Source organism: Tachypleus tridentatus, chromosome 12, assembly GCF_004210375.1.
Source record: "Tachypleus tridentatus isolate NWPU-2018 chromosome 12, ASM421037v1, whole genome shotgun sequence".
NCBI lineage: Eukaryota > Metazoa > Arthropoda > Merostomata > Xiphosura > Limulidae > Tachypleus > Tachypleus tridentatus.
In genome coordinates this window covers 87,152,676-87,212,593 of record NC_134836.1, presented here as the reverse complement: position 1 = coordinate 87,212,593, position 59,918 = coordinate 87,152,676, and the positions used below count along the sequence as shown (strand labels likewise).

The window sequence follows — 59,918 nt, the reverse complement described above, 5'->3', positions numbered from 1 at the left end:
CTTAGAAAACCACCAAATAATATTTATATAACTCATATCAAATTTTTAAAAATGAATTGCTGGCTGTGAAAACAAGAAATACCCTATTTTCTGTCGGCCTGTGTTGGCAAACATCTAATATAATTTATAACTTCAGGGCAATTCAGTACACACAAGCAAGTTCTATATCCATTTCAAACATTAACAATGAAACATTTCGTAAGTTTATATGACTAAACATTTCTTCTTGTACGTATGGTGTTCTATATATATTTGTGTAGTAATTTGAAAAATACGTAGCGTTGATGTTACCAATTTAGTTTTGTGAATTATTCAACGGACTAGTTGTTTAAAAAATGAAATGTGAAGCCCAAGCTGTTTCAGTACTTTTCATATTCTGTTCCTTGTTGGAGTCTCTAAAAGTAATCTAGTGATCCTCCGATGTTTTCAGTCAATGCTTAAAAGTAGTTACCTTGGTAACATCTGTATTTTATAGCAGTTAAAACGCTATTAGTCATAACCTTCAACTAAAAACCACTTAATTTTTACCACAGACCAACTCTCTTTTGAAACGGATTTTGTTTTCTTATTTCTTTATTGGTCAGGTTAGCAAGTTCTGAACAAGTTTTAAAGCGATATCGAGAAAAAAGAAAAAAGGAATATCGCATCAACCCGAGAACTGAGAACACACATGTACTAGCGATACAGGCGTGGTTTTTCTATTTCAGCAAGATCATGTGGCAAACCTAATCATATTTCGTTCAGTTACAAACATTTCCAAGAATTCTACTGAAGGAAAAAAAAAGGAAACTAAACACTTGGTGTTTCTAACAGCTTATGGCAACTAAAGGTATTACTATGGTCCCTTATTTACATGCTTTCATTGTGTCAAGGTTTTGCATGTGCAGGATGGAACTACACTCCCTATATCTTTATGTATGCACATATAATTGACGTCACAAGTTGACCATGGCCTGAATAGAAAATAACTCAGCTGGAAGTCTTGGATCCTATGACACGTGGCGCTTGAAATGTTTATACCACTTTCGAATTTCTATTTACTCTTTTTATCTGTACACAAACTAATAGCCAACTTAATGTATGTAACTTCTTCATACAAGCAACTATGACAATTTATTACCAACCATAGATTTACAGTTACTTCAACCGATATAATGACAGGTATTTCTCTCCAGCTTTTTCACTATTAATTGGTAGACTTTCCTTTCGTACTGTTATATACTTTCGGAATTATTGTTCCAGGCTTTGTTCATTTTGGACGAGTGGTAGTTTTTGTTGTGTAATTCACAAGCATTCTGTGGTGAATTATTTGTACATCTTAAAGCTGATTCAGTTTAAGCTTATGTAACATTTCCAGTAATATTCACACTAATTTTGTTTGTCTAAATGTTTCGTTCAAGGCTACACAAAGGCTATTTGCACATAGTTGTCCCTAGTTTTCAAACGATAGAAAAGATGGAAGGCAGATAGTCAACAAGTTTAGGCTACTATTTTCTGATCGCATAATATATTTGGCTGTCACACTTATAGCCATTTCACGGCCACAAAACGTAGAACGTGTTTTCTTTATGTGTGTTTTTTCCCAGCAAGAGGATGCGAACCTTGAACCTACGGTTTAACAATCAAGACATAACAATAATAACCACTTGGACACTTATGTAATTATTGTTAGGCGTATTTGTATCGTCAGTTCCAATTATTCTGATCATAAAATGGTAATCCAAATGTAATCGAACGATCCTGTTGGTTAGTTGTCTTTCCTGTTCATCAATTGAAAATTAGAGATGGCTATTGCAGATTCCCCCAACTTGTAGTTTTACACAAAATTATGTAAACAAGCTATCGACAATTCTAATTTACAAAACATGAACCGATTTTTTTTCTATCTGACTTACTTAACTATTACTGATGAATAAGTTTATACAATCTCAGAAATTCATGAATCATTGTGGAAGAGTAAAAATATGTGAATGCTCGGTGATTATGCCTTCCCGTTTTTCATCCAACACCAAAATCTCACCAATTCTTGAATCATTTTGTAATAGCGAAAATATGACTTCTCAGTGCTCATGTCTGCCTGTTGTGTATGTATCATAACATACAATCAATACGTAAAGCGCGTGTTTTGTTAAGATTAGTGACTGTTTGGTGCACTTTCTATCTCGCTATATTTAAAATAAATTATTCATAACACAAGGTGACGTAACAGCTTATAGAATAGTTGACTGTTACTTCAGTGTTTGTCAGAAAAACACCCCAAACTGGATGCAGCAAAGTTTCAGAACAAATACAAGGGTGAACTGGTAAGGTAGGGACAGGATTTGTTTTTTGAATTTTACCCAAACCTGCATGAGGGCTATCTGCGCTAGCCATCCCTAATTTTGCAGTGTAAGAGTACAGGGAAGGCAAATAGTCATCACCATCCACCGCCAACTCTTGGGCTACTCTTTTACCAACGAATAGTCAGATTTATTGTCCCATTATAATGCCCCACAGCTGAAAGGGCGAGCATGTTTGGTGTGACGAGGATTCGAACCCGCGACCATGAGATTACGAGCCGAGTGCCTTAACCACCTGACTATGCCGGGCCCTGTAGAGACAGAAAGCCGAATTTATGCCACATGTTTTTACATCTATAGATACATCTCTAATAGTACACAACACAGATTATTCATTTTTAGAAAACAAAAAACACTCGAAGATTTTAAGGACAGTGCAAGGCTGTAAGACAATGATAAATCAAAATAACGAAAGCTGCCCAGTTTGTGACATGCATTTTATTATTTTATACTATGTGTGAATCTATAAAGATTAAAAAAATATAACAAAGAGAAAAATAAGTCAAATAATATTAAAAACGATATACTTTTTCTTTTAGATTTCGTGCAAGTTACTGATAAACTTTATGAAAATAAGTGACTTCCTATGGAGATAGCAGTGGCTACTGCACTTTTTTACGTGTATGTATGTGCGCTTATATAGATATATTTCTGTTATGAGGAGAGGAAATTAACATGTATAATAATTTAGGAACACCTTCCTAAATGTTTTCACACTTCATTCCACTGTGTTATCGGTCTTTAGAATTTGGCCGGCCGTGACCCACTACACTAGTTAACATGCCTGGATTGCGTTCCATTGCCGGAAAAAACGTTCCCATTGTTTGGGGCTATAGATATACTAGAAGAATGACAGTCAAATCCTGCTATTTTATCGGTCAAAATTAGCCAGACAATTGGAGATAGACGTTGTTGACCACTGACTATCTACTTTATGTGTTCACAATTAGCAACAGCTGCGCAGAGCTAGTTCTTGTGTAACTTTGGACGAAAGTTACACACACACACACAGAATCAATGTTCAGGTTTATTTTGGGTTTAAGTTGTTGTATAAGTAAGGCTTCTTTAATTTTGCGTTTGTTTATGTTTGTTTCTTTATTTAGTATTTGAGTGTTTTCTATGGTTATGTTGTGTTTATTTGACTTGCAGTGTTCGAAAACGTGTGAAGGTGACTTTTTATGTTCTTTGAATCTGGTTTCCATTTTTCTACTTGTTTCTCCAATATAGAAGTCGTGGCAGTTATCACATTGTATTTTATAAATAATGTTAGTGTTGTGTTTGTCAGTGTAGTTTTAACATAGTATAGACCTCAGTTTTGTGCCTGGTTTTTGAATAAATTTGGTATTAACTGGAATGTCATATAAAGGAACGCCTTTATACCTATATTAATATAATGTTCAGGTTTCTCTTCAAATTCTCCATATGCTTTACACCTGTTAGCCCACAGATAGAGGGTGCAATAGGAGGATATAAAGAGAAAAAAATAACTACAATAAAAACTGTGATTTCAGGCCGACTGTGAGCACCAGTGTTAAGCAGGGCGTGTACGACTACGCAGTGCTGTGCCGCTGTGAATGCAGTGCTAGGTAAAAATGGAAAGTGGGTCAGTCGGAAAACCCATTTTCATGGTTAGTGAGTCAAGAGCACGCAAACGGACACGGACTTAGCATATTAAGAGTTCAATAGTTTTTAATAGCTTACGGGCAAAGGAAATATAATATATATAACACAAACGTGGCATGAAATGTTTTATTGGACAGTCTCTTTAGTTTTTTAACATCGTAAAATTCTTACTGATAAAATTTGTTTCATATATATGTTGTTAATCTTATATAAGCGAAGAACAACCTTTTTCGTAACATAATTTGTTGTTATTTTTATTAAGTATGAATAATCCTATTTATTCTTATTATGAAGTAAAATATACTTTTTGTTTCTGTACTATAATCAACTGAAATCATTATAACTTCAGGATCCAGTTGGAAAATATTCAGTCAGATATAATAATATTTTTGTTATTATTTCAATAAATAGAAAAAGCAACAACCCAGCTTTCTCCTTAATTTGTACTGCTCTCATCTCTTTAACTGGTGTTTTGCGAATTTAGATATCTCTCTCCTAACGACTTTTCTTTGTAATATAGGATATAATGTAACGAGGAAGAAGGTTAACTAGCTAACAGTGGCACAGCGACAAGTTTGAAAGCTTATAATGCTTAGAAGTCCCGATACTTGTGGTAGCCACAACACAGATACCCCATCGTGTACCTTTGTGCTTAACTACAAACAAAGCTATCAGAGGATAGTGGATTTAATTGATAAGAATAAACTGAAAGGTTTAAATGACAAAAAAAAAACAACAACATTAAGCAGAAATCGCAAATATATCTTAAGTGTTACAGTGAAACTAAACCGCAAACTGAAGTTGTGAGACGTTTGTAGGTTAAATGTAAGAAAAACTGGGTTTGGAAATAAACTGTTCGACCTGGAGATCTACAAATAGCAGCATTGCTGGATCTAGATGTACTCTTGTGGCATTCTTCGCGAATGTCAGGTTGGTCCGCTTACTAACTGAAGTGAAACAATATATTTAATACGAAAAGAAAACCAGTGTACGTACTTGGGTAGAGAAATGGGTAATCGCCTTTATTGAGTCACTGAATAAATCTTCAGAGTTAGGCAGAATAAAAAAACGTCACCATAATTAAAGACCACATTACTCCATAATAGCACAATAATGATACTTACCTTAAAACATCTCGGACTGCAAGATTATGTAATTAGATCTTATATTGCAGTGACAGTCGGTGAACATTGGTGTGGGGGTGGGTTCAGTAGGACTACTCATCCGGTTCGACTGCACAGACATCATCCAGAGCACTGTTCTAAACATCTCGTACTTATTGTCTGCTTTGCATCTCGAGCCGTCAACCTCACTGTCAACCACGTACAACATGGAAAACTTTTGTCTGAAAATATCTTCCTGAACTGGGCCGTATACACTTTCTGAAGCTATATTTTTATAACCGATACTAATAATCACAATAGAACTCCTTCTGAATTACGTCATTTTCATTCCATGTTGGAGCATGGCATTATCACTTTGTAACATGGCAACCTGTTAACTGAATAGCAATATATAGATAGATAGACAGATATGTATAATATAAATCGTAAATACTGATTCTTAGTCATTGTGGCATGTCTTTGGAATAAGATAAGCACATTCTAATAACTGCATGTTTGTAATGGTCAAATTGATCTCTGAATATTAATACATACATTCATTTACAATTGTATGTGATGAAACCATTGTCAATAAAAAAAACACATCCAATTACCGTTACCACATATCTAAATTATATAACACAGCATTTAGAAAATATGCTACACACTCAAGTAAGTTCGCCACGATATATCAACATGAAGTGACGTATAATGTTCCACAAGTTATTTATAATACATAAATAGTAGCTACTATCTGTTAGTGGATGGTTATTTAATTATTATGGTTATCAGTAAAATAATTATTGTAAATAATATATATTTATAATTAACATGGTATTATTTACAATAATTATTTAACACGCAAAACAATAAAAAGAATCACGTATTTTATTTACTAGACGAGCATCTTTAATCTCATTTCTGCAAACACCTAGTTATATATAATGATTATATCTATTTATGATGAACTGTTAATTTTGTAAAGACAGCCATGATAATATAAGTTGTTCAACACGAAAGTGAAGTCAAAGTAGGTGTTGATAGAGTTGGACACTTGCCAAAAATTGATTTCCCTATGAAAACCGTGAAGATGTGAGAACAGGTATGTCATGTTGCGTAAATTTTAGCCAGCATTTTGTCGTATGACACATTTCCAATTATATTGCTTTTGGAAATCAGAGATGTAGAGATACGACAGAAACTTCACACGAAAAAATTGTAAACAAATATGATAATTGGAATCTCTTGTTGACGTCTCTGAGAACGAATCAAAGGAGAGCAGTGGTAAATCTACACTTTGCGCTATGTTTAATATCAAATGAAAGTAGAAGTCATAAGCATAAACACTTGAGGAAAGTAAGCATTTAAAAACCTGTTTTTACATATTTTCTTAGTTTCATACTTAGAGTATTCCTGAAATAATATGTATCAAAAATATGTAAAAGTTTGTGAAAAAGTCAGTAAAACCGCAGTACGGATAAGAAAGGTTATAATCATAGATGAATAAGAAAACTATATAATGGACATATTTAATACTAGACTTTTATAATTTTTCCAATGACAAAGAGAAATTTATCGAATAAAGTTAAATATTAGCATCCAAAGCACTTTTGCCTAAAATTCACTGAATTACAAACCTAAAAGAAAACAAATACACATAACTGTTTTTATGATTGTTGTTTGTACTCATTTATTATACGTTTGATCAATGAAAATTTTGCAACATTTGATTTCCACCTTCGTAATCCACAAAAGAAACCAATATGTTACACCGATAAAGCACGTTAGAAAACTCTCATGTCTCGTACATATTAGCGTACAAATTAACGTAACAATGAGCATCTGACTATGAAATATTGCTACCCATATGAAAGGTTCAACCATGATAATACAGAATAATCTGCACAGGAAAAATGATATAATTATTTATAATTATATAAAATTAATTATTATTATCATTTTTTTTTTTTTTTGGTTTGTTGGTATGGAATATTGCGCAAAGCTACACGAGAGCTACCTTGCTAGTCATTCCCATTTCAGCAGTAAAAGTCTGAAGGGAAAGCAGTTAGTCATTACCCTCTACCGCCAACTATTGGACTACTCTTATACATGTAGCAACGAATAGTGGGATTCACGGTCCCACGGTTAAAAGGGCGATCATATTTGGTGGGACGGGGATTCGAGCCCTCGACCCTCAGATTGCCTATCAAGCTCCCTAACCAACTGAAACAAAAAAGAGGTGTAAAGAGTTAAGTTTGTATGTAGGATGAAAAGAAATAAAGAAATTATTTGAGATCTTGCTAGAATAAAAGGAATTTTATTCATTTTTTATTCCCAGCAGTACATCGAAAGTTCATGAATTTATTGGTTCATAAAAACTCTGTCCTAATTGACATGCAGCTAAAGTAATTATTAACATATTTCTTGACCTCAGATAGTTTTTAAATAAGCAGTTAAGTGTTTCTTATAGCAAAGCCATATTGGACTATCTGCTGAGCCCACCGACTCGAACCTCTGATTTTGCGTTGTAAATCCGTAGATAAACCGCTGTACTAGCGGGGGCAAGCAGTTAAGAAAAATAACATTATAAATGCCCGTGTAGCATTCCAGTTTCATTACCAAAATTATTAAGTAAAAAACTTTAAATATAATTTGCAGGGAGTAAAATAATTATAGCTAAATGTTTGGTCAAATATTACTGGAATACATTTCACATTACTAATACTTTTAGTGTATGTATACAATATGAGCAGTGCATCTTTACACTTCATCTAATTCTATTAAAAGTTTGGACGAGTTTTTGACAAGGTTAATTGGTGATTCAAGTTAGTTTGTTATGAACAATGGAAGATGTCTATATACTGCTTTAACCACAACAAACGACGAAGTTGCTGACAATCACAATAAGTTTATTTAGATTGGATAAAATATTGGATTGGATTGTATTAGACGCATAAATTCATATCTGTTTAAATATTATCAGAAACTAAGAATGCTTGGAATATTACTCCATTTTTCTTTTCGTTAAAATGTTATTACAAATAAAAATTAAAACAGAGTTTTCATTCCTTTTATTTATGAGTTTATACCAAAAATGACAAATTTTTGCCCTAAACCTGATTAGACTTTTAAAGTAGGATTACTTGCTTTTGTTTAGGCATTATTTATATTAATATAGAAATTAAAATAGACCTCATTCTTGTAATTCCCCTTTTAACTTCTTTCTATTTTTTCTTGATCATTTAATTTACTGAACATTTCTTCTTGATTATGCTTTCACTGTTTTATCAGTTTCAATAAAATTGGAATTTCGATCTCACTTCAAGCACATGTCACGATCTTACAACTTAGTGTTAATTCTTATATCAAAATAAGCCCACTTCTGAGAACAGTATTGTAATAGTTGCTATTTGGATGATGTTTTGTAATTAATGAGTAAAAATTAATGCAAAATCCAATCGACTTTACTAAATGATAACTAAATCATTTTTTTTCTTTAACCATAGGTTTTATAGGCTTAACTTTGCAAATAATACTAAACAATAACTTAATTGTTACTTTTATTTCGCAGGTGCGGTACTTTATGTACAGCTGGCACTTTGTTGAACCAAACTTTACAATATTGAAATGTCAAACAACCTAACTACAAACTTACTGATTCATTAACCAAACAAACACTGAAATAGACTCACTGATCAATAAGTAATCTTTTTTAGCATATGCCTAATCGTGCTATATATCATTCGAATTGTTTCTTGAATTTTCAAGTACATTATCCTCATAATGTGATATAAAAAGTTCTTCTAACCAAAAACAATACAAATACACTGCTGGTTAAAATCTTAAGGCCAATGAACGTAAATAAAAAATATGCATTTTACGTTGTTAGGCTCAACCACTTATTTAAGTAGAGCTTCGAAAGATGAAAATAAGAAAAAGGAAAATAAAAATAAAACCTTTTTTAGCGTTTAACAGGGAAAATGTGAAAACTATGAAATTAGCCTAAATACTAGCTAATCAAAAGTTTAAGACTATACTCAAACGAAGCGTTAATCGGTAAACACGTAACGAAATTTAGTTATTTTTGTTCAAGCATTAGCGTTGTCAACGTCTCCCATTGACATCTCCTGTGTTACATTGGGTAAAAACATGGCAAAGACTAAAACAGAGCTTAAAGAGTTTGAACGTGGCAGAATTGTCGAGCTGCAAAAGCAAGGTCTCTCTCAACGTGCTATAGTTGGCAATATTGGGCGCAGTAAAAATGCTGTTGCAAATTTCTTAAAAGACCCTGAGGGATACGGAACGAGAATTTTAAGTGGTCGGCCCAAGAAAATTTCGTCGGCGCAGAGCAGGAGGAAACGACGGGTTGTCCGGCAAGACACCAGCCGATCGTCGAACCACATTAAGGCCCTTACGGACGCAGAATGCAGCTCAAGAACAATAAGACAGCATATACGAGAGAAAAACTTTAAAAACCGTAAACATCTTCAAAGGCCACGCCTCTTTCCACACCACGAAACAGCTCGGTTAAACTTTGCTGAGAAGCACCAAACATGGGACGTAGAAAAGTGGAAGAAGGTTTTGTTCTCTGATGAGAAACAATTTAACCTGGATGGTCCAGATGGCTTCCAATGTTATTGGCACGATAAGGATATCCCACCGAAGACATTTTCTACACGACACAGTGGAGGAGGTTCCATCATGATCTGGGGTGCTTTCTCCTTCCATGGAACAATGGAGCTTCAGATTATACAGAGGCGTCAAACAGCAGCTGGCTACATTAGCATGTTGGAGAGAGCATCCTTATTGACTGAAGGCCCTCGCTTGTGTAGAAATGACTGGATCTTTCAGCAAGACAACGCTGCAATTCACAATGTCCGCAGGACAAAGGACTTTTTCATGGCGAATAACGTGATTCTTTTGGGCCATTCAGCGTGTTCGCCCGAACTGAACCCAACTGGAAATGTTTGGGGTAGGATGGCAAGGGAAGTCTGTAGAAATGGACGTCAGTTTCAAACAGTGGCTGTTTATATTTCAACCATCATATCAATCTGTGTAATATTACAGTTTAGGGTGTTTCTAACAATATTAGATCTAACCAATATAGTTGAAAGCCATTTTATTTTTCGTGGAATATTATAAAATCATATGCTCTCTTTATAACTTAGGTTCTGTAAAATCTGTTAAAAGTTTAACGTTTTACTGACAATACATTGTATTTCCAACATATATTCTACTACCGTCTTGTAAATGTTTTTTTGCAACTTTTTAATATTACTGATTTGTATTTGGAGGACAACTAAATACATTGTATTTCCAACATATATTCTACTACCGTCTTGTAAATGTTTTTTGCAATTTTTTAATATTGCTGATTTGTATTTGGAGGACAACTAAGCTGACACACAACTTAAATTCTGTCAGTTTCGTGGAAGGCAAAACGTACCTAATTAATCAATTGGAAGACGTGGCTGTGTTTGTCATTTCAGCTCTATATTTTGAACGTTGCAGTTACCTTAACAAGATGGTTTATTTGTACATAGTTTATATGTTATGCAAAGTGAAGGTAAAATAATGTGCGAACGCAAAACATCATGATTAAGAAAAGATAGGTAGGATGGTCCGTTTCAGTAAAACGACCACTCCTATCTGTCGTCAGTTATTTAGCTACCGTCTAGAGAGAATATCTATTACTTACATGATCCCATGAATGAACACATAGTTACAAACAAGTGCGAATGTGACTAAGCAGAGTCAAATTATATTTGATGTTCGAACATCTTTGAGCTAATATTTGAGTTGTTATTATTACAGCGTGAACATTTCAAGGAATTTCACTTTGTTGATTCAAGGAATGAAGAATTATAGGCAGTTTAATATAGCATAAGAGAAACGCAATTCAATATCACAATTTGATTTCATTCTGAGTGATTGCTTAACCTCATCTCGCTTGGGGGGCTGAAGAAAAACTAAAGTTTCTGAGCGCTCCTGGGTGTCTTGCAAGCCCATTCGGGACTTGTGAAATTTAAAACGATATCCAAGTACGATTCGATTCGATTGGATCTTAATGCATTTGTTAAACATAACCTGTTTTCTAAATTATAGTTACTATAAGTTAGATATGAGCAATTTTACCCGATCTTAGTGTCACTCTAATGCAATATTCTAAGTAAAACAGTCCTAAACCACAAGAAATGTATTTGTCAATACAAAGAAAACTATATTGTTGTTGTTTTTTATCTAGAAATGACATTCATAGCAAAATATTTCTCATTTCAAAATATTTTTCCTTTTTCATGAAATTCATGTTAATTGATGAAAACTGCATTGAAAGTTTAAGTAGCAGTTTTACCCCACCTTTCCCACAATTAAAGTATAAAATTTTGGAAAAATGGAGGCACACTCCATTTCAAACAAATTTTAAACAAATTCATTTTCTTATCACAACTGCGTAATGTTTGTTAAGATTTTGATACCATACGTTTAAAGTTTGGGTTAAATAGCTTTTATCTAAATCACGCTTTATCAAGGTCTAATTGAAGAAAGTATACTTTATTAATTCTCGAAACCTATGCTGTTTTCGTGTTGCAAACGTTTTACGCTCGAGTCATGTTTCTTGTGACATACTTTAATGTTCTTGTCTTGCGAAATGGCATTGCATACTTCTAAGTCACTAAGAATAATTTAATATTTTTAGTATATGGACGTTCGCTTACACGTGTTTTTAGACATCTATTATTAGGTTCAATATACACAGAACTGCATCTAAAACACTTAAATACATAAACAAATTTAGATCTTATCAGAAGTGATAAAAATCTATCTTTAAAACTGAAGTAATTTTGTAATCTATATTCAGGTTAAATAAAGAAATACTGAAAATCTATTTTGGCACACCGAAAAGTTAACGAATTCTTTCTCACTAACAATGTACGAGTGCTAGTACAGAACAATATGGAACATCAGAAACTACTTATTTAAATACAATGTCTTCTCCCTAAAAATAAAGTGTTACATAAAATAAAAAATAAAGAAGAAAACCTTGTTTATATTTCCACAGCTAAACATGTATGAGAACAGAAACAATATGAGTCATAAAACGTAAACAGATTTCTGGTCTACTAGCTTTGAGAGAACAAAGAATTCTACAATTACTGGCCTTAATTCCATATTTGAATAACTAACTTGCGAATTCACGGAAAATTGTGGTACGCGCAGGCAGACGGGTTCAAGGCCGCGGATATCATGGGTAAACGAAAGAGCTAAATACAGAAACGAATACAGGTGCACTCGTCAATCCGCATTAAGTAATTTCAACAGCTTAGTCTACAGCAGTCATTGTAGTAGGCAGTAAGACTGTGCAAAAGAGCATCTGGTTTCATGCCTTGCACCTAAATTTGGAAGAAAAAATTAAGGCAAGTTTTTAACGCAGTCATTTTTCGTAATTTACGTTTGTCTGTGTTTATTTATGAACTTTGGATGAAGGATAGTATTGTTGTTGTTTTAATGATAAGCCTACTCATTGGGCTATGCATGGGAAGTCGAACCCCGGATTTTAACGTTGTAAGTAAATTTACTGCTGACCCATCAATAGGGGGATTTACTTTAATACTGATATATTGTATTTTTGTCGTTCATTTTTACAGATTCTAGGTCCCCAATGGCGCAGCGATAAGTTTGCGCACGTACAACCCTCGAATCCGGGTTTTAATACCTTGATAGGTAGAGCACGATAGCCCATTGTGTAGCTTTGTGCTTATTTACAAACAAAAAGACAAAAGTTAATTTCATAGTATTTACAATTCTAATCAAAAAACACAGGCTCTAAAAATTCAAGTTTTAAAATGGGACTATCTACCCCATGTTCGCCATGGAGATCGAATGCAGATTTCTGATCTATGTACATGTGTCGTACTTGATCCTTTTCGTAATCATAAATATGTTTCGTATCTTAGACTTTATAATTATTTAATATTATCTCTTGCTCGCACAATCTGAGGTTCGAGCGTTCGAATCCTCGCCACACCAACCATCTTCCTCTTTTAGTCTGCGGGCGTTATAATGTACGCTCAATCCCACTATTCATTGGTAACATAGTAGCCCAGGAGTTGGAGGTGGTCGGTGATGACTAGCTGCTTTCTCTCTAGTCTTACGCTGCTAAATTAGGGACGGCTATCGCAGATAGCTCTCGTGTAACTTTGCTCGAAATTCAAAACAAACAAATATAACTCTCTTTCAAGTAATCTGTAGAGAGAGTCAATTAATTTTTTCATAAAAATTATTGTTCTATTCTCAATGGAAATAACACGCATATATATATGTAAAAATAGAAATGTTTTTAGCTTCATGAACACTCTCCGTTCTTTCAAGAATGAATGCCTAATATTTTATTTTAAGTGCAAAAGGCTATTTGTACTGTGTTTACGGTAGAGATCGAACCCAGAATATTAGCGTTCCTGCTTTAAAACTTGTGGCCGAACCGTCTTGGGAGCGTTATTTGACTAACGATCAATTCCATTATTTGGTTCAAAGCCCTCTAAATCCCTTGCAGTGGAGGGTGTTGCTTTTTTCAATTGTTAGTATCACAAAATTAAGGTTGACTATAGCTGAACCATAGAGTGCTCCATTCTGTGTTTGTTTGTTACATAATAAACTGCCTGCTCTCTGGCCACACAGAGTATGGAACCCCGGATTTTAATGTTCAAATTCCGCAATCTTTTTGCTGACCCCGAAGTGATGTCTCAACCTGACCTAACCGTTTGACCCCTGAGTCCACGTATGTTACCACTCAGGCTGAAAATTCTCTTTATTTATAATTTTACGCATGCATTAACTATTTAAGGGCTTCATAAAACCAAATTGTGTTTTTATGTCGATCAAACATATATTAAGGAGGGGGGGGGACAGTCAAATTAACCAGTTATCGATAACTCAACCCAAAAAAACCCATAAAAAATACATTTTTTTATTCGTATATCTTGCATCCATTATGCTTTTAAGCTATTACACAAGTCCTGTTTTCTATTGCAGGTTATTACTACGATTTTGCTACTCATACGTAAGTGGGAAAAATATTTCCAGGAAGTAATTCGAAACCTTATTATTTCTAGAATATTGTCAGTTTTGTTGATGTTTAGCGGAAATTCGGATTGGAACGTGTTGTAAACCCTTCTACTTCAATGGAACAGTCCGCCAAGTTTCTGGGAACGTATTAACACGACAAATTACTACTGATTCCAGTTAGAAAGATGTAACGTTTGCGTAAATAAAACATTTGCTTTCGTGTATTTGTAAAGAGCAACTGAATCCAACGTTTTGCGTCAACAGCGATGCAAACCTTTTACGCTGTTGGTTGTGCAATAATGAAGACAATGCCATTGAAAGTGAAAACGATAATTTTGTTATCAAGGAGAATGGTCAGTAACTCTATCACCTACGACGCCTGCGAGCAAGTGAAAACGAAAGTTGTAAACAAGTGTTAGTATGTGTGTGTAATCTACTTTTCACACTCCGATTGCGTTATTTCATTGGTTTCGTCATAAACATATTAACCAATAGAAACATCGATGAATTCCCTCATGCGTGTTTTCCGGCGTGGGCCGTACAATTGTTGATTTTTTTAAAGTGATATGATGTAGAAGGCTTACCTTTGTACTAATCCAGTTCGATACGGTAGCGACGAGGCTGTGGTCGAACTCAATTTCGAGAATCTGCTGTGGTTTTGGCGTACTTTTGTATTGAGATAGATGCATCAAGCACAGATCGTTAGTATAAATAATAGAAAATAATTATAGACTTGATATTTCAATTGAGGTATGTTCATTTAGCTGTATTCCCTTCATATTTTCATTGATATGTTGATAAGTATTTAATGGTATATACTGAAATATCTATAGTATATATTGGCATCAGCAATACCTAAATATTGGTTAAGCCTACCTGCTATGGTGTAATAATACACGTGTAAAACATACGCACCAATTTATTTTAAGAAAGTAAAATATGTTACATATTATATGTATAATATGCACATACATCAGCTTAAATTATGAATTAAAACAAATTTGAAATTTCGTTTACGACCTTTTTAAAAGTAATAGTTATTTGCATATATTTCAGTAAATGCTGATTATATTCTCTCTTCTGTGGTTTAGAAGTAGGCCTCTGGAATAATAACGGTAAAATCGAGGATTTGTTTCATATGGTGGGTGCAGTACAGGTTGTCCATTGTACGGTTTTGTACGTAGCAGTAACTGAGCTCTCCCTAACAATTTAACAAAGACATAATTATTAAATTATGATACATAATTGTTTAATAATATTTACTTGAAATTGTTTGAAATAGGATTTTACAGTAGGCTACCCTTAAAGCAGCGATAATCAGAGACTGAATCTTTCTATATGCGAACAGTCGGTTTTAAGGCAATCATAATCCCTTCATCATATATATATTTATATACATATATATATCACTGGCCATTACTCACAATAAATTAAAAGCTTTTGATTCGAAATGTTTGTTTATTTGCCTTCATTATATAAAAAATAAGACTAGTCAAATTCACGTCTTAATATCCCTGTTAAAACAAGGCTCAAGTATAGCTTACAGAAGTGTTTTCATGGTTATATAAAAAATATCTACCACTATTTCTTAGTTGCTTTCCCCAGTGGCTCAATGGTTAGTCCAAGGATCATAACGCTAGAAGTTTGGTTAGGTTTCGATAAAATGGGCAGACCACAGGCTACTATATGCGATTAACAACAAATGTACTTTCTTTTTTGACACGTTATATATGTTTTCTAACGATAATATTTCCACGAAAGGTATTAAAAGACATAACTTTCACTGTCACTAGAGTTGCATGTCGAACATTATAAAATTTCATATATTCATTTGAAATATTTTGAAGAGAGCGTAACAATTATTTTCAAAGTTGATTTTTTTTTCTGGATTAATAATACCACACGTCACCTATATTACATTTTCTTCTATAGTTATTACTTTTTCTTTTTAATTGAATTAGTGTTAAAATTAGTTAGGCTGATCTCTGAAGAAAAACAAAAACAACGTACAGAAACATGCCTTCATGTTTAAAAAGTAAATAAGATTTTTTAAAAATAAATCTTTTGTACAAACTTTTTACCCAGATGATTATGTTTATATACCATAACTGTTTGGTGTAGTTCCTTGTCTGAAATAAGACAGTACTGTTATTTTATCCACTGTGTTAAATTATCAGTTATAACCAAAACCAGTACTGTTAATGTAGTGACGTGACGTCACTGATGCGAATTGTGATGCCAAAAGCGATATGCCTAGATCCTGCAAGGTGGCCCGTAAGTCCCTACCCATCCATGTGTTATGTTATATTCAATAATACTAATGATAAGTTGAAGGCAGCTGTTACCGCGGCATTTGGAACAATAACCCCTGCTATGTTGAGGAAAATGTCTCACAGAACATGGCGTCGCATAATATTATACAGCGAGAATGAGGAACAGCACACAGATACACTGGATACATAAGATATATGGATGGGTAGGGACTTACGGGCCACCCTGTATATATGTTTGGTTCATGGCGAAATGCGGATCATTCGACAATGCAAAGCTGTCACGGTTAGGCTTATGACTGAATATGCATGCCAATGCCCTATAGGCTCGGTACGACAATATGGACAGCGTGGCCGTGCTTGTACGAAGTGGAACAAAGTTCATGCCCGAGATGTCTGTCGAATACACTTCTCACTTTTAAGTCTGAATGTGTTATTAAAGAGACAGTCATTATCACTATTTGATTAAGAGGAAATATATAAGTAGCAGGTAATGTTGAGTATTTTGATCCCCTTACCATATCCCCACCCCAGTGGCACAGCAGTGTATCTGTGGACAAATCGAGTTGCAATAACCGTGGTGGACAGAGCACAGATAGCCCTTTGTGTAGCTTTATGCTGAATTACAAACAGAAAAAGAAAAATGTACTCTCTGTAGTGGCAATGTAATAGTATACTTCTTAGTTATCAGACGTTGTATCATAATTAACACAAAAATAAAACTTCGTACGAATCATTTCGTTGGCATTCTATATTATTGGTGGATTAATTGTCCCGAATATTTTTAAGCAGTGCAAATTGAATATTATACATAATGTCAGGAACATCAGAGATAAAAACGCGCTAATATAAGAGATGCAGAACAGCTATACAAACAATATTGACAAAAAAGGTAATTTTGATTATAAATCTGTGTTCATCACAAACCACATGATCGAGTAAGATTAGAAACAAACACAAGGTAATTCTCAATAGTCACGGCACCTGAAATTCTTTAAGGCAGGATTAGAGTAGGATGAGATTTCTTTTTGTGTTTATTAGTTATACTTTTGTGCGCCAGCAATACCAAGTGTGGGGCAAGTTTATACCCCATTCAATTTTATTTCTCATCAGAATCACAACCAGCTTAACGTCAAATTCAAGTTATTTTAGGCATGATTAAATTAGATTAATCTATGAGATCTTAGGCGTGGTCAACCATTAGTAGAAAGGGTTTGATTTCCTGAGTCTAAAACTGTAATTAGATCTCAAATCGCTCAAGATATAATAAAGCTATAAATTAAAAAGTTTGTATTCAGTCATTCTTTGAGGAGGGCCGGTATGGCCAGGTGAGTTAAGGAACTCGACTCGTAGTCTGAGGGTCGCGGGTTCGAATACCTGTCGCACCAAACATGCTCGCTCTTTCAGTCGTCGGAGCGTTATAATGTGACGATCAATCCCACTATTCGTTGGTAAATGAGTAGCCAAAGAGTTGGCAGGGAGTGATGATTACTAGCTGTCTTCCCTTTAGTCTTACACTGCTAAATTAGGGACGGCTAGTGCAGATAGCCTTTGTGTAACTTGACGTGAAATTCAGAACTAAATAAATAAACATTCTATGAACAGCTATGTGGCGGCTAAAAATTATGGTTTGAATAATAACATAGTAACATAAACTCAAACGTATTAGAGTATGTGTTAATTTTATACTCAAATATACATGATATTATAGGCCTGCCACATTTCTTTTATGAAATATTTGTTTTGGAGAATAAAATGCATTATTTTGTTACGATATTTCGTAAGTTTTTCCTATTCATTTTTCACTTAGTTTATGGAAGAATGTCTAACATGGTATGTTTCATTTTAAAAAGAGTGTAGCAGCAGAAAATTGCGAAAACTGAGGAGAGTTTTCCCATTTCTTTCTTTGTCTTCATATGTTATAAACAAAATGTAACTTTAATTTGATTATTTTAGAAATTTCTTATGGAAATAAAGAGTTATTTGAATAAACATAATTTTTACAATATATTTTTCAAATTGCAATTTTCAGCAATACACTTTCGAGTTTTGTATGCAGCTTGTGGTGATAAATAAACTATCTAGATTAATCTGTGATAAACAGCATTATGTAATGGCTATTACTTTAAACGACTTACTGTGCTAACAAATAAAAGGAACTACTAAACAGTAACAAGATACAACTTATAATTAAAATATCTATTGGTGTCAAATTTATCCCTCCTTTTCTCATATTCTTAACTAAACCTTGCTATATAATATGTCGAATAACTTGTTTAACAGTTTTCATCAGAGGTGTATTTAAGACAGATGTTGGTACAACTCTTTGTTTCTGGTGGTTTTCTTCAAATTCTGTTCAGCTGGTATTGTATACATTACTTTCAGACGAACACCAAAGCTGAAAGGAAGACTCAAATGACTTGGTTTAAGGGGAAGGAAATATGAATTGTCTTCATTTGAACCACGCCTTTCTGGGAACTCCGATAGCGTAAGAATTTTTCTAAATATGTGCATCCAGCTGATGAAAACAGAAAGATAATGTATATAAAATAAGAAAATTACAATTTCAATATGAACTCCAAAGAACGCAGTTTTATACAAAATAGATCCACCCTTAGTCTTAGAGTCTATTCACCTTAGCTACATCGAACATTTTCTCGTGGTTACTTCTTTCAATCAGTTGCACAGAATTTATCAAGGAAGTTTCATTTTAAATTGCTCGTTTATATTGCAGTGCTTCTATTTCGATATAAAATTGTGAAAATCTATTAGTGTGGTCTGAAATAATTTCCCCGACGCAAAGAAAAAGTTATTTTTACTTTTCTATAACTAATCTAATCATAATGTTAGCAAGAATAGGACCAGCGTACACTTGTGGTTAGCTTATTGGATTGCTTATCAAAAGCCTGGGATTAGAGATATAATGCCCCCGAACTTGCTACGCACTTTTAGCTGTGGGCTGACTATGGGAATAACATTCAACCCCGTTATTTGACTTAAAGAGTTGGACAGCCGTCTTATAGTAGCGGGGTGCTGACTGGCTCCCTTTGTCACCAGATCATAATAAATATTTTATGCCTGGTCGTTTAACCCATGTGCGTAATGGGACGCCTTTTAGATGGAAAACCTAAATAAAATCCTGTCATTTAGTTGTAAAAGTACGTAGTTGTACTGTAAAAACATTACTTATATAGGAAGTTGAAATTATGCAAATTCTGACACTATTACTATGCACACAAGCATTTATACAGTTGAAACTAAACATGCAGAACAGGAACGTCTATCATTGTCGGGAAGCTGACTTTGTTCTGACTAGAATTTTCAAACAGTTTTAAGGTTCACTGTATGATCATACTCGTTTGTTATGTAGTGAGGCTTTGTGACAGAGCGTCTTCTAAATGTTTGTTTGTTATACTAATCAAGGTTATACTAGTGTGTTCGTTCAGCTAGTCAGATCCTTTTGTTTAATAATCCCTTAAAGAAAACCTTTGATGACCTTCTATTCTTTTGTATAAAGTAGGTCTCAAGTTAATAACACTCAAAGAAAGTAATGTATGTGCACTGACAAAGTTAATACAAGTACAACAGGTGCAAAAGCTTCAGTTAAATGCCAAAAGGTGACAGTTTATGTTCTTTAATCACATTTGTCTTTCGCTCTCGCTTATGTTAGCATCCTTCAGACTATTATTTCTTCTTTCTGTCCTGTTTAAAACAAAACAGCTTCTCTCTTTTAAAGCCTTATGAATTAGTATAACAGAATGCAACGGAAAACCGATACCCTGTCATTGTCCCGAAGATTAAATTGTAAAGTTATAATTTTGATATAAAGTTGACTAAAACCTATCATTCATTCATTTATTATTTGCATAATGTTAGAATTTGTTCCGAGCAGCAAATGTATGCATCTCTGAGTTTTTGCATTTTTGAGAGCAAAGATAGATTGGGGAAGAGCGCAAGCTTTTACGTATCGCAAAGGCCACTATCGAGGATTGGTCTGGCCCTGGATCCAACATACTATGTTAGGATAGGTACAGAGAAAAACTTATAAAGAATCTATCCATAATCTATTGGTAAAACAAGACGATTGAACGTTTCACAAATACGTCATTTCAGAACAGCTAGTATGGGTATTAACACTTTTACTAATAAAGCAGAGAACGACGTTTCGATCTTCTCAGGTAACCTCAACCAAAAGATGACCTAGGAAGGTCGAAACGTTGTTCTCTGCTTTATTAGTAAAATAGATAATCTATTCAGAACCACGGTTTGCCAGTAGATTTGTCTTTTTTGTTTTCCTTAATTTTATGATTGTGAAGTTTCAGCAAGTATCGACGGTTTTAAATATCCATTATAGACGTAATATTTGAAAAATCACTATAATTTAGACTTATTATTTTAGATGTATGCATGTATTCCGTTCTTTCGAAAACTGGATGTTTATATTTACGTGATGTAGTAATGAGGCGAATATCATATTCTTTAAACAGTTCTATTTAGGGGGCTTTGTTTTAGTAACTTATATGCCTTAGATTATGCAGTCAGATATACACACAAACACACACACACATATATGTATATAAATCAATATAATACACCAAGAATAAACTTATTCTGAATCTAGATTATAAACTTAGAATACTTCAGAGAATACTATGAAAAATATATATATATATATTTATAACATTTTTGATAGGAGGAGTGAAAACTAATTTCAAACAAAAACAATTTATGTCAGATATCAATGTTTAATTATATATTTACATATAAGTTTTTGCTGTGCTTTACAGCATCGGCTTCTGCTTTAGAGCAAATAAAGTTATTTCCACACTCTTTTATCAAACCCAAATCAATAAGCGTCCGTGAGTGTTCCAAGCAAGTACTTATTAAGGCTTGCCTTTCTATGGATAAAGCGTTTTGTTTTGTTTGGGTTTCAGTACTATTTAGTTCGCAAAATAAATAGAAAAGACGTTATTGATTTATATGCCTCATTTCCTGATTAGTTTTAGGTTAAGTGGAGTAGCCGATAAGTGAACATCAAGAGACATCAAGATCGGAACTTTAGCCCTGGACATTTGGCTTACAGGGGCCTGTGCTCAACCAGTAAGCTATGTTCACTCGCAAAGTTTTCTTACTACGATACGAGTATGATCCACAATATAATAGAAACATAGACATACGTTTATTTCTAACTTCAATTACAGTTTCGAGCTCGGCATGACCAGGTAGTTAGAGCTTTCTACTCGCAATCTGAGAGTCGCGGGTTTAAATTCCTTTCACATCAAACATACTCGCCCCTTTCAATCGTGGGGCCTATTATGTGGCGGTCAATCCCACGCTTCGTTGGTAAAAGAGTAAGTAGCCCAAGAGTTTGCAGTAGGTGGTGATGACTAACTGCCTTCCATCTAGTTTTACACTTCTAAATTAGGAACGGCTAGTGCAGATAGCCCTTGTTTAGCTTTGTGAGAAATTCAAAAACAAACAAATACTCTGAGTATTATTCAGCTATGGCCGTACAAGGGTACTGCAATCGGTACGCCCGCACAGAGCGTCAACCCATAGAGGGTGCAAGTTTGTATTTTTGAAAACAAAGATAGGTTGGGGAGGAGCGCAAGCTTTTATATATATCGCAAAGGCCACTATCAACGATTCGTATGGCTCTGGATCCAATAAACTATGTTAGGATAGGTACACAGAAAAACTCACACTGAATCTATTTATGAACTTCATTTATCTATATATTTCGTTAACGTTAAACTTTAAATGAGAAAGCTAGTATGACAGTATTTTCATTGTGATTTTAATATTAAATGCTACCCTTTTATTGGTCTTTGTTTTATTTTACATGAAGATATCTGTTTTTACGAAAGTTGTTATGAGAATTTCAAATTAAACTGGGGTTTAAAGACTTTCCTGGTATTTTAAGTCCTAGTTTTTCTCTTAGCTCAAACAAAACTATTCAAAAACAAATTATATCATCATTAATGTCTTCTAGAATCTAATGTGTACTAACTTATTTAATACTGAGAATTACGGTGAATCATCTTGAATTCGTGGAAACTTTGTGCTCTTGCAGTGACTGAGTTGTTTTATAGATTAAATGGTAAGATATTATATCCTGGTTAGGTTTTTTTGAAACTCAACTCTTATATCCAATGTATCCAAATACAAATCATATTAAGTGTAATTTTAAAACTTCATGTGTATTATATTTAAAATTATTTCATTTATTTATTCTTAATAACTAGTTTTCGTTCAAAACAAGTTCAAAACACGGGGAAGAAATAGGGCCCTCAGGGAGTGAATAGGAAGCTATTTCAGAATCTCCTAATGCCACCCCTTGGGATGTCATAACGTTGCCCTATACTATAACTAGTATAGCTTGGTGGTTAGGACGGTCTACTTGCACTATATTAGTTTTGGGTCAAGTTGCCGTCACCGTGCTTGCTCGCCCTTTCAGCCGTGAGGACGTTATAAAGTGAACTTTAATCCTAATATTTGTTATTAAAAGAGTAGCTCCAGAGTTGGCGTTAGGGGATGTTAGTTGGTTGCCTTACCTATAGTCTATCATTGCTAACTTAAAGACAGGTATTGCAGATAGCCCTTGTGTAGCTTTGCACGAAATCCATACCAAGCAAGCCTTCGAGCTTAGGTATAGATAAATAGAATAGCCTGGGGAGTGACGTAGCAGTCGCGTCCAAATATTAACTGCTCTTCGCTCTAAGAATAAAGTCTAAGTTCGATTGAGACTGGTCAAATAGTGCAGTCGTGAAAAGCCACTACAGAGACGCCACTTCTGCTTCATTCATTTAAATTACACGTTATAAGTTTGATCGATAAGTTTATTTTTTGTTTGTATATGCAAAGCTACACAATTGGCTACCTTCAAAGTGTCCTCACTTGCAAGTATCTAACTTCTCTTTTCAGCATTATAAGCCCTTAAGCCTACCTCTGAGCCGTCAAAAGGCTTGAGAGATAAATGAAATTGTTTGATGTAATGTTAGAATATCTCAGTATTGATTAATTCGGGATTTACCTAGAATGCAAGAATAATCCCATCATAATAAAATCATTGAAAAATTTTGGGAAATCTTGTGAAATTCCTAGATTTAGTAATGAAGTAAAGCTGATATCGCATTGACAGTGACAAAGTCGTCGCTGTCGTGGTGGTCTGTGCAAAAGTGCCAGTGACCCACTAAAGGACCCAAGATGTTGATCACAACATAATTTGTTTGTTTAATGTTAAAAACATAACTACAAAATGATTTATCTATGTTGTAACCATAGCAATTTCTATTTATAGCGTTTTAAGTCCTTTATTAGACTTACTGCCTAACTCCTGGAGAACCGCAAAAAACAGACGAAAGCATTCTCCGATATTGGTAGTCTAATAAACATAGTCATTATAGATCTGTTGCAATAGCAAAAAAAAAAGGCAAAAAAAACTAGAGGAGCACTCAGTACAGCGCACACTACCACCACGTATCATTGATCATATTTGCCCTTAAAGAAATAGGAAATTGTGCCAGTATGTCCGTCGATTTCAATGGCAAAGAAGAATAATATTCCACATATGTTCACGTAGTTTCATAAAACATGGCCAAGTGGTTAGGACACTTGACTCGCAATCAGAGGGTCGCTAGTTCGAATCCCCGACACATCAAACATGCTCGCCTTTTCAGCTGTGGATTGCCATAATGTGATCGTCAATCCCACTATTCGTTGAGTAGTTCAAGAGTTATCAGTGGGTGGTGATGACTAACTGCCTTTCCTTTAGTCCAGTGGTTCCCAACCTTTTTTATGTCCCACACCCCTAAAAAAATTTAATATGTTCTCGCACCCCTCACAGTAATTATTTATTTAAAAATAAATGTGAAGGTGGCCAAAACAAATTTTTACAATTAGTTTTTAATGACATATAACCAAAAAAGAAACATTTGGAAAAGAAAAAAATATTAGAAGAAACTAAATGTTGCATAAACCCAACATGGCCTACAAAAAAATAAATTTTCATCCATGCATGAAATGAAATTTCTTTGAATTTGAAATCTTCAAATGTTCATAAGTCAATTTAAATTTAATGACTCTTTTGTTCCTGTTTATTTCTTACGAGTTTTTCAAAGCGTGGCGCTTTGCTGCTGATAACAATCCGCAAGTCTGCCTGTGCACACAAGCGATTTCTATATTTTGTCTTGATTGACAAAAGGGCACTAAATCCACACTCACATAAGTATGTCGTCACGAATGGGATGAGTACATTTAGTGCTTTTTCACAAAGTCTTGGAAACATGTCCATTGCCGAACACCAATATTGTTCCAAAGTTTTGCTTTCAAACTGTATTTCAAGAACTCTGTTTGTGTGCAGTTCAATAAGATCTTCCTTCAGTTCTTCATCATCCGACATATTATCCAAACTGAAGGAGTATGGATCTCGCACCCCTGGTTGGGAACCACTGCTTTAGTCTAACACTACTAAATTAAGGACGGCTAGAACAGTTAGCCCTCTAAATTTAAAATCGAACAGTTTAATAAAAAATATCCAATATTTTAATATTTTCTTACTTTGTTATAGAGCAATAACAGTGTGAAAAATCGGTTCCCGTGTTAACAGGATTTTCTTGACCTTTGACCTTAACTCACTAAAACTAGTCACTTCTAAATTGGGTTATAGTTCAAACGTATACCAACTTTAGTCCAAATCCATTAAGCCGTTTTCGATAAACCGTGCTGGCAAATACAGAAACAAACACAGACATACAGGGGTGAAACATAACTTCCGTCTACCTTCGGTGGCAGAGGTAATAAACCATTTTAACTGTGAGAAATTCTAGAGGGGCTATATGCTACCGTATTTTTTTAAAATGAAATTAAATGCGTTCATCAGAAAAAACGTTTCGGAAGTAAGGTTTTTGAATTAGTTAAATATGAGGAATATAAATTATCTTAAAAGTGTTATCCATAAAACTTATTCAGTTTGCACTACGAATCGTGTTCCTTATTATATTAATAAATTATTTGATAAATAAGGAGTGAATGTAATGAGTTATATTCGTTTTTCTTCCGACCTGAGCATATATGCCAGGTTTGGTGACAATTGCATCTGTGATTTTCTAGCTATAAGTAGGTGCACAAATACAAACATTTTTCAGGTAGCGGTTTAGATACCATTGTGTGTGTACCTGTGCGATTTGACAGACACGTGTTATTTCAGGGAATTCCTATTTAAAACAATCTGAGGAGAAAGTTTTTGGCAAGACAATGAAGATACAGTAATATGGGTTATCTAAAACAAACTTATTTTAATGAAGGTTATGTTCAGGTTAGGCTTGTTTCGGCAAATATAATGAACTATAAGGAACCATATAAAGAAAAATGGTCAAACCCTATTAAGTATTTAAAATCCAAGTAACATGAGTTTTGAAGGTATAGATAATTCTCATGAAAGAAACCAATCTATGTGAAAATCATCTGTTTTACTCATTTTCTTGTTCAAAGGTAACGAAACAACAAACAAATGCTATCTCATTTTTATCCTGAATAGCACAAACAAATGTATTTAGGAAACTGTAGGGTTAAACAAAATATTATTTCCGTGTCTATCTTACCAGGCCTGTTAAGGCGTTCGACTCGTAATCTGAGGGTCGCGGGTTCGAATCCCGGTCGCACCAAACATGCTCACCCTTTTAGCCGTGGGGGCGTTATAATGTGACGGTCAATACCACTATTAGTTGGTAAAAGAGTAGCCCAAGAGTTGACGGTGGGTGGTGATGATTAGCTACCTTCCCTCTGGTGTTACACTGCTAAATTAGGGACGGTTAGCGCAGATAGCCCTCGAGTAGCTTTGCGCGAAATTCAAAACAAACAAATAAACAATCTATCTTACCAATTACATTATATAGGTGAGGTATTTTATTTATCAGGCGCTGATATGAGATAGTGGTTAAGACCGTACATAAGTCGCGAGTTCCAAACTCTCAATTAAACTCGTCCTCCGTTTTAACCGTTAATAAAAACAGTAACTCAGTAGTTAGCATTGGGTATGGGCGTGCGCAGGATGTAAAGGGGATTTTGCTCTCCTGGAAAATCAGAAATAAAATTCTGTCTTTATTCGTTCGGTTTTTATATATACTCATGATTTGTACTTTGCCCCCCCCCCCGTGGAAAAATTTCTGTGGACTTTTATGGCGATATATGATATTGGCCAGATGCTTCACCTCTTGTCTGAAACTTCTAAATTAGCGACGTCTAGCGCACTTACTTCTCGAGTAGTTTTTGTGTGAAATTCCAAAAATTAATAAAATAAACTACTGAGTTTTTATGTGTTTTGATCAATATTGCATTCATTACTTCACTTATGAGAGTTAAGATGTAAAAATTTGTAATTTGGAATAAGGAAGATAAAAATAAAGATATAAAGGTTCGGTTAATTTAGAAGCAATTACGTAAACACGTTAAATCACGTAAAAACGTTAATGTTAGAAAGTTTTTGACAAGACAATGAAGCATAATATTTTACACAAGTCCACCAAAATTCGCCAAAGTTCGATCATTTTTGACCGACTAACAGAGTAAGAACGCTGTGAAAAATCGGTTCCTATGTTAACTAATAAGGATGTTTCGTTTTTTTGTGACTTTTCTGTGACCTTAATTTACATTAATCACTTTTAAGTTTGACCATAGTCCAAATGTGTGTCAATTTTTATCCAAAGTCATTCAGCAGAGAAATGTTGCTAACAAACACACATAGGTGAAAACGTAACCTCCGTCATCTTCAGTAGCGGAGATAATAACTGTGGATAAAGAAATATCTGGTAATCTAACTGATACTTGTAAGGATTCATGTAGGATACCATAAGAAAGAAAGTAAAAAGACGAGGATAATTTGTTTCTAACCAGTTAACTCTAAGTAGAAAAGGCCTTGGTATGGCCAGGTTCGAATCCCCGTTACCAATTTAATGGTAAAATACTTTCCTTCCCTCTAGTCTTTCGCTGACATAGCCCTCATGTAGCTTTGCGCGAAATTCAAACTAAATAGAAAAAGCAAAAGTATATAAACAAGTAAATCTATAATTAGGCTAGTCACTCAGTCTTCCTTTTATAACCTTTGTTATCGTTTATTATAAATATAATTTAGAAATTCTGTAACTCTGACATTAAAATTACATTTTCCAATTCGGTCTGTAACATAAGCTACTTCCTTTTTAAATTATACTTGAAAAGAAAATATACAAAAACAGGAATACACACTAATGTCTACAAGCACAACAGATTCTTCTTTGTTTAACATGCATCGTGCTACATTATCAAGTACAATAATAACTTATCCGAACGCTACTCTAAGTTACTCCCAAATAAGCAGTTGCCCTTACACTTGATGTTTTTGTTTGTTTTTTGAATTCCGCGTAAAGCTACTCGAGGGCTATCTGCGCTATCCGTCCCTAATATAGCAGTGTAAAACTAGAGAAAAGGCAGCTAGTCATCACCACCCACCACCAACTCTTGGGCTACTTTTTTACCAACGAATAATGGGATTGACCGTCACATTATAACGCCACCACGGCTGAAAGGGCGAGCATGTTTGGTGCGACGAGAATGCGAACCCGTGACCCTCAGATTACAAGTCGCACACTTTAACCCACCTGGCCATGCCGAGCCATTCCTTATACTTGAAGCAAATGTTATGGAAAGATGGCATTAAGAATTTTTTAGATCAGGGTTTTTGTATATATATATAAAATCAATGTTTATATGTAGCGGTTGTATTTTGTCCAATGTTCTATATGTTATACGTACTATTTCAAGCGTTTGATTTATCACTTTATAATATTTATTTCTGGGTAAATCTTTAACTTTATAAACAATATTTCCATGCGGTATCAGAAAGAGGATTCGTAATTGTTCTGATTGTGTCTGTGTTGTTGTTCCTGTTGTTTTCAAGATGTGTACGAAGAGGATTATGGGAAATGGATATTGTCCTTTAGAACCATACGTAAACCTAGGAATAGGCAGTAACAGAGTGTCGCATATAATACAGCCAATATGAGCTCGAGAATAACATATATTTAGATTTTTATGAAGATCCATAGACGCCAGAGAACGAATGTAACTGATAGGCACATCAGAATAAACTTAGACATATTGAAGTTTTTATTTGACTAGATATTGGCTTAGACGGAGTTTAGTATATATAGACAACTTAATTACGATGAGGAGCAGACACATGCTAGTTTTATTTTTTTTCTTTTTGTAAATGATTAATTGGTTACGGGCGGTTGCGCTAATGATGATGCACGAGTGTTCAATTATTTATATAGTTTGGGTACTTGTTGAAATACTTGCCAAAGAGGTAGCAGACACGTGCATTTAAAAATTAATTTTGAGAGAACAAGCTGAGGCGAAATTATTTTATAATCACTTTTATTACACACTTATACAACTCAAATGAATGACCTTTCATTTGTAAGTATTTACTTTATTTATAATTAGTTTTAATTCAAATTAGTGGTTTTTAGTACATTTCCAAGAAGATGATTTTCTTTCGAGATTCTAATTATACATGTGTTGTGCACGTGTGGTTTAAAGTATTTACTATATAAAAATAAGAAGCCATCTTTACTACAACATCTTATGTTCACTTATAACCAATACTATAAATACTGTTTATCGAAATCATTTTCACGACACGACATAAGGAAAGTTATGAGTAAATTCATGGGTTATACTATAACTTCAGAGAGCTGGATGTGAAATATGGGTGGTGGTCTTTTAATGAACTTTGCATGTGTCAAACTCGAAACTTGAATTGGTACAGTTTTGAAAAGTACAGTCCTTACTGTTGGTAAAGTTTTAAAACGTAATAAATAGAAAGTTGTGTAATCATCATCAAAGGGTATAAAATAATACGTATGATAGAAAAAAGTATTTTAATGTATTTTAGAAGGTATTAATTAGCATACATATCCACACAGTAGTTAGAAATAACTGTACAAGCCATGATAAGTGTGCAATGTTACATTTTAACCCGTTATAATAACAATATCGAAAGAAAATCTGAGATTATCCTTTCTTTATTTCCCAATAAACGAATTCAAATAAAAATCTCCTTGAAAAACAAATGTATCCTGTAGTGGGGGAAAAGGGCTTTAAAGGGGTAGCACCAATCGTTTTAACCAATAAAATATGCTGAATCAAATTTTTCCTGTAATAATACTTTTAACCTCAATTATCTGGTTATTACCATGTGTGATATTCTCAGGTTCTCTAAATCCTCTCACACGTTAGTCTCAGATTTGTAAGATAACAGAAGGTTTGGCCCGCCGTGGCCTGGTGGTTAAGGCACTCGACTCGTAATCTGAGGGTCGCGGGTTCAAATCCCCGTCATACCAAATGTGCTCGCCTTTTCATCCGTGGGAGCGTTATAATTAGACCGGTCAATTCCACTATTCGTTGGCGATGGGTGGTGATGACTAGCTGCCTTTCCTCTAGTCTTACACTGCTAAATTAGGGACGGCTAGCTTGTGTAGTTTTGTGCGAAGTTCAAAACAAACCAAAACAGGAAGTTTTGACAAGTACTGTATAATGAAGCAGTGGCCGAATTTTTCTCTACCCTTGATTGAGTCCTAATTACAAGAAAGAGACTCGATACAAGTTTCTAAATAATAGTAGTGTTTATTATAACAAAGCAATCGCAGATCAAGTTGACAAGTGCTTTAGTGCATGTCTTTAACTGGAAGAAGAAGAGAAACCTCTGGCCAGATTACTTCTAGTTCACAAATGCTGCGGTAAGTTGAATTAAAGATGTTTGGTTAATAATTTCCTAACAAAGAGCTGTCTGAGAAAAGTGTATCAGACTATATATATATATCAATGTGCATGTGAACATTTTAATAGAAAAATCTGAAACAAGTATATACTTAAGCTTCTCCTCGCCAGGCACTCATGTTATCTACGTGACTGAACGACACTCATAATAACAAAGTTATGTACTTGAGCCATCACCTGACTTCCCGGCAGAAAAGACCACTGTTGTTATCTGAAGCGTATCGCATGATACTGCAGTCTTCCCTAAAGAACTCGTATGAGGTACTTGATGGCTCATCCGGTCTTGTGAGTAACTAAAGGATAGAAACTTAGTAGTTACCTTGAGTGACGTTTGTATTAAGAACAAAAATCTGAAATATACAGAAATTTTGATAAACATATCAAGTAACAAAGTGAGAAGGAAACATATGATATCCTGAAATAAAACATACTAATACTTGTTCAATGGCTAAAAACAACGATTGGGGATGATATATTTACTGTTAACTAGGATAGCTTGTAGCATGAATAAGGGATACAACGATTGGGAATGATATATTTACTGTTAACTAGGATACCTTGTAGCATGAATAAGGGATGCAACGATTGGGAATGATATATTTACTGTTAACTAGGATACCTTGTAGCATGAATAAGGGATGCAACGATTGGGAATGATATATTTACTGTTAACTAGTATAGCTTGTAGCATGAATAAGGGATGCAACGATTGGGAATGATATATTTACTGTTAACTAGGATACCTTGTAGCATGAATAAGGGATGCAACGATTGGGAATGATATATTTACTGTTAACTAGGATACCTTGTAGCATGAATAAGGGATGCAACGATTGGGAATGATATATTTACTGTTAACTAGGATACCTTGTAGCATGAATAAGGGATGCAACGATTGGGAATGATATATTTACTGTTAACTAGTATAGCTTGTAGCATGAATAAGGGATACAACGATTGGGAATGATATATTTACTGTTAACTAGGATACCTTGTAGCATGAATAAGGGATGCAACGATTGGGAATGATATATTTACTGTTAACTAGGATACCTTGTAGCATGAATAAGGGATGCAACGATTGGGAATGATATATTTACTGTTAACTAGTATAGCTTGTAGCATGAATAAGGGATGCAACGATTGGGAATGATATATTTACTGTTAACTAGTATAGCTTGTAGCATGAATAAGGGATGCAACGATTGGGAATGATATATTTACTGTTAACTAGTATACCTTGTAGCATGAATAAGGGATGCAACGATTGGGAATGATATATTTACTGTTAACTTGTATAGCTTGCAGCATGAATAAGGGATGCAACGATTGGGAATGATATATTTACTGTTAACTTGTATAGCTTGTAGCATGAATAAGGGATACAACGATTGCGAATGATATATTTACTGTTAACTAGGATAGCTTGTAGCATGAATAAGGGATGACGGGAAATTTTTCGAAAACGGTGTCTGTTATGTACCTTAAGCAAGAATAACTGTTCAGACATCTTTCGACCGTCTTTATTAACATCTACGGACGAGTTACTCTTGGAATTGCTCGCACACAAAAATAGGACTAATAAAAAAAGGAGGCGGAGGTCTCGTAGATTAATTTTCTTTAATCCTGCCTAAAAGAATTGGAAGTACCGCGACTATTGAGGGTTCCCTCTTGTTGTTTGTTTGTAATAATTTCAATAATTCCTTTTCGGTATAGAGTTTTAAAAAAGATGAATTTGCGTAAGGTATTTTTCACAAAACAATACGTCTCCACGCTGTAAATTAAAATTCGTACTTTCCGCACAGTTAATTACTTTTTACACTGTTTATAAAGTAATAGCAAGGTTATAGCATGTCGCCTTCATATTTCCTGTTTATCAGCATTTGGTTATTTTTTTTATATAAATCCACAATGTTTATCATTAGCTACGTTTTCTCGTTCTTTCTCTCAAAAAGTCAAACGTAAAAAAAAAAAATTAATATCATCTATCCATTTAAATAAATGTGTCAGTTGTCATCAACTGTCAGAAAATATAGAGTTAAAACAATTTAAGTTGTTACCTCGGTCACAGGTTATGTTTTCACTCTTGTATGTGTGTTTGTTTATTTGTCAGCAAGATTGCTCAAAAACAGCTGAATGGGTTTGGGCGAAGGTACAGTGCATTTGTACTGTGACTCATAATAAAAGTGATCAAATTTTTGTAGGGTAAAGGTCAGAGTAAAATCACGAATATTAAACAAAGAACCTCATCTTTTAACATGATAACGGATTTGTCACTCTATAATTCCTCTTTAACTCAGTTCAAAGTGATCTGGATTTGATGAACCTGGATAGAAAAATGTAAAATGTTATTTATCACTGCCCTGTGAAATATACTTCTTGACCGTAGATAACGACGAACATTCAGACACGTTTTTGTATTTTTTTAAAACAGAGCATGCTTGGCAGAGGTATGCGCTCTACTGAGTGCCACTCTAGTTTAATTTCTGCTACTGACCATGTTAATACATCTATTCAGTCAAATCGATTCTTTCACATTATAAAAATTTTGAATGTGAAATCATTTTGTTCGTACCTGATGAAAATAAATTCAATCTTAAATATTATAAAGCAGGTATAATGAATATTATATATAAATATGAAATATTGGTATCCAACTGTGCGACTGTTCAGACAGAAAAAAAAAAAGGCTCGGCGTGGCCATGTGGATAAGGCACTCGACTCATAATCCGAGGGCCGCGGGTTCGACTCCCCGTCGCACCAAACATGTTCGCCCTTTCAGCCGTGGAGGTATTATAATGTTACGGTCAATCCCACTATTCGTTGGTAAAAGAGTAGCCCAAAAGTTGGTGGTGGGTGATGAGTAGCTACCTTTCCTCTAGTCTTACACTAGAACATGCACTAAATTATGGACAGCTAGTGCAAATAGTCCTCGTGTAGCTTTGCGCGAAATTCAAAACAAACCAAACCCTCCCTAAAAATATACATTGGTGGCAAATTTTGTTTTTTTCTAAGTCATCAAGAACTTTCTTGAGAAAGTTCAGAGGTGATATAACAAAATTTATTAGAGAGAATGATTATCGAAAAATCGCAACTCAATCAACTGTGTACGCACAAAAGCTTCTTACGGCTCATTAAGTAATCCCCTAAACATTAAGTATTTGAATAACACATGTAAGTGTACCATATACCACTCCTGTACTTTTGTTTTACAGCTTATCGTTTGTTTGTCTATGATATTTTAGATAAACTTGTGAACACGGCTGTTGTATCACTTTTATTTAGTAAATCCATGTGAAATATCTTATTTACAATTCCAAAGGATATTCTTACCTTAACTATTCTTGGGCCAGTGCCGGTGACAAGCTGTTTAAATCTCTTCGTTACTTTCATATTTGACTGGTAATCGATCATAAAGTCATCTGTTTTTTCTCCCCTAGAATCACGTCTACCGATAATATTCACCACCACAGACATCACTTTATTTGAACAGCTAAAAACAATGCGTGCCTTGCATGAATTTATTACCGCAGAATAGAGCTTTACCCTCGAAAATCTTGTGATGTAGCCTCTTCCCCCAAAGAGAGAAATTTTAAGCGCCATCTGCACTAGCAAATCATCTCTCTTCTACTGAATTTCAAGAGTCAGGGCTTTTAACCTCTGTAATCACAGCCCAGGAGGATGACTAATACCTCTGTTGACCATTTACTACTTAATTATCTTTCATTGTTCGGCCAGGCATGGCCAGGTGGTTAAGGTACTAGACTCGCAATCCGAGGGTCGCGGGTTCGAATTCCCGTCATATCAAACATGCTCGCCCTTTCTGCCGTAGGGACGTCATAATGTGACTGTCAGTCCCATTATTCGTTGGTAAAAGAGTAGCGCAACAATTGGCGGTGGATGGTGATGATTAGCTATCTTCCCTCTAGTCTTACACTGCTAAATTCATTCATTGTTTGATTTGTTTGTTTTTTTAATTTCGCACAAAGCTACTCGAGGGCTATCTGTACTAGCCGTTCCTAATTTAGCAGTGTAAGACTAGAGGGAAGGCGGCTAGTCATTACCGCCCTCCGCCAACTCTTCAGCTACTTTTTTACCAACGAACAGTGGGATTGACTCTCACATTATAACGACCCTACGGCTGAAAGGGCTAGCGTGTATGGTGTAGGGGGATTCGAACCCGCGATCCTCAGATTACACGTTGAGCGCCTTAACAACCTGGCCATGCCAGGCATTAATTCGCTTTCATTTACACTGTTAGCAAACTAAGATTACTTTTTCAAGTTAAAAACAACACCAGCGGATAAAATCACAACAGAGTTCTTTAACTTTCTATATTGCCTCTAAATTAATAAGTAGAAGTTAAGCGTAAAGCAAGCATATTCCTTCTTGGCTTTATTCTTAAGTTTAATAATTTATTAATGTTTTAAGATTTATAAATTTTAGAGAAAAATAAAAACTGGTTTAAGTATTTTTTTTCTCTTATATATTAGTATTCCCAGACTTTATATGACTTCAATTACACTATGTAATAAAATTTTAATTTTTCTTGTTCCTGGGCAGAAAGTGTTATTTCCCAGTTGCTTATGCCTAAAGTAAATGGAAAAGACCTATTTTTCTCTTCAAACATTGCTTTTGTGACCTGGGTAATGAAATTTTCAAATTTACCGATTTTCCAGAACATCCAGGTAGATTCAATGCTGAGTAGCTGATAGAGAATTTTCTCTAACTTACAAGAATTTTCAAGAACATTCTAGAATGTTGTAGAAGTCAGAGGAAGCGTCACCGACATTTTTCAAGCTTCTTCACTCGTCAAGCCACAATGTATCCGCTCTGTACGAGGCAATTGGAATTGCCTGTAACGCTTCTTCATTGATTGCTCATCCAGAAGTCTCAAAGCTGTGCTGCTCCATAACAGGAATAAGTATCCGTCTATTCCCCTGGCTCATTTGGTGCACCTCAAAGAGGAATACAACCGTGTTAACTACAATACAAAGCTTATTGTGTATCTTTCTACTTAATAGCAAACAAACATTTTATTTATCAGATAATGTAGTTGTAATGCAAATATTCATATATTTATAATTAAATGTTCTGTTTGTAATGAATTGTTGGTAAAGAAAAAACAGCAACAGAGAATTTTATATTTCGAAAGAAGTAACATAAACCTGTTTGAACGCACTGAGCTGCTCAACATGGTCAATTTGTTAAAGGCGCTCAACTTGTAATGAAAGGATGGCGGATTCGAATCCTCATAAAATCCAACATGCTCAACCCTGGAGGCATTATAACAGTTTGCAATGAGATTTTGTCTAGAAATATTTCAGATTTGTTTATTTTAAGCTCGAAGATGAACTATGTGCTATTTACACAGTGTACTCCACAGGGATCGAACATCGAAGTTTTGTAACATAAGCTATGAAGCTTACTGCTAACCAATCAAAATCATAATACTAAATTAGATTAACATAGCATTTTTTTATTTACTGATTTAATTTCTTGATTTTATATGAAGAGCAGCTCAAAATACTGAATCGCCATACAGTTTTAAAATAAATAAAAAATCATTTATATCGTGTACAACATTTGGATTTATCACCAACCATTAATCCGCGTCACACCAAACATGCTCGTTTTTCAGTTCCAGCACTTGATTTAAAACTTTTCCGCGAGACAACCAGCGAACCTTGATGTGCAGAATTAGGCATTAGTGTTTTGATTCCATGTCTTTACAGAGTTGAGTAAATAACCGTGCCGTTAGTGGTTTTGCTTTGATAAAGTTCACAATGCGCACAGCCTGATATAGAACTAACTTTAAATCAGCTACATGCCTCTCTGTGTAAAAAACAGTGAATTGATATTACATCTGGATTTTTCTGTTTGATGAGTGACACCAAGCCTCTCACTTTCCCTTTCATAGATGGGGCTCCATTCGTACAAATTCCAACACAAGAATCTCATGAAATCTCGAATTTTTCCAAATACTCAGTAAAGGCTTGGAAAATATCTTGTCCTCTGGTATGTTTTTTATGTTCCTTGCAATATAAAAACTGTGATTGTATCATCATTGGAAATGAATCTGACATAAGCAAGCAACTGTGCTTTTCCAATAATGCCGCTTGATTCATCAACTTGAGTGGCAAACTTAGAGTTCTTACATACTTTCGGAAACACGCGTCTCAATATTAGCTGACATATCAACTATTCTTCTACGAATTGAATTATTAGACAAAGGAATTTTCATAACTTCCCGCTCAGCATCATCACCAAACAAAGTTTCCACAATCAAGACAGAATCAATTTTTCAGCAGCCCCTCAGTGGCTCAGCGGTATTGGACGTATAACGCTAAAAACCGGGTTTCGATACCCGTGGTGGACAGAGCACAGATAGCACATTGAGTAGCTTTGTGCTTAATTCAAAACAAACAAAATTTTTCAGCTATCGTATGTGGTTTCGTTTTTTGAGCAATCAATTTAGCCTCTTGATAAGATACAATCTGCATCTTCAATTTAGCCTCTTGATAAGATACAATCTGCATCTTCAATTTAGCCTCTTGATAAGATACAATCTGCATCTTCAATTTAGCCTCTTGGTAAGATACAATCTGCATCTTCAATTTAGCCTCTTGGTAAGATACAATCTGCATCTTCAATTTAGCCTCTTGGTAAGATACAATCTGCATCTTCAATTTAGCCTCTTGGTAAGATACAATCTGCATCTTCAATTTAGTCTCATGGTAAGATACAATCTGCATCTTCAATTTAGTCTCATGGTAAGATACAATCTGCATCTTATCTGAGACTGAAATTCGTTTTTCAAAATATAATCGGTGCTCTTCACTTTTTCTATAATGAAAGTAAAACGAAAATTTCAGTAAATTACAAGAAGTAGTTAACCAGACTAGAATTATTCACATAGTGTATGTTGTTGAAGGTGGTGTAATAATGTTGGGAACGCTTCTTCTGCTGAGGGTTGTTCCTATGTTTGTTTGGAAGGTCTAATTAGATAATATCCATTCCACAATGTTACATACCATTTGAACGATGAATATCTCTTTCAAGATGATAATGTAATAATCCACCACGTTTATTCTTAGAAAACAGGCCAGTGAATTCAATGATCTTTCTTGACTGACAGTTTCTGGATCTCAGTCCTCCAAAAAATACGTAAAAAGAACTTGAATGTTTCATTACCACCATAATCTTTTACTGTATGTCTGAATCAGTTCACACTCCAGTAAGAGTGATAGACTTAAAAAAAACAAAAAAAAACCTTTCTCTGAGCTGTGGAGTTACTTCTAGGCTCAATTCAGACTAATATCAGATAATTAAGGTGACTCAACCCGACGTTACTTTAGGTTCAAATAAGTGACTAATCAATATATATGTTTGTATGTATGTACAAAGAACATAAATTATCCCACTTATTTACATATTTAGTTGAACTGAAACAAATCATATCACTATTTCTCGATATTCAGCCCTTTTGTCACTCTTTATGTCAACAGTTTGTCCTGCACTCAAATGATTGTTTAAAATTTTGAATTGCCATTAAATATTTTATTTCTTGCAGCTCTACAAAATTCAAAAAAGGAAAATACGGTATGCTGATGGATAGTGGTATAAACTCAGACTATCACTGTCCTTTGATTCCTATCACAGACAATAAAACTGACCACAGCTGTCTGAAAGAAGTAAGTATCTGTCATTATTTCCACTTTAGGTAGCGGAATAGGCATAGTAGGGTCAAAAGATCATTCTGGCTATTACGGAAAAAAAATAACACTACTTACACTTTGAAATATTATTTGCTCCTCTGAATGAACAGTAAATGTATGCAATTCTCTATCATTTTTGTTACAAGAACAGTGGAGTAAATCATTTTGCCTTAAAACTGATTTGTATCTTTTAAATTATTTAATTATGACAAAAGTGACTATTGTACTTAAGTTAGTTTCGTTCTTAATTCAGTTTTTCTTTTAGTACAAACTTATGAATTAAATTTCATTCTGAAGGAAATAAACTTAACGACGATCTTATTTTACAATTATTTTTAAGTATATACTTTTGCATGTCCTATACTAGTAATAAGAGATCACTACACAGCTCCAAGAAATATGTTTTATCATTGAAGTTAATAATAGTACAATATGTCGATAATATCAAAATGTTTTAATATGAAAACCAGTTAATTGTGGCATTTTAAACGCTGTTTGTGAATATTAATAACAAGCCAATTTTTATTCCTCTTAATATCGTGACTGAGAAATTTGTTACGTATGTGCTTTAATAAAAACTTGTTATTGTAGCTGTATTCAATCTTTATACAAGGTAGCCCTGAACTTCTACCTGGAAGACGGAAGACATCACCGTATGGTAGTGGAGGAAGGCTTGCGTGCTAGTGATCTTTGCAGCTTACTGATTTTGAAATTTAATCTTGTTCGCTCCTATACGTGGACAATTGTGGAACAGTTCCGCGATCTCGAAATTGGTAAAGAAATAAGGAATAAATATTATTTTATGCAGCATCCAAATATGATGTATAAGTTTAAAATGGCTTGACCATTATTGAGTAAATGTGAAATTTATGCTCAGTCTCCCTTATATTTTGTATCGCTCAATTATTTTGATCCAGGTCATGAAGTCTGAAATATGGAATCCTTAAGATTATAAATGATTATTAAGATGTTTTGTTCATGGGGGAAAAAAAAAACTTAATAATTTCCCTTTTTTTCCAATTAACATCATGCAAACTTACTTGTTAACCTTTTTTAACTGAGTACTTCATGGCATTAAGCTAGTTTTTATGAGGTGCAATTTAAAATATATATGCCCAGAGGATTTTACTATTTACATAATGGTGCTTTTAAGGATAAGGATACTGAAAAGGTAGGATTCACTACTATCCGGTTAAAAATTACAACTGCTGGCGTAAAACTAAGTCAAAAATCAAGAATTTGGAAAGTAAAATCGTAAATAACTTATTAAAAACAAATTAGGAAATTAAAAACTTAGGTGCGTATTTAATTCGTATGGAAGATAAATATACAATTATTGATGATAATACAGTTATAAGAAAAACAAGTAAATGCGATATGTTGTTCGCAAAAGTGAAAATATTAAATACTGAGCGTGTTTATTAATATGTGGTTGCGTGCTAGTTGAACGAGGACATGAATTTATTGGTAGTACTGAAAATTGTGATTCAGATAAACAAGCGCCAAAAGTCATCAATCACTTCACAAAACTAGCCCTCCATTACACATCACGTAGATGGTAAAAGAGTTTGTTGACATTTGTTACTGGTAATAATATGATCGTGTACAGTCCTGGTGATTGCCCTTTTCTTTTTCCTAGTTATGTTACATTGTTTGAATAACATGTAATTTACCGCATATATAAGTATTCGTTACTATTCAGTTGATTACAACGAGTACTGATAAGCTGGGAATGCAAAAGAAGTAGCGAATCAAACAATACATTAGGTTTCTACATCGTATTTTCTTCAGTAAAATTGAACAGAGATTCACGCATAGTAAAATTTTTATACCATTGTTATGCTTGACAAGGAATACGTTGCTGTTAATCTTTAATTCACAACAACACTATTAACATGTGGTCTCTCCTTTTCATTCTGTTAAAGAATCATGTGTAATTTTATTTAGGTATTCCGCTCAAAGTGGAACAATTAAAATCATACAGTTTAAATAACATCATTATACATATATTTATTTATTTTTAATTCTTCCTTTTCCTCCATTATTATACACATGTTTGAAATTACATATACTCAGTACGAGTTTCTACCATTTTGTGCATATGATGCAAGTTAGATGACTTAGTTGATGGTACATGTTACTTAACATTAATGAACGCGTATCATGTTATCAGGATAACTGCATGAAATAGTTCATTATTGATCCAAAAGCTGAGAGAATGTTGTCTAATAACATTTCATAATTACCCTATCTCTTGTTTGATACTACTGATGTGATACGTGTATTATAATCCGCTTTTTATATGTACATATGCATACATATTCCATTCGCAAACATAAAATTTCATTTATAGTTCAGTTTTATATATATAAAAATCTAAATGCTCGACTTTTTATTCTATAAGCTCTTGTAAAGGATTCGATATTGTATTAATATATATGTTAATTTCAGTTTAATAAAAATTTAGAAATTTGATTTATATTTTTAAATGTGTATTACTTAAGTCCTACCTATTCTCTAAACCTGTATTAGATTCTCGAGAGTAAGAATCAACAATATACATTTTACAAAGAATAGCTTCGAATTTTGTTGGTCCAACTGAACTTTTTAGAAGTTTACTTAAACCTTATAAATCGACACACCGATATATGTATATATATCGCTGGTATGCTGCAGTCAGTGTACTATAAATCTCAGATGCTATAATTGTGATAAACGCTTATTAACAAGAAAAACTACAGATATTTGACAGGTAGATTTAAAATATTACGAACCGTGAATTAACTTCTGACGTTAGTATTTCTACGAGGACACTAGATATTGTCATTGGTGAAATTTTTATGTGTGCTTTAAGCTAGCTAGCCGTCAAGAGAAGCGTATCTGTGTATCACCATAAATTAATTCGCTCTCCGTGAACGTCGATAAAAGATCCAGTTCCAGATCAGACGGAACACTCAGTATTGTGTATAAGTTTGTAAAACTTGTATATAAACCATTATTTGTAATAATCGTAATGATCATTCGTATATTAAAATACAGTTGTGTTACCATAAAAAAACTGTGTCAATCTTATTGGCAAATATCAAATTTAATATATACTAACATTTAATTAACTTTTAAATTAAAATGTCCGTCTATTGGAAATCGCAATACGCAACATAATAGATCGGAGACTCCTCCGAGATAAGTTATAGTACTTAACACTCTCTTTGCAAAAATAATGTGCATATTTTTAATTATGTCACTGTCAAATTATTGGAGAAAATTCGGAGCCACTAGCATGATATTCTGGATTGTGTGATTTTCCTCTGAGAAGAGACTAAAATTTCATAACTTATTTTCTCTGGAGAAAAGGGTCAGAGAGAATTTGACTGAGGTGTTTAAGTTTATTACGGTTATTGATAATATAGCTTCGTCACACTTTTTGTGTTTAGCAGTGAAAACAATCAGGGTGGTTGGCTTTTTGAATTAGCTATCTTCAAGGGTGGTGAAAGCAAAAAATTTAACTGAGTTCAAGAAAAGCTTGGATTAATACACAATTTGTAAGGGGTGGTTATGGTTGATAGCTGGAAGGGACATCATTGATGGGCTAAAAAGCTCCTTTTGGTCCCTTTAAGATTTTATGAATTTATAAAATTTCGTGAGTTTCTAAGACAAATTTACAAGAAATTAATACTTTTCTGGACTGTTTTGTAGTACCTTCTTAATGTTTTGTGAGCTATAGAGTTAAGTTGAATTTAAACTTTCATATATGTACAGCAGGTACCCCTGAATTAAATTTATTGTCTAAATATACTTATATTTCATATCATTACCAGAGAGAGCTTTAGAGGATCACGAAGAAGTGCTTCAGATGTATATAGATTCATGGAATCTTTGTTCCTGTGACAGGAGGTTTATTGTAAGGCAGGATTTCCACAAGTATCAGTTTTTCCAGAACCCTGAGGTATTTAATGTTTAAAAAGGAGATAGTAAACATATATTTATTTTATTTCCATAAATAGTATTATACATTTTAACTCTATATAGAAGTTTAAATTATCTGCTAAGATCGGAGATTTAGAGAATTATAGAAGCTCAATAATAAAGTTAGTCAAATAGGAATTAGGAAAACAAACAATAGAAAAAAACAAAAAACAGTTGCCTGAAAAATGTAAAAATTAACCCTTAAACAGGGGAATGTTGTAGGTAGCAGAATTAATTAATGATGACCGCCGTTTAAGGGTTAATAGTATAGATTTCGCTAAGCAAAATGTTAAATGGGAATAGGGCCTTTGAGAAATGGTAAAGGAATGCTCACATTTGATGATTAAGTGATAGCTGGATTTATGAATTCTACTTTTTTTTTTTCAACTACAAAACCTTACACTGCTGCATACTATATATTCCCGACATGAGCAAAAAAATAACCAACATTTGGAAAAACACTTATAACAAAACACAATATTCCAGTACACACCAAATTTATTCAAAAACTAGGTACAAAACTAAAGTTCATACTGTGTAAAAACTACACTGACAAACGCTACACAAACAGTATTTATAAAATACAATGCAACAATTGCCACGACTTCTATATTGGAAAAACAAGCAGAAAAATGGAAACCAGATTCAAAGAACATAAAAACAAAACAACTTCACACGTTTTTGAACACGGCAAATCAAATAACACAACATAACCATAGAGAACACCCAGATAATGAGCAAGGAAACAAATATAAACAAACGCAAAATCAAAGAAGCCCTTCTTATATTATGTTGTTATATTAACAACTCAAACCAAAATTAAACCAATATAAAGGAACACCTTTAAACCTATACTAATTAATAATCTAACATCTAACTGCAACGTCCCCTTCAATCCCGTGCCCGTACAATTCCTTCGTACCTATACTAATTAATAACCTTATATCTAGCTGAATCGCCCCCACAATCCCGCATCCGTTTATTGTCTCGTGCCTAAGACGTGCGTTCAGCAACGGTCAACTGCGAACTCTCATTTTACTAACCTGAAGATTTAAGAAAGTCGAAGCATTATTAGTAAAACTATCGATACTGATACCAGCCTTCCTGAGATACATAATTTAAACAGAGTATATAATATATTACACAGATGCTAAACTAGTTTCATAATAAGAAGAAGGTTTTATTTCATTTTGAAATTTGTTCAACTGAATACAGGAATGTATATAATATTACTTTAACAATTGTACAGTAAGTAACAGTATTCACTTGAAATTATTTTTAGCCAAATGAGTAGAAAATTCATTCCCTCTAACTTTATGCAACAAGTATTTGTTAGCCAAAAATGCCACTTACACTGTTTATAGTAGCTTTGAATAGTATGTGTTACGTCAAGTAACAAAATTACTCAAAAAATCAACAGGAAAAGATTATTTCTGAAATATTGCAAACAATGTTTATGTTTAATTCCATAATAGAGTTAACTTCAAATTTGCTAGTTTATTTAGAGTTCCACTTGTAAATGATCTTCCCATTTAGCATTTGCAATCCTGTTAGTTCATAATGCTAATGGGATTGAAGAGTCCTGTTTTTAATCTACATGATGTAATTTTTGTGTATTGGTTAGAATTATGTTGTTTATGTATGCGTAAAATTGATAATCTGTGTACACATTAGATCCATCATGTGGCAAAAAAAAGCATATGTTTCTAGTAGCATTTTTATAGTGATGATATACTCTGAATATTTACAATTTTTTGTGTTTTAAATTGTTTAATATTTTTTTGCATTATGAGTGGAACTTTTTAATTAATAATAATGGTTATAGTCATATGTTTTTAAAGTCATTTACATTATTTAAAACACGGACAAATGTATATATAAATATGTGTTGCTATAGGATCACTTACAAGTTTTAGATTTATGAATGTATGAAGTAATCATTAACATTGTTTATGTTAACCTGAAAGCTTTTGTCGTAAGCACGTAGTAAACAAAAATAACACAAGCATTTCAGAGCTATACATCAATAATATTTTTAAAGAGATTTATTGTTCAGAAAATGTACTATACTAAGCGTAATTCTATAAACTACCATATGCAGAAGGTTTTAGCTGAACTATATTTTACCAAAATAATAGACTGAATACATAACATTTGTGTCATGACTGCATAAGTTCAAAACTTATTTTAAGACAAAGTAGTTTTGTTCACCTAAAACAAGTATGATATTGCAAAAAAATATTTTTATTATAACTATTTAAGACTAAATTCATTAGAGAAATAAAATAAAAACATTAAAAATTGGTTTGGTTTTAGTAACTTTGGGAGAGCAACATTTGTGTTGTAGTCTTATGAAAATGTTGCATTAAACAATAAAGTGCACATTTTTCTATAAATTCTATAGATTCAGTTGATTGATTTATACATATACCTAAAAAAAGATTTAAAATTGTAGGTTTTTTCTAAAGTTTATTAATATTATTATTTGACTTCACTACATACAAAGAAATTAAATTTTTATATTAGAATATAAGGCAATATGTTCTATTTGTTGATATGTGATTTTAGTACGCGAAAAATAAGAAAAGTTTATGTACATTCTATTACAGCGCTTTTATCCACTGGAACTAGTAGACCTTGAATCGCAGCTGGACTGCCCGGCAAACTCTACAGTTGTTACTAAGATAATTGTCATACAGGTAATATTAATATTTTTGTTTGCAGTTTGTTTTAAATTTTTTTATATATTTATGTGTTTATACATAAAGAATATTAATGCCAACTTATTCTCATGTGAAATGTGATGCTAAGTTCTTAAGGATCCTCAGAGAAATATGTAGGCCTTATAAACGTGTTTACATGTAAATTGTTTTGTTCCTCCCAAAAAAGGAAAATAAAATGTATGTGTAATATTATAAATGTGTGTGTTTATTTTATTAACGTATAATATTTTTCAATAAAATGTTTTAATATTTGAAACCTAATATTAACCTATAATTTAGTTGTATGATTGCACTAATAAACTGGTGGAGGTAAATAATTTATTAGTGCCAGTGTATTTGGTTAAAGAAAATAAACAATTAAATCAATTACGTAAAAAACAATTTCCACAGAATATGCTTCACTTAGGAAACAGCATGCCAGTTGTGCAGAGTTTTTTATGGTTCAAAGATTCCACTCTAAACTCTTGGAGAAAGTATTTTTTTAGAATTGAAGAAAATATCTTGAGATTTTCCATCATCCCTGAAAAAAAGGTTAGTATGTCAAGTTAAGTTAAGACCTGTTAATGATACAGAATAAAGAACTTAATATTTTTTCACTCATTTAATTATAATTTATTATATTAGAAATATATTTAATTTACTCTGTTACTTTAGTATTTATTGGAAAACAATTCCAGTTCCAGGTTTGTATTTAGATACTCAACAAAAATTAAGAGATATTTTAGTATCTATCACTTGTCTAAAACATGAGGTAAACTAGGAAATTTGGAGAGGAAAACCTTTCTTCATGATAGTATAAAATTGCAATCTGTCATGGCAGTGCTCTGCAGATACATATAGGTGCTTATAGCATTGAAATAATTAAGAGTTTAATATTGTTTTTAACCATAATAGGTGAAGCAATGCTACAGTGTAATATGGATTTTGCCTTGCTATCACCATTTACTGACTTAACCAATTTAGCAGATTATTTGTTCAGCTTAAGTACATAATAGTGGCTAAGTTTTAGCTATTACTGTAAAATAATATAAATCTTTTGTAGTGATAAACTGCTCCAAAGAAATTTACCCTTTAGAGTGTATGTACACCTGAAACTTTCTGGTGCTTTCTTTATTTGCATGATCATTTATAAAATCCTTGGTCTTTGGCCTTCACCAAATTAGCAGGTAATGAGAAATATTCTTAATTTTACCTGACAAAATATATTTTGTCATCAGATAACTTAAAATGTTCTAAAACAAGTAGCTGTATAAAGAAAGATGACAATCTTTTCTCATTTTTTTCATGAAAGATAGTAGAAAAACTTTCTACAATATCTCAAAATTAAGATGCTTGTTATAATAATTTAAGTGTTTTGTTCTTTTCAGTAAAATGTATTTAAGATCTTAATTTTTACAGGAATACTGTGAAGTTGCATTATTTTCTTACTGAAAATTTTGTTAACAAGTTTCCAACAAAACAAATTTGATGTAACAAAATTACATACTGTTTATTTTAACTTGTATTTGCTGAAATCCAGTTTGACTATCATCAAATACATCTTTTATATATTTAAACACAATACTTTTCATCAAGTAATCTTTGTAAGAATTACTTTTTCAACATTATTAGTTAAAATTTTGTACTTTAAAAAAATTAATTTATTGAACATATTAAGCCAACAAAGAATTTATAGAACAAATTATTCAGCTTTTACTTTGCTGAGGTAAAACTCAAGATGAAGAACAATGATTTTTATGTTAATTTATACAATTGTCATTTTGTAGGATCCCAAGCAGATGCATTCACTTTTAGACCTAAGAAACTGTGATATTTTTATGCCAACTGGAGGGAAATCTAAGGGATCTCCAACTAATTTCTCTTTTTGTATCAAGGTTTGTTTACCTTAACACAGGTCTTCCTATCTAAAGACAAATATTTGCCATTCTTGTTGTCTAGGATAAGAGAATGATATACAGATTAGAAAAAAATATTGCTTTTATTTGAAATGGCAAAAACGTTTTAGAAAAAGTAAAATGTCCCCTTTTTAATCCTTAATTTTGGTCAATGAAACTTTTCATACATGTAAACAATGAAGCATGTAGTAGGTGTTTATATCTATGTTTTAAATCAACAGTTTTTCACTACTCTGTATATTTTTCATAATGACTACACTTAATTGATTTTAACACTTGTGTCTAATGTAGGTAATTTTGCACACCTTTAGTCTTGAAATATATACTCTTATTTTTGAGTTTCTTTAGTTGTACTCCATGATTATTGTAACTTGTATCAAGTGTGACACTAATGTAATCATTTGGCAATGTAATTCCATTAGAACTATGCAAAAATTTGCTTAGTTTCATTTTAAATTTATTGTATATTATTAAATATTTTACATTATTTTGCTAATACTATTGAACATTCATTAATATATGGTTAAATCTTGACTATTAGATTAAAAAACATTGGGATTATTTTATATAATATTATTATTTCAGTCAAGAAGTCTGGAAAGATCAACAACTGATTTAAAATGGTTTTGTTGTGTAAATGAAAAGGGACGAAAGTGCTGGATTGTGGCCTTAAGATTAGCAAAGGTAAATGCAATAAAAACATTCACTAATATATCTTATCCAATATCCACGAAATCTACCACATGAACAAGTTACTCTCCACCACAAGTCTTGAAGAACCATAAATAACATAACAGGATTGATTGTTTTTTAATTTTGCACAAAGCTACACAAGTGCTATTTGCACTAGCCATCCCTAATTTATCAATATAAGACTAGAACTCTTTAGCTATGCATTTTACCAATGAATAGTGTAATTGACCATCATCTTATAATGTCCCCATGGCTGAAAGGGCAAGCATGTTTTGTTTGATGGTGATTTGAACCCATGACCCTCAGATAATGAGTCGAGCACCCTAAGTACATTAATAGGTAGGTTAATTTGTACTTTTAGTACTCAAAAAGTAACTATAAGATGATAGGAGAACTTCTGTTCTCACCTCCTGATTGAATAACTGTAAGAAACTAAAAACTTCTGTTCTCACCTCCTGATTGAATAACTGTAAGAAACTACTGCTGATAATTAATTTTGAAATAAACAGCTAGCTTTCTTAGTTGTTCATTAGGAAATATTTTGATCCATTTTCACATATCTTCAATGAGAAATAAGCAAATGTGGATCACAAAATTGTCTAAATCACCTGTTTTCCAGGAAGAATACCAATTTCAACAATAACTTCTAACTGTTAGCCACTTACTGGGTATGTGTTTTAAATAATGAATATCTATATAAACAATTTAATAACTTGGTATGTAACCATGGGTATATTTAATACAAATGGAAATATTTTTTTGGTTTTGTTTTAACTTATCATCTGATTGCATCTCTTTATTTCCTGTTATTGATGTAACTTTATTTTAATATATTTTAACATGATTCATTCTTTTCCTTTTATATTTATACTTAATGTTCCAATTTAGATAAAATTTCTTATTAAACTTCCATTAGTTTGGGACAAAGTTACGAGAAAACTATAGTGAAACCAAGTCAAGGAGGAATAGTGTTGACAATTCACCTTTGTATTTAAACATAGGAGAACATCGTGCTATCACATTTGTAAGTATGCTACAGTTGTTGTTTTTCTTATTTTTACATTCTTCTACCTGTTCTCAACAGTGAGCTCATGAATATCGACAAAACTCTTGAATAAAAACATTACTTCTTATTTGTGTGCATAAGTTATACGTTTCTAGATCTCTGATTTTATTAAAATAATAATTTGAATAATAAAAAACTGCAAACCATTAATGAAAATGTGAAATGCGTTATTTTTTTGTGTTCTTACATGTCTGACATATATAATGATACAAGTATTTAGCTTTTCTTTCTTTGTTGTAACTATAAGTTATGTTTAAATTACTGTATTTCCTGAACAGTTGCTAAATGTGTTAATTAAATTATTATTTTCAAAGATAAAGTTTTGAGTGGTAAAGGTTGACAAATAATGTCTGTCATGATAACATGTTTTACCAAATTTGTTTCTAAGATTCATTTACAGATAATATTTGTATGAGAAAGATTTCTGATATTTTCTTGATATGAGAAATTTGTTACTTATGAAGACAAGAGTTTATTTAATCAAAGAAACATTTTCTACTGATGTCCTAATGGCATTTTAATGAATGATAAGACATGATAATACATGGAATGGACTAAAAGTTGCTTGAAAACATTGAGTAGAAATCTTTGTAATAAATATTCACTGATAAGCCATTTCTGATAACTTATTGCTAAAACCTTGTAGGCTGCTAGTTTTGAAACAAAATATTTGTTCCATAGGATTCTCTCTCCTGTAAAAAACTTCAAGTAGCAATGGATTTCACAGGACAGTCTAGCCATGTAGTCCAAAACTCAATAGAGCTCAAGGCGGTTGCTGCTGTGGAAACAATGAACAGGAAGGTGAGAAACATTTATAGGTACACACTCATACAATGATTATTATGACAAGTGTATTAATGTTTAAATCTGTCTTTCACTTTATTTACGTATACATATTTTTTCAGTTACTATGTATAATTGTCATGTTATTGGAAACATTAAAGCATTATTATAAAAAAAAATGAACAATCAGCACTTCTAGGTGCTGGTGATAAAAAGTTGTTTATGAGACTTATAAAGGGTAAATTAAAATGATTTTGAAGCACTTGTATTCCAGTTTAGTTACCATGGCTGCAAGATTTGGTACCATAGGCAATATGTTTAACATGTGTAGTTATTTGAAGGTGAATTTCTGCAGGAATGTTGAGAAGATAATTAAAAGGGAAGGAATTTATTAAAAGAAAAGGGCACTTAACTTTCAAGCATCATAAGGCAAGAGGTTTGGGCAAAGGCACTAGGGGGTGCTATGAGTACTTTGGGTTGCTTTTGGTACGCATAGGATGAGAAATCATTAGAGGCAAACAGACCTTCTTTTATTTCTATCCAGTAAGTCTTATAAGTGCCTCTATTATCTTAAACTAAACAATAAAATATTCTTTACTTACACTTAATAACATACCATAATTATTATGTTTTTGGCTGTAAAATCCTTCAAATCACTGTAACTTTAAAGCTGGAATTTTTTGTAATAACTCACAGCAGGCAAGGTGTATAATGAAGTACATCTTTCAGTTGTTGTGAACAATTTCTTATGATTGAGAAAATGGGCACTTGCAGCATAAGAAAAGGAAGATAGGAGCTTGAGAACACCTGCATATCCTCCTGGTATTGCTATGGATGAATGTATTCGGAGATGTTCCAAATAAATAATCATGCATTGACATTGTTAACTTATTTAGATTTAAAGAAAAGAGTTTTCAATATTTCTGTAGATATGGACAAACCTTAAATATCACTATTTAGGGCAGCAGTGTGCTCTAAATTTACAAGCCAGTAATGCTTTAGGAGGGTCCAAAGAAAGTTTCACAAACTATAGGCTACAAGAAAGAACCCCTGATTTACAAAAAAAGCACTGTGATAAAACTGTCTATTTATATCTTTTGTTACTTCAGATATTGTAATAAATAGAACCTTAAAGTTTGCAAAGACTCACAAGTTTCCAATCACAAATCTCTACTAATAGCTTTTTTCATCAAAAAGATGAGATAAAATTATAAATTTTTGGCACTTCCATTCAATCACATACTTTGAAGTCCCCAGTTCAGCTTCAGTAGTCTTGGAAGCTGATGTACAGTTATATTGGAAGATCTGTAGAAAGATTATCGAAATGTGTGGCCATCTTATATAGAAGCTTACTATAAACATGAAGTATTGAGCAGCAAAGCATGCCCATTGCCATAAGATTTAAGACAGTTGAGAAAGTAGTTCTACAGACAGGTTGGGCTTATTTGTTTGTTTGTAAGCACAAAACTATACAATGGATTATCTGCATTCTGCCCACAACAGTTATCAAAACCAGGATTCTAGCATTGTAAGTCCACAGACATACTGATATGACACTGGGGGCCAGATAGGTTGGGAACTGGAATGTTGTTCCTATAAAATTGAATTATTCTAAGCATATATAATTGTTTTTCCTTTTGTATTTTTGAACATTGTTTCTATATGTTACAATAGTCCTTAATTCTTTTGATGTCAACTGTTAAAAGTTTAAACATATGTAGCTTTCTGAGATCTTTTTATAAAGTCATATAGTTGCAAGCAGTTATTATTGCAAATATTTTCAATAAATGTAAATTATGTAAGATTATGATGTAAAATCTCAATTTAAACTTTTCAGTGATTAAATATGTAAGTAATTTGATGTTAATTCTGTTATTTTAATGTTATGTTAATTTTATTCTAATCCTTGTTTAAACTAAATTTCAAGAGCACTATTGGTTGAAATGTTTAATACTTTTACTTATTTTTATTATTTTCTATTATAGATATGTATATTTTTAACATAAAGATTCTTTTACATTGTTATTTAAGTAAATGGATTTAAAACTATCCTAAATCTTAAAATTTGGCTAACCCTTGTGAGATATTATTGGAATTATGAATAAAATTTCAAAAAGGGTGAGGGTACTCAAAAGATAAATCAATGAATTTTAAACATTCTAATTTTTTTTGTTTTATGACAGACACCCCCACCCCTTCTGTAAGAGTTCATTATTCTAAACTTTGGGTTTTAATACCTATAGTGGGCAAATCACAGACAATCAGTTGTGTAGCTTTGTACTTAACAACAAACAAAACAGTTTAATGACAATTCGTTCTTTTAGTTAAACTGTGATATAAAAATCTGCTGTGTTGATCACTAGGTTATTTTTTATTTCTTATCTATGTAGATAGCTTACTTTGATCAGAAATTAATGATAATTAAATCATAACTCATTTTTCTGAGTTCACTTTAAGTACTTGGACATACATCATTTATTTTTGAAAATTTGCACAGATATGTTTGGCAACAGTGTAGAAGCACAACTTTTCCATTGTGAATTTCATATTAATATTTAAGAAGGATTAAGTAACATGAGTAGTATCTATTTTTATACTATAGTATCTTTGTAGCAGGAAGCCTCAATTGTTGAAGCTGTACAACCTTCAGTTCAACCAACTTTGGAGTTTGGTGTCTCCAAACTACAACCATGGTTTTATAGTGGTATGACAAGAGAAGAAGCAACTCAACTGTTAACAAAATACAGAACAGTAAATGGGTGAGTTTAGCAAGTGGAATATTCATTTGGTATTTAATTTTGTCATAATACAGTTGAAAGGATTCAAGCTACTTATAATCATTATCACATATACTACTTCAAAATATAGTTTCAAAATATTAACACTATGTTCCCACCTCTCAATAGTGATATATTATTGGGTTAGAAAGTATATAATTGTTGTAGTAAGTAATTACTCGTTGCTTTCATTCAACTATATTTTTCATTTTTCCTACTTTCAAACCAAAAATCAGTACAATGAAAACAGTGAGGAAAATACTTACGAGAACTTGTCATAACATAAATTCTTACAATGATTCTTGTTTTATTATATTTTAATAATGCTTGCAGTTACTCATAGAAAGTTATAGGCAAGGTCTTTTTACTTTTTTGTGGATTTCACTCATATGCCAACTTTGTTAGAACAATATTTTGAGATTTATATAACTATAATTAATATTTGGTTCCAATGAACAGGGCTGACAAGAACTATTGGGATGGTGGTTTGCACATGTATAAGTGACTGAAAACACTATTAATGTTTGCTTTAATGTTTCCTTCTAATTTGACACATTTTCTTTACTGCTCTCATGGGTCTTCTTGTCACCAGTGGGTCCTGCATGGGGGAATATTGCCAGACTCCCTGCTTTCTCTATAGGCCTGCAGTTTAGAACAAGTTACCTACTTAACATAAAATTAAAAATAAATCTGGTAATGAGTATAGTTAATTAGATGTACATTTCTTACTTGTAAAGATAAAAATGCATTGTTTCATCATTTGAGTACCTGCACTATTAATGTGTAGAATGAGAAGAAAGTCAGGAAAACCATGCCAAAATATTTTAGTAATTGAGAAACTGTAACAAACTACTTTCCATATGAGGTTTTCAACCGATATATTCACTGAAAGATCAGTGTCATGTGAAGTACATATTTCATATGGGAAACCTCCAAGACTTGTTCAAAATAATTGTGTAATAAATATATAACATAACATTTAGGAACAATGTGGGACCTATTGGTCCATCTTGGCTGTTCCATACTGTGAAACAAACTGAAATTATTAAAAAATAAATTTAAAAAAATTAAAGACAGTTATTATCATTCGTATACTTATTAAGCTTTCTCTTAAACTCATTTAAATTTACTGCCTTCACAAAATCTGAAGGCAACCTATTTCAAAGGCAAATTATCCTGTTAGAAAAATAAAACTGTCTTAGCTGAAGGTGACTCCTACCCTGCCAGAATTTGTTTATGTCCTCTCGTTCTATTGCCCTCCCTGTTAAGTGTTAAAAATGTTGATGCATCAATGTTATGAATTCTCTTTACAATCTTAAATGCATCAATCAGATCCCCTAACACTTCTTTTTCCAGAGAAAACATTTTGAAAGATTTCAACTTCTCCTTGCATGACAATCTCTCCATCCAAGGCACCATTCTAGTAATCCTTCTATGAATTCTTTACAACAATTCAATGTCTTTCCGAAGGCAAGGAGCTTAAGACTGGACATAATATTCCAAATGTGGCCTAACCAGTGAACTACACAGTAAAATTATAACATCTCTATACTTGTATTCAATAATTCTGTAGATACAACCTAAAATTATATTTCTTACCACTAGCAACAGCAAATAATTAAAAGAGTTAATAAAAAGAGCTCTGTTACTGGTTCAGTCTTGTAAAGTGCATATTTTCTAATCAAGGCAAAATTCCAGATGTCCGAAATGTATCAACTTGTTTTCAGAATTTTTTGCTCATTATTTTTGTAAGTTTTTCATTGATTTAAACACACGTTATTCAGAAACTGCAGTTTATATTTCTTGCTCCCAAGTAAGGTTACAAGTAAACACTGTTTTTTAATACCCATTGTGGCAATAGCACAGATAACTCATGGTGTCGCTTAGTGCTTACAAATACAAACAAAACTTTTCTTTGTTTCATAAGTTCAACCCATAGTCAATATTGTTGAAATGTTTTAGTACATGTCACAAGAAATTGAATATTCATCATTTTGTTAATGTTATGGACATTCCCTAACATATTAAATAGAGATTAAATATACATATTATTCATAGCATCATGATTTAAGAGATTCAATTTTGGTGAACCATATATTGATAGTAATTTTAAAAAAAAGTAACTGAATTTTATTACTTTTTAGTATTTAGATATTTTAAGTGTAGGCTTAGCATTCAAGTCATAGAGTTAAGTAGTAGAAGATATTTTTATTTTGTTGTAAGGACAGCTAGATAACAGACTTAAATTTATAGTAAATTTATTTTAAGACAATTTGTAGTTCCTAGAAGCCCAGTTCTAACATCAAGCTTGAAACTGAGTAAATTTAGTGTTAAGCTTTCAGTAGATTTTAAGACTAAGTTACATATTTTTGCTAAAATTAAGGTTTTTATTGTTGTGCAGGTTTTAAAAAGAAATGTGCTACATTATCAAAGTAAATTAGTTTTATCTATTCATTTTTACTTTGACCAGAGTATTCCTGGTGCGTGAAAGTAACCAAAACCCTGGCAGATTCGTCCTCTCCTATGTTTTTAATAAGAAAACACATCATACTGAAATCTATCCAGTAAGTTAAGTTTAAAGGTAACTTGGGTAACTAATTTATATATATATTTTGTCAAGTTAAGCCATTTAAAAATTTGACTGTTTAACTTTGTCATGCGTTTTCAGGTAGAAACTCCATCTTTGTGACATATTTCTAACCATATCATATCCACTCTGATTTCATAGCATTTTATCTGTAGTTATATGTAATATACCAAGCTGTTTTTGTAATTAAAACTTTGGTATGGTAATTCAAAAGTAATAAATTGTATTTTATAAAACTCCCTAGTAATTTAAAGCTTGTAGAACTTTAATTTCTTAACTTTTGGTTAATTTGTATCAAACGCAAAACTGTATTCAAATCATTTAAAAGTTGGAAATAACTTTTTTATTATCTGCTAGATAGAGGAAAAAAACCAACTATGTTACACACTGGATGGTGGAAAAACCAAGTTTTATGATCTTCTGCAGCTGGTTGAGTTCTACCAGCTCAACCTTGGTTGCTTGCCAACAAAGCTTAAGCACTTCTTTGTCCATAAGCCAAAAAGAACACAATATCCAGTCTAAGAAGAATATTATAGATCCTGAATTTTGTGTCTGTATAATAATTACTTGAAGTTGTAATGACACATTAGACTTGGTTTCATTGTATAATACAGCAATCAGTGATCAAATGAGCAATATTGCACTATTTGTGCTACTGTTTTTAGGTGTTGACAGGAAGTTGATTGTGTTATTTATGGTTCTTTTGTGCAAGAGATCTGTATGTGAAACACAGAATAATGTGTTTAAAGCAACAGTGTATTCTTGAAGTTATTTATTGATTTATTGTTCTGAGAACAAATGTTAGTTCCTTTTTTTTTATCTAAATACCCCAAAAATGGCAATATGAGAGTCAAAGTTTTTCAGATATCAGTGCCTTATTAGAGATTGTGTCAACTACTTACTGTTAAATTATATTTGTTCTTGCTGGTCAAATCATTGGAGAAGCATTAAAAGTATTAATAAAGGAAAAGTTAAATAATGATATTTTAGACGTTACCTAGTGCTGGCCATGCTAGACCATTTAACAAACTATTTAATTATATAAGAAATAAGAATAAGAAATTCAGTCAGCAATTTTTTCATCAAGACACACATTTATTAGTTCATCCTAAGTACATTGCTCAACAAAAATTGTGCTGATTTTAAGTTTATCTGATTAGAAAGATGTTCAAGTTCAACAGAAAAAGATGCACATTTCTTATGTACACATAACAGTGAAGAAATCAAATTAAAGTTTAGTCCAAAAATATTAAACATTAATCCATTTTAACAAACCCTAGGCATTCAGCTTCATAAAAAACCTTATATGCTGCAGTTAGTTAGCAATATATGCTAAATATTTTTGTAGTACTCCCTGACATCTCTACAGTATTGATCAAGGGTAGCTGTTTATGCCTAGTTTCCATGTTGCTTTTTATAATGTTATAATAAGCATGTTTTCAACAAATTTCTTATATACCACTGAACTTTTATAAATGTCAACTAGGCAGTTACTACCTCTTATATTTACTCATTCAACTGTAAGTAGTAATATTAATATAAATTCTTCTGCTAAAATTTTACAAAACATTAATAAGAGTGACAAAACGTTCAAATAAAATTATGTTAAATGTATTTAAATTATTAAGAGAAAGCTGGAACTTTTAATTACATTATAGTAATGCATTTATTTAAAAAATTACAAATTTATCTACAAGTTGACTAAAGCAGAAAAATTAGCTTTGAAAACTAGACGCCTCAAAAGAAACAAAATGTTGTCAACCAGATCATGTGATTTCTTTGTGGCCTTCTTAATGAAAATATATTTTAAATATCTACAAAAGACAAACTGTATAAATTATATATTTTTATTTATAGCAAGATTAGGATTTTTTTAAGTGGAAGCAATATTGAAAAAAAAATTATAAAACACAGTACAAGTTATGAAGCATGTGAAACAGTGTTTGTTAGAAAGCTTAAGAATATCTTGGATTTTAAGCACTATGCTTTTGTTATGCCTTTGCATGTAGGATTTGTCCACATGGTTTTCTTTTGAGCTGAAACAGGCCAATATCTAATGATATCAAGGTGGAAATTGTTTTTGGAATAGGTTGAGTGAGTCCTTTTCTATTTTTATTGGTAAATGGTGACACTAAGATATTCCTTTTTCTTTCATCACTATAGTGTTTTACATGTTAACTAGTGCTTTACTAGGTTATTTAACATGTTATTCAGTTATGTAATGATTATTTAATTTCATATTCTCTGTTTACTAGCAGACCAATTTAAACTAAATCAGCACTCAAACACACACACACACATGCATGTTCAACTTCATATGTTACTTAGATATGACTTAAAGGAAGAAAACCATTTGAGTGTTAAATTTAAAATATAAATTAAAATTTATGTCTGTGGTTGAATACGACAGAAATTAAACTATGTAATGAAAAGTCAAGTGATAAGACAAAATGTAATCAATTTTAGTGTTATTACTCCAATAGAATTGCTTATAACATTTATTATTACTAAACATTATGATTACTAAACTTTGTTTGCTGGATTTTATTGTATCCACAAAAGGTTTGTTTGGTCCACTATGTTTCAAGAATTCAGGCTTCAATATAGATCTAAAGTAATTTATGTGTTATTTTACTTAGTTACTATCTGCTATAGACAAATTGCAATACCGTTCAATTTCTTTAAGTGTATCAGCTGTAACTGCTTTTCCAAATTAGAGGATATTTCATTAGATGACAACTTGGAGTTGAGGACTTGGCTCTACAATTTTCAGATGTATCAAAACTGCACCATCATCTACAGATGAGTCAGAATCTATAATCACAAAACTTGAACTTACTGATATGTATACATAAATATAGACTTCTCTGATTTATATACCTTTTAACACTGGATGTTGCTGTGATCGAGGTCATCCATGGTTGAAATAGACTAACTGAATCTTTGTAATAAGCTTAGAGTGAATATATTAACTGTTGTCTGTTGTTTTTTATCTGCAAAGAATCATATATATAGTAATTAGTTATAATTTTAAAACTATTAATAATTCCCAGACACTTAATGATCATAAAGTTATGCATAGTTTAACCATAAGATGAATTGTTCACAATCTGATTTTTCACACAATCAGAGAGTAAAAAACACCATTTCCCTTAGGCTTATTACAATGAAATAAGTTTATAAACACATTGCTAAAAATGCTAACTTTTAAAAGAAAGTTGTGCATATTTTACTGTTTTCTATATGGCAACAAGTGAATAGAATGCCTAAATAAAACATGAGGCTTTTAAACCTTTGTTTTGAATAGATTTTCTCTCTTCTGTATGCATTGGAGCTAACCAACCTTTTTTATTTCTCCTTATTGATTGGATTTTAGGGCAAGTTAAGTTTTTTTTAATTCTATTGAAAATACTTAATACCTTTCTGATTTCACTTTATTTGTCAACTCTACAAAATACATTCTTTGCTTCAGAGCCACTTGGAGGCTAAATGACTAAGAGGTTCTAGTTGTAGTTCATCTGTGATACTATAATGTCCAAATAATGATTAAACATTTTATATCAATCAGATCTTTGACTTATCAAAAGTAGGACATACATCATTTTTTGCTTTAATGTTCTGTAATGTCCATTTAAAGGGTGAGAGTTGAAGAACATACCTTTCAATAGGTGTTGTTTGTAAAGCAGAAATATTCAAACTTACAAAAAATGTGTAGGTTATAATGGTGTGTATTAAAAGACAGTTTTTAAATATTTGTTTTAGGATCAATTTCACTTTAGATGTCCAAGTTAAGAGCTGTAGTAATTGAATGCAGTTATCTTTCTTTACAACTAGATAATTGTGATGGCTTGTGTTGTTTTTGTTTTTTTATATTACATCGAGAGTTGTATCTGAAAATAAATTGTGGTTATATTGAGAATTTTGCAACCTAAAACTAACTGTTTAAACAAAATTTATAATAACTGTGATACCTTTGAACTAAGGTAAGGAACAAATAATTGTTTTACGTATTACTTTTTCTATTTATTATGTGTATTTATGTTACATCAGCATCTTGGTTGGTTCACTAGAAAACAACAAACTTACAGAACTTTATCAAGATAAATTGTGCTATTTATTTTCCTGTGTTAATAAATTATAGTTCAGGTCTGCCTACGAACATTTTAGTCATTGTGCAACTTTGCTTCTACATTTCATTGTTTGTTTTTACATTTGCAGCAAAGCTTTTATGAACTGTTCCTTCATATTTAGACTCTTTCATTTATATATAAAGAATAAAAGTTAAATTTTATTTAGTTTTCTTGAACTTTTAATTCATAAGTAATGCATTTTGTGAAATATCTTACTCTAGTACATCATTGTACAAACTATGTAAGCTAAGTTCTATTAACTCATGTTAGAAAGTTTATCTAGTTTTTCATAATTCAATGTTCTATCAAATACTGCATCAAAACCTAAAATTTAGAAAATTTTCAAATAAACTCTTTTCTTTTTTACGTCTGAAAAATCATACAGGCAAAAATTATCTAATAAACATGAATCATTTCATCATAATATTTTGTTCATTTTATTCACATTTAATTTTAGTCATGGTTAATAATTAGTATGTAAGATACTTCAGCATATATGTAGGTACTTTGTATATTCTTGAAATACAAAACTTATAACAACTTCATTTTTTATTTTTTATTTAATTTGGATAATACACAGTGAATCTTGTAAGTAATTACTAAGAAAATAAAATAGTTTGAGAATATCATACTTCAATGATACAATACTAGTCAAGCAGTTTTGTTCATGAAAAATCATTAGTCGTCAAATAAAATGATAATAGCAGTACATTTGCATTCTAGTATGCAGATGTGGTCAAACTGAATAATATAATGTAAATGTTTAAATATTATTTGAAACATGTTAGGCACATGTGCAGTAAATTTTTATTGACAATTGGTGAAAGTATTTTCCAATCAATAAGTTACAGAAAAAGTAAATTCTAGTGCAAGTAAAATTTAATTTCCACCATACATAGGAATTATAGCAACTGTCAATTTATGGTTATCTAAAGGTGAAGAAAAGCCCTTCATTTCTTCTTCCACCAAACAAAGTACCTTGTACATAATATTTCAAGTAGGCAAAAGCAAAATTACTCGTAAAAAATAATATTCATCACAACCTTGAACTCTCTGTCAATGTTTTTTATGCAAAATGTGTATCTGATTACCTGTCAAGTCATCTGAAATACAAATCCTTGGTCAGTGAGCTATGACCATAAACATTTGGGTGAGACAGATTTATATCCTTACATTTCAAGACATTTTACTTCAATATGGAGTATGGTCACCAGACACACAAAAAGAGCCTGACATTGATGTTGCATACTTAAAATCCGTGTCAATATGGTCATGAGGTACTTTAATTAAAAGAGTTATTTCCAAGAAATCTTTGTTTATAATCATTTGACAGACCCATCTCACATGAGCATACCATTAAAGTT

At 32.5% G+C, this 59,918-nt stretch overlaps 1 protein-coding gene across 11 annotated transcripts; it reads left to right on the top strand.

Annotated features, from left to right (window-relative positions):
* The first annotated feature begins 12,375 nt into the window (after positions 1-12,375).
* Positions 12,376-58,716, top strand: LOC143233909 (growth factor receptor-bound protein 14-like). Of its 11 annotated transcripts, none has more exons than XM_076470784.1 (16): positions 12,376-12,480; positions 14,096-14,878; positions 18,784-18,886; positions 30,328-30,477; positions 37,790-37,910; positions 38,548-38,707; positions 41,753-41,880; positions 44,510-44,599; positions 45,014-45,154; positions 46,390-46,497; positions 47,104-47,202; positions 48,128-48,235; positions 48,959-49,078; positions 51,674-51,819; positions 54,308-54,401; positions 54,782-58,716. In XM_076470784.1, the coding sequence occupies exons 4-16, from the start codon at positions 30,473-30,475 to the stop codon at positions 54,944-54,946; spliced, it is 1,485 nt and encodes a 494-aa protein (XP_076326899.1). In that variant the 5' UTR covers positions 12,376-12,480; positions 14,096-14,878; positions 18,784-18,886; positions 30,328-30,472; the 3' UTR covers positions 54,947-58,716. The 11 variants fall into 11 exon arrangements, with proteins under 11 accessions (XP_076326899.1, XP_076326896.1, XP_076326897.1 ...); XM_076470781.1 differs by having other exon boundaries at positions 30,328-30,501; XM_076470782.1 differs by lacking the exon at positions 18,784-18,886 and having other exon boundaries at positions 30,328-30,501.
* Positions 58,717-59,918: the final 1,202 nt, after the last annotated feature.

Bases quoted from the DNA above. Each gene is read 5' to 3' on its own strand.
- LOC143233909 (XM_076470778.1), top strand. From the start codon at position 30,112: ATGTCTTTAACTGGAAGAAGAAGAGAAACCTCTGGCCAGATTACTTCT. The intron at 48,236-48,958 runs GTAAGTATGCTA...TTTGTTCCATAG, and splicing joins AACATCGTGCTATCACATTT to GATTCTCTCTCCTGTAAAAA. The intron at 51,820-54,307 runs GTGAGTTTAGCA...TACTTTGACCAG, and splicing joins AAATACAGAACAGTAAATGG to AGTATTCCTGGTGCGTGAAA.